At 40.9% G+C, this 72,089-nt stretch overlaps 3 protein-coding genes and 1 long non-coding RNA gene across 10 annotated transcripts in view; 3 read left to right on the forward strand and 1 right to left on the reverse strand.

Annotated features, from left to right (window-relative positions):
- Nucleotides 1–443: 443 nt before the first annotated feature.
- On the forward strand, nucleotides 444–26,283 carry LOC119735719 (fibroblast growth factor receptor 2-like). The gene is made up of 16 exons (XM_038209617.1): nucleotides 444–732; nucleotides 4,309–4,425; nucleotides 5,245–5,370; nucleotides 6,334–6,456; nucleotides 7,548–7,682; nucleotides 8,068–8,166; nucleotides 13,412–13,516; nucleotides 14,195–14,299; nucleotides 15,474–15,637; nucleotides 16,551–16,782; nucleotides 17,586–17,696; nucleotides 18,951–19,153; nucleotides 20,033–20,267; nucleotides 21,301–21,397; nucleotides 21,888–21,987; nucleotides 23,663–26,283. The coding sequence occupies exons 1-16, from the start codon at nucleotides 576–578 to the stop codon at nucleotides 23,753–23,755; spliced, it is 2,202 nt and encodes a 733-aa protein (XP_038065545.1). The 5' UTR covers nucleotides 444–575; the 3' UTR covers nucleotides 23,756–26,283.
- A 2,898-nt stretch (nucleotides 26,284–29,181) lies between these two features.
- LOC119735408 (alpha-N-acetylgalactosamine-specific lectin-like) lies at nucleotides 29,182–30,757 on the forward strand. The gene has a single exon (XM_038209107.1). It carries the CDS (start codon nucleotides 29,299–29,301, stop codon nucleotides 29,800–29,802), a length of 504 nt encoding a protein of 167 aa, XP_038065035.1. The 5' UTR covers nucleotides 29,182–29,298; the 3' UTR covers nucleotides 29,803–30,757.
- A 2,909-nt stretch (nucleotides 30,758–33,666) lies between these two features.
- LOC119735730 (serine/threonine-protein kinase Chk1-like) lies at nucleotides 33,667–49,159 on the forward strand. 7 transcript variants are annotated; one of them, XM_038209631.1, is made up of 13 exons: nucleotides 33,667–33,771; nucleotides 34,670–34,750; nucleotides 36,682–36,781; nucleotides 37,858–37,981; nucleotides 38,792–38,926; nucleotides 39,698–39,886; nucleotides 40,492–40,596; nucleotides 42,232–42,318; nucleotides 43,318–43,417; nucleotides 45,285–45,468; nucleotides 46,605–46,736; nucleotides 47,217–47,318; nucleotides 47,794–49,159. In XM_038209631.1, the coding sequence occupies exons 2-13, from the start codon at nucleotides 34,686–34,688 to the stop codon at nucleotides 47,887–47,889; spliced, it is 1,419 nt and encodes a 472-aa protein (XP_038065559.1). In that variant the 5' UTR covers nucleotides 33,667–33,771; nucleotides 34,670–34,685; the 3' UTR covers nucleotides 47,890–49,159. The 7 variants fall into 7 exon arrangements, with proteins under 7 accessions (XP_038065559.1, XP_038065560.1, XP_038065564.1 ...); XM_038209632.1 differs by having other exon boundaries at nucleotides 33,692–33,778; XM_038209636.1 differs by lacking the exon at nucleotides 34,670–34,750 and having other exon boundaries at nucleotides 33,695–33,771.
- Nucleotides 49,160–71,278: 22,119 nt separating this feature from the next.
- The window catches only part of LOC119736045, a 2,159-nt gene continuing 1,348 nt past the window's right edge, over nucleotides 71,279–72,089 (reverse strand). The window contains exon 3 of the long non-coding RNA XR_005272261.1: nucleotides 71,279–71,958. This is a non-coding gene — a long non-coding RNA (uncharacterized LOC119736045). The remainder of the gene's footprint in view (nucleotides 71,959–72,089) is intronic.

Below are 72,089 nucleotides of genomic sequence, written 5' to 3' on the forward strand. Positions count from 1 at the left end.
TGCGCGGACCAAATCACAATTTGTATGCCCTTTTCTTTTTGGCAATTTGGCATTGAACCTGAAGGTTTGTCAAAAAAAAAAATGGAAGCCGTGCACCGGACTGCGAGCTCGTATTTCTGTGAAATTCGGATAAAATCGGGTCCTACAATTGCTCTATTTTGCAATGGGACGCAGGCATAGTTTTTCGAAATGGCAAAGGGCCACAAAACTACTTTTCGAGGTGATCATCTTTGGAATTTGGATTACATGAGCCAAAAAAATTAACAGAAAATGAAACATGATGATCAGTCTTAATTTGATTAATGTCTATCACACCTTGAAGAGTTGGCAGTATTTTAATAATTAGTATCACTGAGGTCCGTGTGAGTCATTTCGATGTTTATAAATACCTCCCGTCTATAATGTCATTACTGGGACGGCCTACGTGCGTTGGGCATGATGAGTTTACGCGCAAAACACTGGGCTGCCGGATATATCAGTGTAAAATCGCAGTACCCAATGAGACACGAGAGGCAACGTCATTTGCACATATCTTCTTCTTCACAATCCATTATTCTTCTCGCATTTTACACCCGATGTTCGGATTTCAATTACCTGTTGAACTAGGGAACACGGTTGGGTACACCAGACTTTCAGGATCGGCTGTAAATGTTTCGTTCCAGGGTGATCGTTTTTGGAGAATGACCCATTCACTTTGTGGAATTGCGGTAGTGTTTTCATGCATCGGTTTAGGTAAGTGCACGGGGACTCTTCCAGTCCTCAGTCTGCAGCTTGTAATTACGATTTCCCAGGTAGCAAGCCCATAATGGGAAGCATGGGTCCGATATCAGCCCATCATTATGGGCGGACCCATGTGTGGCCTTAGGACTCTGCAGCCCAGATCCATAAGGGTCCCATATGGGCCCTTAGTCTGGGTATCACCCGTTATCCACAAAGCCAAGGGTCTCCTGTATACCGTCTGATATGTCTAGACATGCAGATATATATATGCAAGCCGCGTGCCAGCCAATCGGAGTCGACTTTACTATATCGTGACGGAATTTCATTCCAAAATCATCTAAATGGTTTGATTGGTCAATTTGAATGCGGTGTTTTGTAATACACCAATAGCAGCCGGGCGCATCATTGCGTAACTTGATACAGAGAGCCTGACACAGGTTTTTTTTTTATCAATTGTTGTCTTCGACACGCAACCGATGAATGACCGAAGACCCGATCAAGAAAGCGTCAGTTGATGGGTCGAAATCTAGAGGTCCAGAGGCGGTTGTCTTGCCTAATTAATCATTATCATAGATCACGGCATCCGCCGTGGTTTATTACATAGACTAATGGGCCATAAGAGTTTGCAAATATTGATCCCCTATGGAGGAACAAACCCAGTGGGCAAAATACTTTGTAGTACTGAAGCTTTTAAATCGGTTGTTATGGAAACAATAGATATCCCACGGACTCGAAATACTATTTATTTAATCAAGGAAACTTGCATATAATTATTTACGGAAATGTGTCATGTGTATATCTGTACAAGAGAAAAATGATTAATTCGATGTATGGTCAATAGGCTCTGAATTAAGGCTATCAGGAGAATTTCCCTTACCAGTGCTTCAATGAACTTTTGCAAGGTTGCACTCTCCACAGTACCGAGAAAAAATCCTCAAACTAAACATATCGAGAACTTTTTTAAATGTCGGCAAAGCTCAATCCTAATTATGTGTCTGCGAGAGCAAATCGAATAAAAATAACTGTACCGAGACCAAAACAATTCACGAAGGTGATGATACAGGGAGAGATAATATTGTATTGCCTTAGCTTGTCCTTCAACAATGGCGAACGGCATTTGAAATTGAATATATACGGGTACCAGTACTATCCGTTCATACATGTTTTGCCTCCAGTATCAATTTGTTTTTGGATGATTGCAAATCGCTTTTAAACTACAATTGACCTTCATTCATCCAAGCCAGGAGACTTATGGACGTTTAGATTTGGAAACCATTGCATGCATTTCTGTTCTAGTTATAGGGATAAAGAAAATGAATTTTTCGTGAGAATCAGTCAAGTAATTAACATAACTAGCATTTGCTTGAGGTATATTTCGATTCAGGAGAGGGCCTGTTTGCGTAGAGAAGTCCTAGCCATTAAAACATTTCAAATATCTTGGTTCCTTGTTGAATGGTTTCCACGTAATATGTTGAATTCTGAAGGATACTTTGTATGGTTATTTTCGATAATGAATTTATTATACACGACTTTTTTTAGCTTTACTTTTAACTTTATGGAACTTATCTTTATAAAATTTCGCTTGAGTAATCTTGACATTGGCATTTAACTGTGTTACTCGTAATTTTTGTAAAGTTTATTTTTGCGATTAATTGAATTTAAGACTCCATCGGTCATGCATATTTAGTTTGTGAGAGGCCTTGGTTTTCTTTAAGGGAAATAATATTTTCTTAAAATTCCAAGGGAAAATTATCAATAATAAGATTAGGTAATAGAGTTTTCCGTACAAGTAATATTATTCCAAATTGCGTTGTAAACGCAAATTTTAAACCTCTCCAATCTGTCCGCTGTAACTTGTCTATTTAAACGAAAAAACACGTTTGCATTACTTCACAATAATATTGCTTTATTTCGCGAATTTATTGTATTATTTTGCAAAATTACTCCTTATTTCGCCAGACTATTGCATTTTTCCTCAAAAATATTGAGTTATTTTTGTGTTCGCTTTTAAATCCAGGCACGAACCGGCTTTCGTATTTGTTAAAGGGAAATGTACAACATTTGATTTTGCTCCGATTTTCAGAAATAATTGGATTTGGAGGATTAGTATGTTATAGCAATATTGTTAAAACGACTTGTTTCACGTTTTGGGTTGATATACATGCTGGAAAATTCAAGAGAACCAATCATGGCCTTCATTTCGTTTTGTGATGTTTGCAAATGTTGTATCTTCCCTTTAAGTAATCAACATCGATAATTGAAAATATTGCCTTCGCTACCTTTAACCCTAAAGGGGCCGGGTTATTTTGACCATCTCTCAGCCGGGGGGGGGGGCGGATTCCGCCCCCTCCCTTAAGATCTCGACCATCGAGTGAACTCAGCACATGCAAGAGCAACTCTCTCAAACATACCCAAGAAATTTCATGACTATAGGTCAAAGGGTTTTGGAATTATGGCTAATTAATTATTCATATGTACGAACGGCAATTCTGCTCTGTGTACACGACGTATATGCGGAAATTCATTTTTCACGGCGCGTAGCGCCGGACAATTTTTAGCTACGCGGCAACCCGTGGTCCGATTTTTATGTTTTTGGTATCAAAAGATGCGCAAAGCTCGAGACTAAAAAGTCATAACAGCTCGGGTCGCAATTTCTTTTTTTTTAGAGGCTATTGTGGAAAATGTTGAAGGGGGGGGCGGATTCCGCCCCCGGAACCTTTAGGGTTAAAGAACTAGAAGTGCTTGACAAGAATGTTGCACTTTTTGCCGCTGACTGATATAACGGAGCGTGATTTTTGCGCGGGGCGGCCCGGGCTTGCATGCAAAATTTCCGGTCAATGTTACTTTTCGTTGCATGATAAAATCATTTGTAACGGCGTGGATGGTATCCAGAAGTAGATGGTTACTCTTGTACACGTGCGGAAAGGATCCCTGCTGATTTCCCTCGACCTCGTGCGCTAGGACATCGTTCGTTCAATGGGAGACCGTTCGCATGGACATCACAATCCTTCTTTTTGCTAATGCAATTTTTTTTTTTACGGAATTTATTTAAGGGGGGCCAGACAAAATTTTTGGGGGCTACAGCCCCCCCCCACCTAGCCCCCCCCCCCCCCCCCCCCGTAGAACCGCGCCTGACTGTAGATTGTTTATAATTTAATTTGAACAAATCTGCATGTGATTTTAAGTGTTTATAGTGTATATCAAGTCATTCTGGGGAATTTGGCAGATTTTTGATAAATCTAAACAGATTTTCGAAGTGCATTTAGCAGAATTTGGCCATGACCTTACGGTCACCCTTGGTTTGTGTCTGTTGAGCTACAAACAAAGAAAAGAATGTTTCAACCCGATGCAACTTTGTTTCATTAGCAGCACTGAATGAGAATGGGATTTTTTTTGTGCAAAAAATGTTCAAGATTATTTTTCCTTCCAGCCTCCCTTTGGTTACGTTAATTTGATTGGGTAAAGTCCAAATGGCCACAACATGATGATGGTCTATTGAATACCATCTCAAAATGGCTTCTAATTTTGTTGGCATGGATTTCTCTACATTTCCGGATGTGCATTGACACGTGTTTTCCCAACCAACAGTGAGTGCGCAAGGGACTTGCTCTCCTCGCTGGTGTTTGAATGGCGGGACATGTGACGGTGATCCTCCCGGCTGTTTGTGTCCGGAAGGGTTCGCTGGGTTCTACTGCGAAAGAACACGTGAGTATTAAATAACTCGCCAAAATACCGGTCATTTTGTGGGTGCTGTGCAGTGAAATGTTTGGGCAAACACACATTGTTATTATTTTAGGCCCCAAAGTTCCGTGTTAATTTTGATGTTCCACAATTTTTAATACAACATTATTTTGCCGAAATCATGCCATCACATTGCTAGCTGCAAACCGCTATTTCTGGTGCATTAATTAACTCTCTAGCGAGTGTGAAAAATCGCATATAATTCAGGACTGTTGGGCCAAAAAAAAAGTCTCCGGTTTCTGGTATGCGCAAGCGTCGCCGTAGCCATGCGCGTCGGCAAAATGAATTTTTTTTTTCAATGAAAGATGATGTCTCAAAACCGCCAAACTCACTGGTTTGACTGGAAACCTGCTGCCGCACAATTTTAACGTGTTTTGAGATTGGTTTAAGGTCGAGAATAAGCTTTATGTGGCCTCTCGTGACTCCCATTATTTGCAAGTTTAGTCAGGCACCATTTGCAGTCATCAGCCGACATTTGAAGCGAAAAAATCCCATGACATGCCAGTGATGACCTTATCGATTTATATTAATCATTAAAGCAATAAACAGAGCATGTAGTGAATGAATGGTAATGCATTAAATTGTATAAAAATATGGAATGTATTCTAAACAATGGCACTACTGCTTCTGTATTCGGGCTTCTGCTTGTAATATTTCAAAATATGATAAGGGAAATCTTAAAAAATAAATCATATCCTTATCCCATTCATTTGTCACATTTTTCAATTGACATGAAAGTTCACGAATCATTGTTCCAAAATTCTGATTTTCTCATTACCCCAGTAACTGGACTGGAGAGATGCGTGGAATCATTGTGTATGAATAATGGAGCATGCTCACCAGACATGCCACAAAAAGTAGCCTGTGATTGCGTTGATGGATTCACAGGAAATTTCTGCGAAACAAAAGGTTGGTGTACTTTTTTTCATAATCGCTTGGCATGTTGTATATGATTCGTCATCATGATGACACAAGTTTGATATGGACGTATGTATAAGGGTTGGTGTTCATACCAAGTTTGAAGTTTACGTGTTGATCCGTTTGAAAGAAAACCTTCTTTCTTGCTGCTTCACCTTCAATATGGTATTTTAGCATGGGGTATAACACCTACCCTATATCAATGCATTGTATATTGTGCCAAAACAACCACGTGTTTATGTATTACTGTATCAATTTGAAACAAATAGTCTACCCAAAGCAATACATTCGCTATTTAACAAAATCTCGGATATTCATTCTCATAATACGAGGTCAGCCTCAAACCTTCATCCCCATAAAGCTAGAACATCTCTTTATACTTATCGACTGGCAGAAATCAAGGACCTCTATTGTGGAACCAACTCAAACCAATGTCTGTAATGAGATCAATGGAACATTTAGACAACTACCTGAAATCGTTGTTGTTGTTGACAAATTATACTAATATTTAAGTATCCCAATCAATACTCAATTTCGTGTCATCTCACGGATTGTTGAAAACTATCATTATTTTATAATTCCTGCCCCACTTTTGCCTCTTTCCCTTTTCCTTTCTTTCCTGTATGATTGTAATTTATTTCCTTCCTCGTAAGCCATGGATACAAAAGAAGTATATATGTATACTTATTAATACGAATGTGAATATGTACTTGCTGTTAATTCAATTTCTTTTCAATTTAATCGAATATTCACTTGATATAATTCAGCTAAGTTTATGTATTTTTCTTTTCGCCTGCATCTCTCGTATCACCTCTGTTAGTGCCCCACATAACTCAGCCGAATATGTAGATTCTTGCTAATTCTGTTTTTGTGATATAATATGAACATAAAACATAAACCATAAACCATTAACAGCAGCAACAGATTACCTGTTTCCCTATTAAACCGTACTAGTGTGCGAGATAGATCCGGATTGTAACGGCGGAGAATGCATGAATGAATCATCGTCATCATCGAATCAGGAACCTAAGTGCGTCTCATGTCCGGTTGGATTCACCGGTCCATTATGCCAAACTCGTAAGTGAACAAGTACGGGAGACCGCCAATTAATAATGCGAATAAAGCCTGAAAATTGACCTCGAATAATCTAAAACAAGTTCTTTTTTTGTGCCATAAATTATAGTGTGCGAAGTAGACGCGGATTGTTATGGTGGAGATTGCATGCATTACTCATCATCATCGACTCGGGACGTGAATGCGTGTCATGCCCGGTTGAACATGCTGGTCCACTATGCCAAACTCGTAAATGAACAAGCACGTGATGCGAATAAAGCCTGAAAGTTTACCGGGGAAAGAAGCATTATCCTATGTTACTTTAAGTCTGAGTTTTTAAATAACCTTATTTAAACAGAATTCTCACGAAAAAAAGGCATTTGTACAAAGAAATATATGGTGCCAAAAATGACCTCTCTTTTCTGAAAATCTAAAATACATGTGGACTAACACTCGCTCAAAGATACCAATTTACGAAATAATTTTGTGACGGTCATTGGGTAAGAACTGAAACTTAAATAGGAGACTAAAATGTCTTTTTTGGACATACAATTGTTTTGGATAAACTTGAATGACTAATTCTCATTTATTAACAAGTTTATAATGACCGTTAATAAGAACTGTATTCAAGCAAGCCTACTATATCTAGAATCCATCGGATGTAGGTAGGTATATATCTTCGCGTCGTTATCATTTTTTTCATTCTCACGCAAGTGTATGTGAAAACAAACTTGATCAACTATGAGATCTAGTTACAAAAGTTCGGATGTGTAGCAGAAAGGTCGTCAGTAAAAATCGTTTTGACCTATCACTGATTGATTTTTCATTATTTTTCTTGGAACGGTAAGACAAAATGGCGTACTTTCAGGCTCTTTTCAAAATACATGTTAAATTAAATACTTCCTTGAGGGACAAAATACTCGCTAAAAATAGCGAGATATGTTGAATATATTCTTTATTTGAGAAACAAGAGTGTGCTGTTCAGTTTTGTGTTCAATACCAAAGCCACATGTTGGACCTTTGTGTTCGTCCAATCAAATCTCAATAAGATTGACTGTTTTTTTTTTGTGTAAATGAAATAATGTTCCCTGTACTCGAACCTCTTTACCCGTCAGCTTTTGGCGAATTCTGTGGGGAGTTGGAGGGGATGTGCCTCAACAATGGCTCGTGTATGCCTCCGAAGGGCAATACGAAGGGTAACAAGTGTACGTGTCCGGACAACTACAAAGGACCTCTCTGCCAACTCTACGGTAAAACTTGTATTAATTTTGTTCGCTAAATAGTTAACAGGGAGGGGAAGGGGAGGGGGGGGGGGCTCCCCGGCGTCCTAATTTGATGCGGGACCTGTAAGTTACGGATTCATAACCTTCTTGATTTGCTTTTGGCCATTTCTGCGCATCTCTAAAGCTCACCATCGCATTTCCCCCAAATCACTGATCATCGTTAGTGATGTGTTCCGAGCTATGTGATCGGTGCTCGGGCACGGACGCGTCCCAGCCTACAGAACCATCACTGTAACCCCAAAATCGGATTATATAACTTGTGAGATTATCGTACATCAATTTTAAACCAATCCATAAACATCCGATATCTGGCTAGGTCTGATTTGTCATTTGTTGCTGTTTGTCCCCTCAGGTGTATGCTCGGGGGTAAATCCTTGTCATAATAACGGTACTTGTGTGGAAGGAACCTGTATCTGTGTCAGCCCTTACAAAGGACTTTTGTGCGAGAGAGGTGAGTGGTTTTCACCCCCCCCCCCCAACATTCTTTTTACCCCTCCCCACAGTCCGAAACTTGGGTGTTGTTTTCGACAGTTCCATGACAATGAGCAAACACGTAGCAAACATATGCAAACCTATCAACTACCACAAACAGGAACGCGTATCCAAGATTCGTAAATACATAGACACAAACACATGCCACGCCGCTGTCCGAGCACTTGTACTATCCAGACTCGATTATTGCAACTCTCTTCTCAATGGTATTAATCAGTATGAGGTTGATCGACTCCAACGGCTTCAAAACAATGCCGCTCGTATCACATTATCTCAACCCAAATACACACATGCCTCTCCACTCCTTCAACAATTACATTGGTTACCAGTTAGACAACGCATCAACTTCAAAACAGCAGTTTTCATGCACAAAGCACTTCATAACACAATGCCGCAGTACATGGGTTCACTCAACCAATAATGCACCCAGCCGTAGTGGCCTCCGCACCAGTAACAACCTTAGAGTTTCACGCATATTCAAAAAGGCAGGGGACAGGGCCTTCTCTACGGTGGCCCACAACTGTCACGGCAAAAGCAAAAGCGCCACGGCAAGCGCAAAAGCGCCGCGGCAAGCGCAACAGCGCCGCGGCAAGCGCAACAGCGCCACGGCAAGCGCAAAAGCGCCACGGCAAAAGAAAAAGCGCCACGGCAAAAGAAAAAGCGCCGCGGCAAAAGAAAAAGCGCCACGGCAAAACAAAAAGCGCCACGGCAAAAGAAAAAGCGCCACGGCAAAACAAAAAGCGCCGCGGCAAGCGCAAAAGCGCCACGGCAAGCGCAAAAGCGCCACGGCAAGCGCAAAAGCGCCACGGCGAAAGTAAAAGCGCCACGGCGAAGGCAAAAGTGCCACGGGTTTATTGGGAAGGGGCGTAATCATACATGCCGCTACTACATCAAAAAATAAAATGGGAAGGAGAATGGCCGCCACCAGGAATTCTTATTAAGCACAGAATTTAATTCTTTGAGAAGTGATTTTATGGCTGAGAAAATAGCAAGGCCAAGGAAAACCGGTCAGGAAAAAAATCGTCGATATTAATTTGTTGTAGGATAATTATTATTCCAAGAGAGTTGCTGCCGTGAATCAGAGTTTATCAAGGAGTGGGACTCGCTATCAGCACCATCAGGGCCGTTCCTCATTTCTGCAAACAATTACGAGGACGGGAGGCTCTGTGAGCTGATGCATTTTTTGAAGAGTTTTTTCCCCTTCCGACTAGCATGCAGAGAAGAGTTCCGTTAATTTGAGACTTAGTTCACCCATGGGCGTCGCGAGGGGGGCAAGGGGGCGCTCCCCCCCCCCTGGAAAAGCACACAAAAAAGGAAGGGGAAAAAACTGAGAGAAAAATAAGAAAAGAAAAAGAGGCGCGAAGTCATAGTGGTGTAAATTGAACGAGTTGGGGGGGGGGGCAAAATGTCCCTGCCCCCGTCTAAAACTGAGAAATCGAGAATTTGTTCAGAAATACAAGAATTTTTTGGGAAAAATATGTTTTGCCCCCTTTAGAAAAAATTCTGGCGACGCCCATGAGTTCACCGGTGTGTACACACAGACTTGTTTCACATACCTAGTGTGGACTTTCCTTTCTTTTCGTGTAGTTAAGGAACACCAGTGGAAAAACTCATTTTTCTCAAACTGTGAAAACTCTTACAACCCAATTTTTTTTCAATGATTCCCTTTAGTGTTTCTCTTCATTCTGCTACAGATAAACCTAACCCAAAAATGCCTCTAAACCTGTTTTCCAGAAATGGGGAAACACTGTGTGGACGTGGGCAAGTCCACACTTCGTCGCTGCTACCTACATTATGTGGACGTCTTTTGTTCGGAAGTCCACACTGCGTATGTAAGACAAGCTCACCAGTGTAGGCACACAATTGAGCTGCCCAGAGTTTGGATATACAATAAGAAAGAAAGAAATTAACTCAGAACCTAGAACTCATTGGCCCACCCACCCCCGGCTCAAGAAACCAACAAGCCGAACAAGACCTCATGATGCTTAGCGATAGCGATGATGAGTTGCCATGTGGACAGTCTTCCACATCATCGTAGAATCAGCCTGCAGGGCAGAAAGAAGGCTTGTTTCCGGCATCAAATAGTTCCGTATTCACTCGAAACAAAGCAAACGGCTCTTTTCAGAGCCACCAAATTTTCATAGAAGAGCTTAGAACTGTGCATCTCAACGATAACACTTCTCCTTTGTTTAGTGTCTCTCCCTCCCCCCCCCCTTTTTAAAGTTAATTTCTTTCTTTCTTATTCTATATCCAAAGTCTTCGCCTGTGTTACGTTCCTTACATGAAATCCACGACCTAACCTCCTCTGTCGAAAGCGTTGCAACTGTCTAATAGAACGATCCATTTCTCGATTTGTGAGTTATCTTCAACTCAGTCGTGTTTATTGGGAAGGGGCGTAATCATACATGCCGCCACTACATCTAAAATTAAATGGAAAGGAGTATGGCCGCCACCATGAATTGAGAAGTGATTTTATGGCTGAGAAAATAGCAAGGAAAACCGGTCAGTGCAATCAACGTTCAGCGAAGAGTTTTGAAATTCCCGCTCTCTGGGAATTTCTAACCTAATGGGCCCGCGGGCGAGTTACGTGTTGACAAGCCTTACCCACCCACTGCCGCAGCCCTGCAGGAGAGCCTTAATCGACTTCCTATAGATGTGTATGATATACTGAAAAAGAAAAAAAAAATTAACTCATACACTCTGGGCAGCTCACTTTCGTGCCTACACTGGTATACACACCTGTGAAAAAAGGCTCAAATTAACGGAACTCTTCTCTGCATGCTAGTCGGAAGGGGAAAAAAATGTTTTAAAAAATGCATCAGCTCACAGAGCCTCCCGTCCTTGTAATTGTTTGCATCCCACGAAATGTAAAGAAATGAGGAACGGCCCTGATGGTGCCGATAGCGAGTCCCACTCCTTGATAAACTCTGATTCACGGCAGCAACTCTCTTGGAATAATAATTATCCTACAACAAATTAATATCGACGATTTATTTCCTGACCGGTTTTCCTTTGCTTTGCTATTTTCTCAGCCATAAAATCACTTCTCAAAGAATTAAATTCTGTGCTTAATAAGAATTCCTGGTGGCGGCCATTCTCCTTCCCATTTTATTTTTTGATGTAGTAGCGGCATGTATGATTACGCCCCTTCCCAATAAACCCGTGGCACTTTTGCCTTCGCCGTGGCGCTTTTGCTTTCGCCGTGGCGCTTTTGCGCTTGCCGTGGCGCTTTTGCGCTTGCCGTGGCGCTTTTGCGCTTGCCGCGGCGCTTTTTGTTTTGCCGTGGCGCTTTTTCTTTTGCCGTGGCGCTTTTTGTTTTGCCGTGGCGCTTTTTCTTTTGCCGCGGCGCTTTTTGTTTTGCCGCGGCGCTTTTTCTTTTGCCGTGGCGCTTTTGCGCTTGCCGCGGCGCTGTTGCGCTTGCCGCGGCGCTGTTGCGCTTGCCACGGCGCTTTTGCGCTTGCCGTGGCGCTTTTGCTTTTGCCGTGACAGTTGTGGGCCACCGTACTTCTCAGTGTCTGGTCCCCGATGCTGGAATTCCTTGTCACACAACATCCGCAACATCAGTTCTCTTGACAACTTTAAGGGCAGACTGAAAACTGATCTGTTTTCTCCACATAATCTGTAAATTGTCTTCTGGAGTTGTCCTTAGTCGCGCATTGTTACTTGAGAAAATGTGCGCTATAAATCGTGTTATTATTATTATTATTATAGACTTGACCCATTCCACCAAATAGTGTTGCTGGTCCCATAGGGCCAGCCTACCACTCTTTATACCTATCCCACTGACTCACTGACTGACAGTCACATGTGAATTAGACTTGCCTAATAAGTACCACCTTGACCCACAAATTTAACTCTCATTGCTACATTGATTCCTCAGACCCAATGGCTCTGGGACCAGCTTTTCTAGACTTGCCTAGTCTTTTTTTTTTCAGACGCTTCCTAAGCAATACCGTGCGGGCATAAAGGGGCGGATCTTGATTTTGTTTGCAGGGGGGTGTCAGGCCCGTCGGATTTTTGCTATGTCCGATTGTTGTGGACAAGCTGACATTCATAATGCAGCACATTGTCACTGATGCACGTTGTTGTTGTTTAGGTGTCATAAGTAGTGTGTATGTTAGTTTGTTTCTGCATTCGATAGGGGACGTTGAACAATAGAGGACAATAGGGTCCCGAATTCCCGAGGGGTCCCCAATTTGGAATCGTGTACAAAACATATCTAGGAGGTCTTTCTAACAAGTTGTAGTAATAATGAAAGAGGGACAACAGGGAGTCCCCAATTGCAGGCAAATGCATACTAGTCTGGGTGCGTGTACAAACACTGCCTTGTAGGGTACCGGAACAATGGGAGGTACCCCACAAGGAATGCCCACCGACTTGCGGGGTACCGTTTTGGTACCCCACAAGTTTTTCACGAAATAGATATATGGATTTTACTCAAAAACTAGGAATTACCAAGCCGGGTTGATCCGTCGCAAATGGAAGAGTTTTAGGAAAGGGATATTAAGTCCGAATTTCAGCCCAGGAAATTAACTATGGTTAAAATAAGAGAATTTTGACTTAAGTGTGCGACGTTGCAAATTTTTAGTAAACGAGAACAAAGGAAGTACCCCACTTCTATGCCTATGTAAGCGTGGGTGGGTGTGTGTATGTGGGGGGGGGGGGGGGTCGACCCCTCTGAATCCGCGCCCGGCATGGACACGATTATGTAGAGGATGGACATTCATTGCAGTTTTGTCGTTAGCCTGCCGAAAAATGCAGGTATGTAACTTGTTTGGAAACAACAACAGATGTCAACAACTCATTTCATGTCTTCCATGGCATTGCCTGCACGCGGTATTTTTTTCGTGTTCATTTATTTTAGTTTACTCTATGATGGATGCATTGAGACGGTGAATATCACCTAGTTTATAGACAACCTTTTGAAGAAACTTTACAGGGATTATTCATCATAGTAGATAAAGAGCTATATGTCAAAGCCTATGTCTCTTTATCTACAAAAATTAGCCAATTGACTGATCGTTGGCAATATCACCTACATTTCTTGATTTCTTCTTAAATGACAGCAAGCCAAACGGACTTTCACGGGGTGTTTAATACCAGTACGATCTTTGCTTTGTGATAATTATTCAGTAAGTTTCTTTTGGGATAAATGCAAGTGAACCTATATGCTTTTAATTCCGACATATTGCTTGGTTTATCAGACCCAGGTTGTACTGCTGACGCTCAGTGTAAGAACGGTGGAACTTGCCTGGACACTGGTGTGTGTTTCTGCCCAGACGGCTACACCGGGTCAAGATGTGGAAGGGGTAGGTAATGTTTGTATCGGCCCAACAAACGAAATCAGTGACAGCAAAAACAGGACAGTGACAACAAGTCAGCGATAACAGTATATACAAAGACGGCCGCGACAACCTGTGACAATGCGGTTATGACCACGACAAAAACTGTGACAATGCAACAACGCCCGGACCAGGACGATCAATTACATTACATTTTAAAGGCAAGGACAACACACCGACGGTGACATTAATGACAAAAATGACATTAGCGAAATGACGATTATGAAAGGGACAAGAAGACGATGACACATAATTGAGAATTTAATTGAGAGGAAGCAGTACTTTAATAGCATAAAATGAAATCCGAAACCAAATGTCCATGAGGAAGATAAACCACTCAAATAATTTTAAAAATATGTTGCATCCGATTTACCTTGAAATGCTGAATTCAATTTTGACTGTTTAATCATCCAAATTGATCGCATGTATTTTGTTGTTAGTTTTGTGCAGGGCTGAAACAAAATTACAAATAAAACAAAAACCAGAAACAAATCAAAATAAAAATTAACAGATTTGTGTTTGTGGACAAACACAGCTGTTTTGGCAACAGTTTTAGTAACACCTGTCATACGTAAGAGTTTAATTACGCATATTATTTTATGTGTCAGATCTGTTATTATTCTGGACAAATGTTTCTCTTTTCAGGGCTGGCCTGCACAGAAGACAATGATTGTTTGAACGGAGGCAGTTGTAATGCGAATCGAACTTGCAATTGCGTACCCTACCATCAAGGGATGAATTGCGAGATTGGTGAAGATGTATTTTTGTTGAGAGGCTTAAAAGGGGGTGCTTTCATGAAGCACAAACTCAAATGTAATGTTAGCGATTAGAACAACGCATATTGATTTGCAGATTGTAAACAACAACATTTATATCATGTTGGCAAAAGGTATGGATTTACAACAATAAATAATAACATTCTTAATGGTATGTATTAAATTACAATTATATACACAAGTGATTAATTAATGAATCGGTAATTACCAACATGTAGGAATAATAATGAAGCAAAAGCTTTCAGTACATTACCTACATTGAACAAATGTCAGACCCGAAAAGGTTACATTACAGAGAATGTGGAATGCTCGAAGACATTTCCGTGTCATGAAATGAATACAAAAGGTACTTTTGAGAGATGTTTTTCAGGTCCTGTTTCGACCGGAACGTGCAATTTGTGCAAAGTCGTTGGTGGGGGCAGCAAACAAAACATAGTTGTATAAACGAGTCACGATTTTTCTGATTTTACGAAGAACCCGACGACTAGCTGTTGATTTCATTTATGCGCTCGCCGACCAACAAATTACTCTATGAATTTCAGTTTTATAAATATATAAACGCACATTACAAAAGAATGGGAGTTCGTCATTATGATATATATGGGTCTACTCTACAATGAAATTGCAGTTCATTGGAATACTTTTGATTCACGCTGAAAAAAATAATAATACCTAACTAAAAACAATATACAAGATTTGATTTTGCTGTAATTCAGAAATGTATATTTTTTTAATACCAAATTATGTTACACTGATGACCTGTTCAAAGTTTTGGGTTTATATTTGCTTACTACGATTTTTTTTTTATTCTTTACATTACTTTACTTTACGTTACTTTACATTACTTCAGACGAAACAGGGCAATTTATAATCGTCGGGGAATTGTCAGGTCAGGGAACCAGACTAGCTGGCTTTCACCCGTTCACGGATACAGTGTAACTGATTGCAAAACAATGTCGACCAATAAAATTATTAATCCAGGTCACTTTCTTTTGGACTCACTCTGTGTAGTATAGTAATTCCTACGAATTTACCCAAATGTGAGCAAATTCATGTAACGTTATCGTGTGCAGCTACGTAATTAATAGGGCATGTACTAATGATAAAAGACGTCCCAATTACAATTTGTGAACCATTTCTTCTTGTAGGTCCTCCACCAGACGTGACTATAATAATCACCGTTGTTGCCGTCGTAGTAATCCTACTGGTCCTTATGGTCGTCGTTCTTTTGCTGGTAAGGAGGCGTCTCGCCACGAAGAGGCTCCGCAGAAACAGCGGGCACGAGGAACTGGCACTGGGCGACCGTAATGTGGTAAATCATTGTCAAGTCAGAGTGATTGAGGGCACCATTACTACTTAAGAAGTAGTTTTTGACCAGTTTGTTATTGTAGAAAGTCTTTAATCTCAAATACTCCAAACTATCATGGGATTAATTTCATGAAGTTGTGTGCCTGGCACAAGGACGTCCGCGCGTGTACGCTCTGGCCTCATGCGCGAACGTGTGATCACCAAAATGTTCCCAGCAAAAGGGCATATGCAGAAAACTGCATCTATTTTAATGAAACTGAAGAATCTGTCAGAAATTAACAGTAGTTGTTCCAAAAGTTATGATTCATACAAGGTTAACCGTGCGCCGTTTATAATATTTGCGGGCGGGAATTATATTCCTACTACGAGTGGGGGAATTGCGGCCTTCCCATGCAATTTTCTTGAAAGTATTTTTCGCGTCACAACGCTCATATTACGCCCTTTTGCCGGGCACCCGATTTACTTGGACCTATAAAGCCTTTTTCTTTCCGCCGTATCAGGGCTATAAGATAGATTTCCTTTAGGTAAAGTTAAAGGGTTAAACCTGTATTCACAGGAGTGGAGTGCCCATCTTTCTTTCGTTAGCGAATGGGCTAGACTCGTATGCTGCTGTGTGTGTGTGTGTGTGTGGGGGGGGGGGGGGGGGGGGATCGCCCAACTCCTCCACAGCGAGTCTGTTACCTTCCCAGTATTGAAAAATGCCGGTACCCATTTAACACCTGGGTTGAGAGGAGTAATTGAGGTAAAGTGCCTTTCTCAAGGGCACAACACGCATGGCCACGGTGGGGCTCGAACCCACAACCTCTCGATCACGAATCCTGTGCTCCACCGCTAAACCACACGTGCCCCAAACTTCCTTTAATTTCAACCAATTGATGTCGTTAATAACTCTCTCTACTATATCTTTGTATTTTTAGAAGCGGAGTAACGCCTACCTTGGTTTCAGTGACGAGGACAAACCCCCAGTGGCCAGACGACCCAACGAGCTGAATTACGAACCGGGAAGTAAGCCCAAAGAATTCCCGAGGGAGTGGCTCCACGTGATGGAACAGCTGGGAGCAGGCTCGTTCGCGACTGTCCACAGGGCCGAAGCCGATGGAATCATCAAGAAGGGAACCATGACAACAGTTGCCGTCAAGATGCTCAAAAGTACATCTTTTTCTTTTCTTCTCCTTTGTCACATCATGTCAGTGCCCCAATTGCAAACTGCAATGCAAACGGTTTTTTTCCCAGGACCAAATCAAAACAAATAGTTGGTAACAAGTAGCCCCAGCTGTTAAATTGGAGTATCAAAGAATACACACTTACCGAAAGGTTCATGGGCGTCGCCAGGATTTTATTTGGGGGGGGGGGGGGGACAAAGCACATTTTTGGCCCAAACTCCTTGTTCTTTCGCTTGCATATTCCCAATTTATCATTTTTTTTCGGGGTTGGGCGGGGGAACATTAATCCACGGAGCCAAGTCTCCTGTATAACGTCTGATAGGCCTTTGTCAAAACATGCAATTTCCCCGCAATTTTGCGCCTCTGCCGATCGGAGTCGACCTTACTAAACCGCGTTGTCTAATATTCCCAAATCAGGACTAAAACTCTGATTCGTCAATTCGAATCTAGTGTTTTGTAATGCAACAACACCGCTGGCGTACGTGTCGCGTGATATATGTCTTTGTTGCTGTGTCTACCGGTTTTTTATCCGTATCTAGACGCGACATAGGTGAATGACCGAAGACCCGACATAGGCGCCCTCTGATTTGTATAAATCTTAGGGCCAATGTGCGGTTGTCTTGACTAATTAATCAGCGTTTCTGTTCATATGAAATAGACCGCGGCATTCGCCACGGTCTATTACATAGACTAGCAAACCCACGCTTTCTCCCACAAAACAGTTCATTTGTTTTCATTTCAATGTGTGTCTGCATCCGTTTTGATTAAATGTGGCATATTTTTTGACAGCCACGGCGACGGAAGGAGACAAGAGTGACTTTGAGAAGGAGAGGAGTATGTACCTGACCTTGGGCAGTCATCCCAACGTGGTCACAATGCTGGGCTTTTGCACAGAGAAAGGTAAACAGTAAGAGAATGAACTTGTTGAAAAAAATATTTTACAAGTTCCTCATTCACACATAGCCTAGTGTGAGTGCCCCTTTAAGCAGCTTAGCTCTAACCTTCCGGGGTATTTTGGCTAGAAGCCCTGTTAAACGTAGCCTTTAGTGAAGTCCCACGCGTTTACCCGGACACGTGACGCACCCCGGATGCTGACACGTAAAACGACTAGGACGAGCGGCGTAGCCGCGAGGGCCTTTACCATCTCGTGGAGAACGCTTGTGTTTTTCTTTACATTTGTCTACCGATTTGGTAGACATGCATAATGCATTACCCGTTGTGAATTGACCAATGAAAAAGCAGCATTACTAAACGTAAATCATGCAGCCGTCGTCTGGCACCAGACAGCCATGGCGCGCGTGCTGTTGCTGGTAACCGCAAACCACCGTTAGATGATTGGTTTAAATTGCTTGATTTATATTACGTAAATAAATGAATAAGTGATTAGTTCCACGAGATAGTAAAGGCCCTCGCGGCTTTGCCGCTCGTGCTAGTCTTTTTACGTGCCAGCATCCAGGGTGCGTTACGTGTCCGGGTATGGTCCGGGTATAGGCGCGTGGGACTTGACTAAAGGCTATGTTAAACGCAACAACATGTGCGGCAAGACCAGTTGGTATAAGATTTGAGACTTTGCATGGTGGGGTATCGGTATTGTTTCGGTTTGCGGTAACACCATGTGGTAATAACTACTGCTTAGAAGATATTAGTTGGGCCAAAAGTGTCTGGGACAACTATTTGAATCTTGAGCCCAGGCCAAAACTACGTCAAAGTCTACATGCACAGTCACCGAATGGCAGCAGGATACAACTATGGCATTGTTCGATGGAATTTGCTCTCATTGTTTCAGAAGCGGCCCGTTGAGGTACTGGTGTTGGTAGCTGAATGCATCAAAGTGCACTGTTCCACCTAATGCAAAGTGTTGCGTCTGGCAGGGTTAGGGTTAAGCAAAAAAAGAAACCCTGAAAAATCCTAGTCAAGCCAATCCCCTCTTACAAAAACCATGTTGGTGTAATCCAATCCCTATAATAAGACTAGCTTGCAGGGCACGGATAACCAATCATCCTGTTAACAAGACTAGTCAGACCTTGTTGATCAGGTGACAGTCGTCTGACGACTACACAACCTAATTGGTACAGACAGAACACAGCTGCAGTGTATTTGGACAATATTCAAACTGTAATGTAAAGTATTTTTGCACGGGATGGGTCACTTTAGAACCGTTCTACCTGATCATGGAGTACCTACCAAACGGCAACCTGCAGACGTACCTTCGGCATTTGCGGACTGGGTCCAAGGGGCAGTACTCTGATGACTTGAAGGAGCTCCGGGAAGAGAAGAAAAATGTCCTCCTTCCCTGGGAGATATTGTCCTTCGCCATCCAAATCGCTGACGGGATGGAGTTTCTGGCTTCGAAATCGGTAAGAGTTTGGTTGTCGTGATTTTGTGTCTTGAAATTTTCATTTTCGGGAAAAAAAACCCACCAATCTGCTCCGGACATCAATGGCGTGTCTTACTTTGAAATGTTCTTGTTGCATCGTTGCTATATAAGTGGCAGCAGACACATTGAAATCTTTAATTCGCTGGATGAAGTAAGTTTGTATTTTTATTTACTTTGATAAGATGGTTTATAGACCATATCACATTTAGCTAGAAAGATTGTAAGCGATGGTCAAGTGATGCCGACCAATGTTCAAAGCTATCCATCTACCCAAATCTACCTATGTTCATCATTCGAATTAAGGAGGTTTTAAAGTTTTCACAGTACGCTGTGGAGAATGAGCTGGTTGTTTTTCCCACGTCCGGGCGTGCAACCGGTTGGAATGACGTCAGAGGTCACAATGTTCTTTAAATATTTACGGACATTTGCAAGATAGAACACAATGCCTCATTGACTTTTTACGTTTTAACTCCAGATTTGATAATCGCAGTTTATACTCGCATATGCAAAAAGTGTTTGCAGCCGACCTGAGTTTGTAAACGTAAACACCGGGGCAGTCGTGGACCTAGGACAAACGGGTTAGGGGACAAACAATACGTCCACGATTGAACGAACGTCACGGTTGAAATTGGTGTGCAAAACCAATAAGAGCTGTTGCTAAAAAGAGTACAAACAAAGGTATGATTTGAGGATTAGGGACAACAGGGGGCCGTATTTGCCGGCAATTACGAAAATGTTTTGTGTTTGTATGTGCTTGCCTTTGTTGAATTTCGTCCTACCGAACTATAAGCAGGCTATATATCTTGTGATAATATAATGATAATTAGTAAATTAATAATTGCACCTTTTTATTTCTCAGTGTATTCACCGTGACCTCGCCACGCGCAACATTCTCCTTGGTGATGACCTGGTTGCCAAGGTGTCTGATTTCGGACTCGCCCGGGACATTCAGGACTCGAGCCAGTATGAGATGAAGTCACATGGCCGGGTACCAGTCCGGTGGATGGCGCCAGAGTCGCTGCTGAACAACATCTATACCAGCAAGAGTGACGTCTGGGGGTTTGCTGTGTTGCTATGGGAAATGGTAACTCTGGGTAGGTATACTTCTATTTTAATTTAATGCCACGAGGCGCCAATTATATGGACCTGCCCCTCCAAAAAATGGTTACCATGGAAAAAGGTTTTACTCAGCAATATTGGGTTACCAACAAACATGTAGCGGGATTTGTACCACATGTGACTGGTTCACAGCTCTTAACTTAAGGTCGGCAGCAATGTTTTATAATTGTATGTACAGGTATGTTCAACCCCAAATCAAAAACTGTGTGTCACGTGCAAAATCATGCTTTGAACGAAAACTAATTGGTGCTTTTTTGTATGACATATTTTTTTCGATTGGTGATTGAATCTCAGAATAGGTGACCAGACATCGCAACTATAGGTATTATTGTCTAAGTTACTTTTACGCCAACACCCGTACATGGATAGGTTAGGCCCTGTATTTAAGTTTACAATACTCAGCTTAATAAATAAATACATACAGGGGGCTAATCGTCCTTATTCGCAGCAGATGCTTAACAGGGAAGGACGCGGCTACAACCTGGACGAGCCGAAGGCATGTAAAGGTGTCTCGAGGAGCCACCCTAGGACCCTTGTCTTATCACATCCACACTAACTGACCTATCGCAGGGCCCTTGTCTTATCACCGACCACGGCCAGAGCGAAAGTGTTTGGTTTTTGCGGAGAGAGGAAAACCGGAGGGCCCGGAGAAAAACCCTCGTGAAGAGAAAACCAACTCTACGCACATAATGACCCGAGCCAGGAATCCAACCCAGGCCACACTGTACTCGTGAGAGGCGAGCGCTTATTATTCATGCCGCTTAACCTGTTTTCCAGAGAGGGGGAAACCTTGTGTGGACGTGGGCAACTCCACACAACGTAGCTGCTACCTGGTTTATGTGGACCTCTTTTGTTCGGAAGTCCACACAGTTAATGTAATGCTTATACCAGTTTTATGCAAAAGTCATAAGTGTTACGAGACTTGCAAAGGAATGAAGGTTAAAATGAAAGGGACACAATTCCATCAGATTTCTTCTAAATTCCATAGTTGTATTGATTGTGTTGCAGGTTCCCATCCCTACCCCGGCATGTCATCGAAGCAGGTAATTGACGAAATCGGTGCCGGATACCGTCTGCCCAAACCAGAGAGCTGCAGCGAAGAAATGTAAGTTAAACGGATAAAATCATTCCATCTGCTGGCTTAGAAGAGGCATAATGCTGTCGAGCATCCACACTAATTGACCTCTCGCAGTAGAATCGCGTTAGAATCGCGTCGACGCAGCTTGTGAAATAGTGTCCAATTACATGATATACAAACGGACGCGGAACGCGCAAAATCTGAGCCAAACAAAGCTTAGTGTACAAAAACTCTATAGGGTTGTCTAAGGGGCGTGGCTAACTTGCAAACGGCAATTGGTCAATTGTTTCCTAGCATTGACGCCACCATTTTGTGCGCAGCGTTGGCCGTGCATATTCATGGCGTCCACACTTTGCTTTTCAGGTGCAGCTTTCAGCGACTGAAGACTTATCAAACATTGAATGTTATGTAGAGCATGTGACGTGTATAAATGCTTTCCAGTGAGAATATTAGCTATTTGTAAGCAAATTGAATGATTATTCAAATGTAGTCTTGTGTTTTTTATTTTATTTTATAGATATGACATGATGAAACGGTGCTGGAACAAAAATCCTGCGGACAGACCAACCTTCACTGAAATATGTAAATTACTAAACAACATGCTGGCAGACGCTAGTGTAAGTGGATCATAATGTGTTCACCTCTGTTTACACCAAATAACCGACCAATAGACATTGCTTTTCATTTAAAACAAACAAACAAACACCCCAACAAACGACAAAACACGCAGTGTATGCACAACAACCAGTTTAAAATTGGTTTCCACTGGGCACTGTATACAATACAAATGACTACACACATGTACAAATAAAACTCATTATCAAACACAAAATGCAAAACTAAAACAGAAAAAGACACTCTGCAAAGGCCTTATGAGGGCGTTAATTGTAAGTTAGTCTATCAGTTCCCAGATACATTGAACTTGCGTGTAACAGCTCGCTATTGTTTTGCTAGATAATTCAGAGAATCCGTCAGGGGGCAGTATCAACCTCGTCCCCAGGGTGTCGAGCAGTACGCACCCACCACTACCTGCTCTCTCACCCTGGTATTGGATCATTTGCATGTGCAAGATTTTTGAACACGTATGCAAATGAGGAACAGTCTGGTGCCTGGATATGCGTTACACTTTAGCGTTTGTTTTTGTATACGGTGTCTGGGGTAAAAACAGAGTCAATTCGTAGCAGCGCGAGCACGGCGTGATCGAGTTACGAAAACACGATTTTTGAAATCAAACTGCTACGATCTTATCGAGACAACATGCAGTATCATATTTCATATTAATATGAGCAAATTGGAAAGGAAATTAGTATTTTCGAGAAGGCGCGGACGAATGATCGCGAAAACACGTACTGCACGTTGTGAATAATAGCACCAAGTACACAGTAAAAATCCATTACTAGCCAATTTCGGTATCCAATCAGGATACAGGAAGAAAGTTTCCTATCCAGTGTTTACTATTCGAAACGCGGTTGGAAATAGAGTAAGCCCTGGTTCGAGGTTGGGGGCAGTATAGCTTTGCACAATAGTTTGTACAATACTTCCGCCATTGGAAGGGGCGCGTGTGTATAGAATGATCATGTGCCCGAGTGCGTCAATGCCAAGGTACATTGCGTGTATATTGAATAATTGTGAACAATTACCAACAATAAAATAAACTAAAACATTACTTTCATTCTCAAAATGTATGAGATCCCTTAAACACATGGTATATTATAAGTTCCCCGGCCAATTTCCTCAAGTTTTCATTCACTTCTGATAATAAGTCATTTATTTTCGTCTGAATTTGAGAATCGCTCTGAACACGCGTTTCATTTTCGCTACCAGAGCATTCGATTCTATTTCAGTTCCATCAATTTAAGTGATTGAGCAGCACCTTTCATTTATGTCCATTCAGATTCGTTCACAAGACTTTTTCTTTTTTGCTTTTAGAGGGCGATTTCAAACATTCAGCATTCTATTTCACTTTTACTTTGATGCCATCGACACCGGATACAATTAGGGGATTCTTTTTCATTAATCGTCAATCAAATTAGCTATACCTGAAATTTAGAAAAGGTATGCTTGCGTATAAACGAATGCACACGTAATGTAATTGGCCGTCTGTTTCTCTAAACCGAATGCGCGGACAATGACAACGATTGAACTTTCGTTGAATTGAAATAGGATTAAAGACGTGATTCAAATTCAGAAGAACAGGAACGACCGATTTTCAGAAGTGAATGAACACGTCAGGAAATTGGCTGGGAAAACCTATTTTTCTCTCTTCCAATCATTGTGTTTCTCTCATTTTAGGGCTACCTCGTCATGTCGGAACTAAACAGGGATGGCTACCTGTACCTTGAGCCTGGCCAGACCAAGAGTGTCAACACGGCTGGCGACTACTGAAAACATTAATGTACATGTATATATTTTGAATTTTCCAATAATAAAGAAAACATTTCGTATGCAAGGTAAATAGTTTAGGTGAATAGGTAGAATATCTTTGGTGCACAAAAGCATTTCTTGCATGCAGTGTGTAAACATGTTTAAATGTTTACTGTGTACTTTTTATTTTTAATTCAAACCTCTATTAGAGGATGTATGTAAAGACCTATTGTACAGTTAAGGGTTGGTTATTCCGGATGTTCCGGATATATTGAGGGCGCTATATCCTATTAGATCAATCAAGAAGTTGGTCCTTTCGGTTTTAAAATTGTGTTACGATTCTAAACGTGTACGTTTTAACAGAAATGTCAAGTATTGAGTAAGCTCGAGGAGCATCATTTTTTTACCCCGAGAAGAGAAGTGTTAAAGCGCCTTCAAGCGATTGAAAATGCTCTAATAATGTTCCTTTGATTCCCTGCAGTGCCAAAGTATTCGGATGGTGCTGATTTTTTTTAGAAAGCTATATCTTTTTATTTACCCATGTTAACAATTAGCATTATTCTGTGAGATGTACCCGATCAATCTGCAAGCGCATGTTGTCGTACTCGGAAAACTTGTTTTGATTATTAACAAGTTGCATGCATTACTTTCCAAGACTCAACACAGTTATGCGGTAATCTTGCATTTTTGCATTTTAAAAGGGTGCCAGTTGCCCTTAACCGAAGCATAAACACTGTATACTCACTGTCATGGCCAAATTCTGCTAAATGCACTTAACAAATCTGTCTGATTTATCAAAAATCTGCCAAATTCCCCAGAATTACTCGAAGTACGCTATGAACACCTAAAGTCACATGCGGGTTTCTTGTATTGCCTTAATTAAGACTCAAAATACATTAGGTAACATTAAGAAGTTATGAAATCGCGTCAATTTCAGGCAAACCGCGGTTGCATCACGACAAAGTCCTGGACGTTCCCAGTGAATCTCAGCACCTAGACCAGCCAACTCGGGCCTGTCCCATTATGCAAGGGTTTGTTTGAAAGGATTGAAGCTTTTATTTAACAAATGTTCCATTTTTTTTTCAAATTTGCAATTTTTTTTCTGTCAAATAACCAACCACTTGTGCAGAATTTTGCCAGAAATCAGCCAAACAAATCCATTCTGTCAAATTTTCTGTCAAACTGATTTTGTTTTAAATAAAACATCTGTCAAAGTTAGCCAAAATCGGCTAAAACTGTCACCCTGCTGTTGTTCCGATGGTTGGACTCGTACCCACGACCTTCTGCTTATTACAGAAGGAGTAGTTTGTGATTTGTTAATAAAAAAAAAAAATTACAATCATTTTGGACGATGAATGGCAAAAGCCACTATTGAACTTACATCAACGCGACACAAATTCCATCTAATGAATATTTTCTTTTTAATTAAGGGTGATGACGCGTCATCGTAATAATCTTTCTCCTACAAGAATCTGGTCACATGATTACTGCATTACAGGACATACAAAATATGGCCGCTACATTGCTGCAAGTAATCTTTTAGTAACAATATTGTTGTCACTGGTATTCCATAACCATTATTAACATAATGTATAACCCACCGAGCCGCGAAGCGGTGATGGCGGCTCATGCCTTTGTGCAGTAATTGGAGAAAATGGCGGCCAAACCCTTTGTGCCGCCGATCTCTTTGTGTCAACCCCTCCTGCCGCCCAGAGCTCAGACAGGTTGCAAACAATCCCTGACGATGCGAATGACCTATATTTTGTGCATGTACAGGCATGCGGGGGTTATTGACCTAGAAACACATGTGGTGATAAAATTCTCCACGTGGCCACTCCGTGTGATTTTTTTAATAAGCTGCTCCCAGGGATAAATATAATGTAGTTGTGTCAACTATATTATAACCATTGCAATTGCGCACCGCGCGGTAGCACCTTTACAGCTGCACGCAAGCATGCAAAAGCTTTTTTAATTACCGCCCCAAAAGAGACGCGCATGAAGATGACATCCAGTTTGAGTTGTTGGACAGTCTTGTTCCGTCTTACTTTTGCCAACTAAAGTTAGTGTGGTGTAGTCTGTACCCTGGCAAAAATAGGCCCATACTTGCCTCAAAACTCCTTTTTTTAGTTAGACTTTAATATTATTAAGCTTGTTAATCTTTGTTGTTTTACTTACTATATTTTCTCAATTTTTTTTTGCCTTTTTAACTAATTATGTATATAAATAAGTTTATAATTATGTTATTTTATTTTAAATAATTTCATTGACGTCGTTTTAGGGAAACATACGCGAACCTCTGAGACGGGTTGCTGCAAACATTTATTTTTTTATCCTCGGATGTTTGACAAGTGATATCCTGTAATTTAAGATTATAAAAGTTATCCTTGGCATGGTTTATGAATCTCTTGAATTATTAATTAAAATGCGTGTGTTTTGAAACTGTGTGTTTAAAACCATGCATAGTTGGGCTAACAGTCAACAGAGAATTGAAAAAGGATATCAAAATTATGGCGAGAATAAATAAATGCCTGTTATTGCATTCCCGTTTATTTTGGTATTGGTTATGAATTTTAAATTTGATTACATTTAGCTTTGTAAGTGACAAAGGAGCAATTTTTATTCAGGAGCGGGGGGGGGGGACCCCAGTAGCTGACAGCTATCGACCAATCAACAGCCGTCCACACTTTTAAATCTTAGGCTGCGTCACAATTTCTAAATGCAGCTCTAGTTTGCAAGTACAGGGTCGCGTGTAGTGCGCCAGGTATAAATGGAGCAACGGATTCAATTCGTCGTGGAGCTTGCGGCCCAGCTACGTTGAACGGATGACACTTAGCCTACCCCACGGGAGTTTAGGTCTAGCTTTGTTTAATAACTGCACACTGATCAAGGTGGAAGTCCTCCATAGTGACCTCACAAAATTGCAAGGTGGAAGGAGAGGAGGGAATATTCACTATGACGTACCTTGCCCTCAACGCCGGAGAGCAGTCAAACTCGATGGTACCACCGAGTGGTTGGGCTTGGGCAGCAGTGACAAGTGAGCCATAAGTCAGGTTTCCGATGTAGCATGGATTTAGGTTTTATGAAATACGGACTCATCGGTGGTATTGCGCATGCTCATGCATAGATAATTAGAAGAGGAACTGGTCACGTGAGAGGGTTTAACCAATAAAAGGGAAAAAGAGTCCGATTTTCATACAAGTCCGATTTTCATATGACACCGGCGACAGCGGTGCTATCACCAGCGCAAGATGTCCCGATCTTTTCATAACTACAACCTTCTTTTATTTGGCAACTGCCGCCATACTTACTGCAGCAGTCTCCACGTACGGTCAAGAATTCGGACGTTGCTGATGAAGTGGTGCTCTTCAAGGTCGGCTCTCCAAGGCCTATCGCCCTCCACCATGAATTTGCACCAAAAGCTAAGCAATAAATATAAGTAATACATATACACAGTAAGAATACCAAACGAGATTCCATGTAGATCTTATAAATCATCTCAAATCAGTTTGACAATTTAATTCAATCATATGACATGTTTCACGCATGCGCAATATGGTACGTGACTATACCTTTTGAAGAAGCAAAACGTGCGTCCGAGACAAAATAAATTGTTATCTTCCCTTTGCAAATGTGATTGCGTTAGAAATGTTTCGACCTCAGATATTGGTGTATTGGGAGTCTGCAGACTTCTTGTCTTCTTTTAATTCAATCAGAAAACGATCAGTCACGAATTCCAACTCTTCCTGATAATGCCTGGACAAGAAAACTCTTTCTTTTAATATAAAATACATTCTCTTCATATTTGTGAACTGATGTGTTGTTTGCTGAAAATGTGCGTGCATAAGGGAGCTCTGGTAACTTCCAGCCATCTGGAAGTATATTCGGTAACGGAATGTAGTCTAAACATTCCAGGGAAATTGATGCTACACAAAGTCTTACGCTTACGTTTAAGTATATTTCGTGTCCAAATGGACATATGGTTAATGTTGACTGGTACAACAATAGCCTTCTCGTATTCATATTCGGCAGGTTGTTAATTTATGATATTTATATTTTCTGTTATCTCACCAAGTTTGAACAATATTAAAAACAAAACCAATACCACTATGAAGGGATCAATTATAAGTTACAAAAGCCAATAAATAATAACTGTTGTTTATTTCTGTCATTACCAAGTGATGCAGCAACATCATCTTACCAATACAACTTTCATTATTGATAGCGTCTAGAATTTTGTTTTGCTTCCGTTTTCATTGACTGTGTTCATAAATAAAAGGCCTACTGAAATTACAACAAGCCAACTGCTGTCACCGGTAGGCCTACAGTGTCGCACATTAGAGTTTGCCTTTAATTGACATGCCAGCAAAATCAAGACTTATTAGACAAAAACCACTTTCAAAGTTGTCTAAAAATTAAAAAAAAAAAAAAAAATAATGTATTCCATAAATTAAGGTACCAGCTCGCGATATTTTGACCCCAAATGGAAAAAAAGATTGACAGGGCATTCAATAATAAAGTTTTTCAAAATAACTTGAAGATATGGATGTTCATTCCGCATTAATTGTGGCCGATATCAGACATTATTTACTCCAGAAATGCCAAATGTCATGTCAAAAACCATTCACGGTTTCACGTGTAAAGGGGAGACCAAACAAATTAGCCGCTATTTGGTGTAGTGTGTTTATTTCAAAATGCATTTTGTTATGTCTTACCCAGGATAACAATGTTTATTGTGAAAGCAACTTGCGTAGACTACAAATAACAATTTTGTGAATGATTGTGTAAGAAGACAACATTTGGTTTTGATTTGATTAGATTTGAAATGGTTTATTTTATTCAACCATGGCAGCAAAAAGCTGAATTGCGGTTAATCTACATCCAAAAAATAAGAGAGTTTCAGTAATACTCAATACCCTAAAAGGGCCAGGTTATTTTGACCATCTCTCAGCCGGGGGGGGGGGGGAGGCGGTTCCAAGCATGCCAACTTTTGAATGTTTGTTATAATTTCACACGTTATCAAGTGGGACATGTGATTAATGGCGATACATTTTGATATGCCTGAATAAAATTAAAATTGTGCAATAGAATTTGTTTGGCTTTCATAAAATCACAAAGCCATGCAGGCGCAGCCTGCACGTGAAGCCTTGTTTCCATTTGCCGACTGCCCCATATAGTGGCAAGACGTGCTTGAAAAGAGACAATATCTTAAGTCATTGCTCTAAAAACAATTAACAAAATGGCGTTGACATGTCTTTCTATATGAAATGGTGTATATAAATACCGTCCATGCTACTAAAAGAAGATGACGTGAGACTTTTTTTCAGGTGATGTAATTTTTTTACTTCAAGAAAAATTTGGCTGTGGCCACACCTCCAACCTTCATTGGCCAATTAAAACACTCCACACGACGCTTGACGCCACTGAAGCCTTCACGTCGGGAGTATATTTACCGAATTGGGACCAAACGAACGTTTATAGCGGTGACTCTCATCTCTTAGTCTCACCCTGCAACTGCAATTTGGTTTGTGACACTCAGCAGTGTAGGAAGACAACTTGTAAACAACATGGCTTTCATGCGAGCCTTGTGCTTCGTCCTGTTGGTGGGTTTTGCCGCGGCATGTAAACCAGACTGCTCGTTGAAGTGCCCACCAAAATGTCCACCGATGTGGACTTTCTACAACGGCAACTGCTACCATTACTTCGGCACCGCCAAGACCTTCGCTGAAGCTGAGAATCACTGCAAGGAGTTCACTCAGGTCGGCCAGGGTCACCTGGCGTCCGTAGTCAGCGCCGAGGAGAATGATCTGCTGCTCACGATGTGGAAGTCGGCCCGTGGGACTACAGCCGGCGGCATGTGGATCGGCTTTACTGACGAGGCAGATGAAGGGAACTTCATCTGGACAGATGGGTCAGCGGTCGGCTTTACCAGATGGAGAAGTGGCCAGCCCTGGAGCCCAGCTGGTGATGCGGACTGTACCGAAATGAAAGAAGGATGGGATGGCGAATGGAATGACACCCAATGCGGAGACACAAACGCCTACATGTGCAAGATGGCCACTACAAAGTAAATCGCCCCACGACGGACGACCACGGAGTTTTGTAAGAACTAATTTGTAACATCAAACCTGAAACAAAGCGATACCAAGTCGAGGTCATCGACCATAACCACCAAACTGTTCTACCAAACGGACACCCACAAGCAGTTTCACTTCAAAACTAAACGGTTAAATTTGGTGGTGCGGACTGCTGTCCGGCCGCACGGTAAGAATGAAATCGTTTGCATTTCACACCTTCATGGCTTACACGTTTAAGAACACACACATCCTTTCACATAATTTGGTTTTGACCAAGTTTCGATGTAAATAGAGAGACGTTCATTAAGATCACAACCATCGGTTAACTAACCTGCTGGTTTAGGCCCACGCTTAAGCCGCACAAGTATCTCCAAACACTAAGGAAACAAGGAACAAAAACGTTTTCAATTAGGATCCTCAGATGACAGGCTCCAACATTTTTTTGCTTCGTTTAACGGAGCACCTTGCTTTAATTTTATATTCATTTACTCTCGAAATCTCCTCCAATTTACTTTGCCGTTTAATGTTCGATTTATTTTTAATTTTCGGTAAATTCTGTTATTGTTTAGAATGTAAGTTTATTGACGTTTAAAGTTCAACTCTTGTTATTGTTTATGTATTAGTAGAGAACATTTGTTGGTCAGTTCCACTGTCTAGGTGCAAATCTATATGCTCTGATTTTTAAGGATGGACTAATTAAAGATATTACGTTAGCGAATGTAAAAAAAACACCTAAAGGCCATCAGCCTCGGTCAAAAAATTTGGCAACCGGTATCAAAATGAGAGCAATAATCGCCATAGCAATTTTTGGCAAGGTATACACCTCCAGAGTTGGAAAATATGTGATAGTATTGCAGCTGTTGCAGCTCTTTTGGGTGTTAGGCCAAAAAAAAAAAAATTCGGTCTCTGGTCAGACCAAAGTTCCGGAATTCACGCGGCCACGCGGCATTTTTTTTTCTTTTTTTTTTTTCTTCAAGCTTGGATTGTACAGACAATGTGGGTACTATTTTTGCTTTTTTGGTGTCCTCATGTACATTGGGGTCCTCCATAATTTGCCTTGGTGATTTCGATCATTTGCCTTGGTGCAATTTCCCATTCCTTGGTGCTCTTTGGTAAAAAAACAAATGAGGAGGTGCGGAAATAGAGGGCGCTGTTGGAGCTACCGCGGAACATTTTGGAAAAAAAAAGATGGACGCGCATGATTAAAATCGACGCGCGCGCTGACCAGAGACCGACTTATTTTTTTTTTTTTTGCTTTATCACCCTTTTTTCAAAAAGTCCATCAACATGCTTGTTATTACTCTAGGGTCGGTAAACCTTGCGCATGCGCACTATAACCATTTATGCCCTGATTTGATACTGACCAAACCCCCTGGCCCGGCTGATGGCCTACTGGATCAATTTTAATTCATGCCGAAGACACCAGATACATTCAGTCCATTCTTGGATAATTTGCAACGGAATATTAAGACTTGATACTAGTTGTCAATGCTTAACCTACCCGCCGACGAATTACCGCTGAGACAATGGGCATGTTTTTCTTTAAGATTTGAAATTCTAAACTTTACATTTTTGTGTCATCATTATCCATTGAAGGTCTCCAAATTGTTACAACGTGTTTTAACTAAAATTTGTTTCTTTGACATTTTTCTTATTCTTAAAGTCGATTTTTTTTATTGCCCACTTTGTTGTTGTTATTTGCATGATCAATCTTATTTTAAATCTACTCTATAAAATAATCGTAGATTAAAAATGTCGCATGAAACATTGTGATGTTTGGAGAGATTGTTTTTAAATTTTGAATCGAAAATGCCGTGCCACGAGTAGTAATGGACCTATCCAGTAAGCCCGCCCGCTGCGCACTGGGCAAATTAACACGTGCTCCTCTCCAATGCCGTTGTCACGGTCTCACTGGTCTCACTTCCTGCCGCGCGCAACCTAAGCGCGTGCATGTGCATGCATGTCGGACATAAATGACGGCTGTGATTGGTCAGAATACCATGGGGCGGTGCTTACTGGATCGGTCCATTATCAACAACAGACTGTCCCATGCAGTATTCAGGCAACTTTACAATTGACGTCTTTCTTGAATGAACGACTCGTTGAGCAAACACCTCGCCACTATCGATAGCCACAGCCAAACATCTAGTAATGTTTGTTGGACACATACGATAATTATTTTGACAAATTGTGCCTTTGATGATGCAGGCCTGGCATTTGACAAACCGTCATGAGCATGTCATGAGGAAGATGTTTGGTTATAGGGCCATAGAAGATTTCTCCATTGAAAATATAATACAGGTGGAGTAACAAGCATTTGCCCCCCCCCCAATCCATTAAATTAATAGCAATATATCTCCACGCCTCTCTTTTTTCTCTTTTTTATTTTTTTTTTGCTTTTCCAGATGGGGGCAAGTGGCACCCCTTGCCCCCCCCCCCCCCCCCAGCGACGCCCAAAGTTGTTCCCTTGTGTACCTGTCCTCGGGACAATGTAGAACAAGTACACAGAAAGCAATTGCACGTCGTACTTTTATGATACAGTTCCACAAATTAGTGTTTGAAAATGTTTTTATTTTTCACTACAAGAGAATCAAGCCAATTATGAAACCCGCCACCATCCTGGCGACCCCATTAATGGCTGGTTGGCGGTGAACGCGGTGTTCTTTCGAAAACACTCAACGATTTACTTTCTTGCCCGAAAAAAATACAATTCAATTCCAGTCAATGTCAGTACAAGTCACACCGAGTCAACCGAAATAAACCGGCACCCAAATTACAGCCATGAACTTCTAATGCGAGTTATCAACGGAACCCACATAGTGCTCCAAGTACCGTGCGAAACATATAGCAGGGTGGATGGCAAAACAACGAGACTCGAATGTTTGCCTTCTTGGTAAGTTTGTGGGGTGTTTTTTGCTCATGAAAATGTTCATATCTAGGAGCAAAAGTGTGATGTCATTCTGGGCAGATCGAAACCTCAATGTTTATGCTATTTCAGCACAAACAGTCGTCCGCATTTTGGGTTAATATGCTTTTGTAAGCTTTTCTTTGCTGTGGTGATTCGATTGTTGTGTTAGTGCATGGCAGTTATCCAGTTAGCAAATTTTCTCAAAAATGTTTCCATGAACAAATAGTTAGGTTCACAATTTGAACAGAAAACCCCAAAGCTTAGCGTTGTTTTCCAAAAATGACATCACAGTAACAGCACCATCAGTTGTCCGGGAAAGTATTTCTTAAGAAACGTTTGAAGAAGTGAACTTACCAATACATTTAGATAAGACAAGAAATGTACATTTTAGAGGAGTAGAAAGCTGCACATACATGCAATGCGGTCATAATACAAATTCATCTCATAGACCCTTTTAATGTAAATAATCTAACAAACAACCAGACTTTTATTTTTTCCCTTTTTTTAAATATTGTTATTGTTGATGCACACCTTAGTGCAGTGATACCGCGCTCATTCCTACGACTGTACTCTTAGTCTACTGATATTGTAAAGAGCGCCCTCTCAAATGGCAACAAACCTTACAATTAGACAGCAATAGATGGCGCCCTAAAAATACCCAAACGAACATGTCTTGTAACTGGACTCCGATTATTATAAATGTACAGAAGTTAGGTGCAGAGACCGTTAACACGACGACAGGTATTTGACTATAAAGGACTATTCTATTCTGTGACAGGAGGTTTACGCTATAATAAAAATGTCTCATTTTATACTTTAAAAGTGTATTGCTCTTTTGATAGAATGCGTAGGTCATTTTATATTGTGTTTTTTTGTTGTTGTTCATTTCATAGTAGTTACTGATATTTAAAAATAAAATGAATTCCTATAATTCCTTTTTTTCCCCCCAGTATGTAAAGTGTAGCGGTCTAACAACAACACGCATGCAGCACTTGCATGCTTTCCGCGGGATTTATGTATTTGGCCAGTCATGTCGACGATGAATGGATATTTTTGTAACTTGTAAGTAAAAACAAATCAAATTTCATACCTAGACATCACTTGACACCCTGTGCACAAACCCTATGAGACTGGTCTGAACGATTCCAATTGTTTAATTGAACTTTCAAGGCTCTGGCTCAGGACACGCTGGAGGATTGTTTTGCAAAAGGGAAAGTAACGTCTGAGATTTCGAATGTCAGACATGTCAGACAAGTCGACCGTTGAGACAACTCGACTCGGGACAACTCGACCGTTGAGACTGCTCGATTAATGGAAATGAATACACGTGGAGCAGAAAAAGTTGCACAAATCTGTGGCAAGACCGATCCCGGGTGCGGCGCGGGCATACTCGATGTACAGAGGGCGTCGATCGCGTCGGGCCGGTGCGCCCCGCCCGGCCGCCAGGACCGGGCCCGGCACGCGGGCATGTCGACCGGCGCGGCAAATGGGTGCACAGGCCCGGCACAAACGATGCCACCGTGCACGGTACGGCCACGTTGACCGGGGATGCGCGCACGTGGCCTTGAAAAAAACGAACGATGTGCACGGACAATCACGCTGCGTTATATCGGCTCTGTTATATGCAACCAAAAAAAACTCATGTGTCATCACTCCCAAACTGCGATCAGCCGCCATCAAAATCCCCAGGACTATCCCCGAAACTAGGCCCAAAAACATGCGAGGCGACTTGTCTCAACAGTCGACTTGTCTTTCCATTTATCGCACATACGGTCGAGTTGTCTCAACGGTCGAGTTGTCTCAACGGTCGACTTGTCCCGAGTCGAGTTGTCTCAACGGTCGACTTGTCTGACCCCCGAGATTTCCTATACAGGATTGACCTACCTATCCGCTATCGCGCAAGAGCATTTATGCCTATTTGATTATAGGCCCTACTATGTTTTTTTTCTGCAGACATAATTAGTCCAAGATGGTGACCCCATTTGTGGAAGGCTGGGACTTTGTGCAGACACTGGGGGAGGGGGCATATGGAGAGTAAGTCAGGAACTGTTTGCGTCTCATAATCTATTTTTTTTTCATTTGTATTTTGTATTTAAATCTTTCAAGAAAGGAAAGTTTTGTAGTGTCTCTGCATGGAAAGTATGTCTTTAATATCTCCCCATGTAGACCCGTGAACGTGGCTTTGTCACGCCCCAACTATCGCATCGGTCCCAACTATAGTTGGGCCTGTCCCAACTATAGTTGGGCCTGTCCCAACTGTAGTTCCATAGTTGGGCTGGCCCAACTATAGTTGGGCCTGTCCCAACTATAGTTGGAACGGTCCCAACTGTAAGTTCCATTGTTGGGCTGGCCCATCTATAGTTGGGCCACTCCGATCTTTTTATTTTGCGGTGTCCCAACTATAGTTTACATTGATGTACAACCATAAAACGTTCCCTACAGCTCTGATACACGTCTGACTTTACTGGGGACCACTGAAATTAGCTATTGATGGGGCGAATCTATAGTTGGGCCACCCCAATCTTTTTATTTTGCGGTCCCAACTATAGTGTACATTGTTGTACGATTATAAAACATTCCCTACAACTCTAATACACATCTGAATTTACTGGGGACCAATGAAATGATCTATGGGTGGGGACCATCTGTAGTTGGGCCACCGCAATATTTTTATTTGGCAGTCCCAACTATAGTTTACATTGATGTACGATTATAAAACATTCCCTACAGCTCTGCTTACATGTCCGACTTGGGACCTTTGACATTAGCTATGGGTGGGGCCCATCTATAGTTGGCCGGCCATGGTAATCTTTGAATTTTCGCCGCGGAACATTTAATCCAACAAGATCTATCAAGCATGAAGCATCCGGCGCAACTCCAGTCCTAACTATAGTTGGGCCGACCCAACTGCCGCACTATAGTTGGGACAGTCCCAACTATAGTTGGGACCGATGCGATAGTTGGGGCGTGACAGCTTTATTACATAGCCACGCTTCAGTCTATAGTAAAAAGACTCTATTGTGATCCGCGGTAAAGATGGAGTGACCGTTCTAGCCGAATTTCGGCAACATTTGACAGAATATTTGCATACAAAAATGAGTTGTACAGAAAATCAGCAGAATTTTGTTTTCGGCAGAATTATGAAGATGAAGGAAAAATGAAAAAGATTAGAGAAATATGGCACATGTGGTTTGAAAAGCCTTCATTTATTGAAAGATCCCTGAAACAAACCCTTGCACAATGGACCAGCAATTATACTGGGTGATTTGACAGACTTTCGAAGTGGATTTAGCAGAAATATATATGGTATTACGGTCAGCCTGCCATGTAAGACGGTTAGTCTGGTACCCACTCGTGATACTCCAACCGTTTTGCGCATGCGGAACTCGGGGTACCAGAGTGTCATGCCTGTCTTAGATTTCTGATCATTTTGAAACATTCGTTGTGACAAAGTTGTGCCGTATTTTACATCAAATTTCTTGGCAATGATAGATCCATCACTCGCGTATATTCACAGGAAGCCCAACAAGTAAGTGATTCACCCATGGGCAAAATTATACATGGTCATATGTAGGGGATCAAAAGATAGAACGCTTTCGCTTGTATTTACCCGAGGGAAGCGCGTGGCGTTGTATACAACGCCACGCTCACGGGTCTACTCCCCATGGTACTTTACATACCATGCCTGTATTTTGTGAAGGCATAAAGACATTTATTATCAAGTAAACTTGAATCCTTGATCCTGATTGGTCGATCCATGGCAACAAGCCGTGCTACATATAACCATGTTGACATATGACCAGATAGTGTACAAACGTGTTTACTGTTATTTCTTTTATTAATCCATATATTATTCCTCGCACCATGCTCGCACAGTCGCAGCAGATTCAGAGTACGAGGTAAAATTGAGCAAAATTGTATGTTTGCATTTAATGGATCATGCTTATTGTGTTGTGTCTCCCCAGGGTGAAGCTTGCGGTCAATCGTAGCACACAGGAGGCTGTAGCTGTCAAGATACTCAGTCTGGACAAAGCAAAAGGGGCCCTAGAGAATGTCCGCAAAGAGGTACATGTAAATCCCATAGCCAGTAGTCTTGTAGTTGATGAGTGCATCGCAAGTCCTTACCTAGTCTCCCAGGTCAATCACAAGTCATTCAGTCACAGCTAAATCACCGCGGTAAGCGCATTTGGTTGGAATTTATTCACTCGCGCTTGCATTCACTCACGGCTGCTTGTTGCTTGTACTGAATGCATTCTGAGGTGTTAGTGTGCTGGAGTAGGCCAATCAGGCTATAGAGAAGTCAGCATCATCAAGGCTCGCAACCAATAGAGGCCCTGTCACACTGTCTGCGATCTTATAGGCGCTCTCACTGGGGCGCAACAACAACTACTAGATCACAGCGACAACTACATAGGTCGCCAGATGGGTGCCAGAGGGTCTTAATGGTCCCCGATGAGCACCAAGGTCTTTGAACATGCTCAAAACAATCGCAACACCTCTGCGCTCTGGCCAGGGCGCCGTAATGACGCAACTCGGGCGCTGTGCGAGCGTGAATCGTGCGACATTGAAGTGGCATTGAGGCAGCCTATAAGCGCAAGGCAGTCGATGTAGTCTCCATGAGAAAGTAACTCGACTGCGATGATCTTGTAGAATAATTTTGAAACTGGACTGTGTATTGACCGTTTTGTCTTGGTATTTATACAGCGCAAGTGACGTCACATGAGCGTATTTTGGTCGAATAGAGAGCGCGACGCATGCTACTAGGACGTATCAACAGCGAGCTGAGCGTAGTGTGAGCACAGTGACAGCGCAGCACAGCGACTAGATCGAGTAATTGAGCTTGACAGGGGTGCATAGAGAGCGAGTTGAGTGCATCGTAAGCGCGGGAAGAGCACAGTATGAGCGTAGCTTCAGCTTCTTTGAGACAGAAAGTTGTCATTTTCTTGCGTCCTCGCTGCGATTGTTAAATTCATGAAATATTTTTGGTCGCCGTAATGTCTCCTATGAGAACGCAAATAATGTGACAGGCCCTTAATTAAGATTTCCAAAAAAAAAACTTCCAACATTCATGTTTTCGGCAAGTCCAGTCTCTGTCTGTTTTTGCTGGTGACCTTTTGATCTGTGCCCTCTGCCCTCTGCAGGTCTGTGTCCACAGGATGATGAACGACGATCACATTGTTCGCTTCTACGGCCAACGCAAAGAAGCCAACATTCAGTATCTCTTCCTGGAGTACATGAGCGGGGGAGAGCTCTTTGATAGAATTGGTGAGGTTTTCCTGGAGTGTTTCAGTGGGGGAGAGCTCTGTTTGATATAATTGGTGAGGTTTTCCTGGAGTACATGAGCGGGGGAGAGCTCTTTGATAGAATTGGTAAGGTTTTCCTGGAGTGTTTCAGTGGGGGAGAGCTCTGTTTGATATAATTGGTGGGGTTTTCCTGAAGTACATGAGCAGGGGGAGAGCTCTTTAGTAGAAGTAGTAGGGTTTTCCTGGAGTATTTCAGTGGGGGAGAGCTCTTTAATAGAATTAGTAGGGTTTTCCTGGAGTATATCAGTGGGGGAGAGCTCTTTGATAGAATTGGTAGGGTTTTCCTGGAGTACATGAGCAGGGAGAGAGCTCTTTAATAGAATAAGTAGGGCTTTCCTGAAGTATATCAGTGGGGGAGAGCTCTTTGATAGAATTGGTAGGGTTTTCTGGACATTTTCTGTACCTGTCAAATGTCATCCCCTCATGCCCCCAGCACCCCCTTTCCCCAGAATTTGATGGATTTTAATGTAACTTCGATGGAGTGATCCTTGAATGGGGCTTCATCACAACTCTTCCGATATTGGAGGTCAAAGGTCATGCAGGGGTCCGGTGAGGTTGCTGTGTATAAAATTCACAAAATGTGACTTTCTAAGAACGGTGTGTGGACCACTTGTTGATACACTAATTATGATTTTCAAGACCGTGAATATTTACCATAATTCACAAACAGCGTGTTGCCTTGGATGACCAGAAACTGCTGGTGTTATGCGTTTGGGTCCAAATTGTTGAGTAACTCACCCATAAAATTGAAATAATTTGTTTTCTCTTGCAGAGCCTGATATTGGTATGCCAGGCAAGCAGGCCCATCGGTACTTTGTTCAACTGATGGCCGGCGTTGAGTATTTACACAAGAAGGGTGTGACCCATCGAGATCTGAAGCCAGAAAACTTACTTCTGGATGATAACGGTAAGATGAACATCTTTGAGATTTTTACAATTTGTTGTACTTTGAAATGTTGTTATGAGCTTTTCCAAGTGTTAACACACACTATTACAGGCACTTGTTCACTGGGGCTAGCTCCCACTGTCTCAGAATTGATGGCCCAATGCGTGACATCATCACTCTGTGTGTTCTTCTCATATGTGATATGACAAAATGGCAATGGAACTACGTATGGAAGCCAATAAGCCAGTTCGGTTTCTCGATGAAGCAGTCAAAGGTCATTTGGGATAAAATCGTTGACGTGATGACACGCGATGTTACGCGGACGCCCATTCTGCTTGTAATAAACATGCGAGCGTCGTGCGCCCGTCGCTGTGCGCATTCATGCGCCTTTGATGAGTGTTTGATTATCCCAAATGACCCGTGTCCCATATCATTGTGCGCATGCCAAACTGGCTTTATATTGACATGGGATCTGTACCTATGAATTTACCGTGTTTTCAACCTCTCATTCTTAATTTTATAAATGTACCAAACATGTCTGATTGCAGTTGGAAGCTTTTAAGAGTGAAGTTTTCATGGCGTTTTTTCGCACATTTTTGTGACATAAATCATGACTCTGCTTCCTCTGCAGCTGTACGTACACGCATAAAATTGGCATAGTGCCAAACTTTTAATTTGAACACGACCTCGCGTATGCTTACATGGATCAGTCATCATCATACGGATACATGACACTTTCTTTCCCGGATGCCGATATTGTCTAATGTTCTCGTCTTTGTAACTTGTTTCCAGATAACCTGAAGATCTCAGATTTTGGTCTAGCCACGGTCTTCCGGCACCAGGGCAAAGAGCGTCTGATGGCCAAGTGTTGCGGGACGCCTCCCTACGTCGCTCCAGAGGTCATGAAGAAGGAGGAGTTTCCTGCCGAGCCGGCTGACGTCTGGTCCTGTGGGATCGTTCTTGTGGCCATGCTGGGCGGAGGTTTGTAGCTAAAATCACACGGTCCTTCTGCATCAAGAGCAAGTTAGATCAATGACAAAAGTCAACTAATAGTTGATTTGCAACGTAACTTAGCCCAAGGGCGGATCCAGGTTTGGATCAAGAGGGGAGTTTATCTCCCAGGAAGGGGGGGGGGGCGTTAGCAGGCATGCAAGTTTTTCTCGGATCCCCTGATTTCCTTGTTTTTTACTTCTCATGAATGCCATTACAAATTGGAAAACACTGTACAAAGTCTTGTGTGGTTTGTAATTCCCTTGGTTTTTTCCCTCTAAATTCCCAGTTGCATGCCTGAGTTAGAAGACATATTGGCATGTTTTCAACATAATTGTCCTTTTTTGCGGGTTTCTCAGTAAGGGGAGCAGAGATTAGACCCTCCAAATTCAGCTGATTTTAGGGTTTTTTTTTTTTTCAATTGTAACTACATATTTTTTTAAAAATTTAAAATATATGTACACGTGTACAATTTGTACCTCAAATTTCAGGAAAAATTATCAAGTGTCCACTAATATCCTTGTGTATAGTATAGCATTGAAGAGACACACGTGTTGCTGCCCATGTGAATTGTTCGTGTTCTATTTTGGTAACAGAACTGCCGTGGGATGAACCGACGTACGAATGTAAGGAGTTCCGTGATTGGTTGGATAAGAAGATGCACCTGTCGCCGTGGAAGAAGATCGATCCCTTGCCATTAGGTGGGTTTGGGGGCTGTTTTCCAAGGCCCATCTTTGTCTCAAACTCAAGCTTCATCTTTGGAAAAATGTTCATAATGTTTCTCTTGTTATACAAAAGGAAACAGATCAAAACTTTGGCCTTTGCAGAAAGTCGAACAACATTGAGGTGGAGATTGAGCTGAAAAAAAAATACCTCCATTAGGCCAAAAAAAAAGTCTCCGGTTTCTGGTATGCGCGCGCGTCGCCGTGGCCATGCGCGTCGGCAAAATGAAAAAGGTTTCTTTTTCAATACAAGATGATGTCTCAAAACCGCCAAACTCACTGGTTTGACTGGAATCCTGCTGCTGCACAATTTTAACATGTTTTTAGATGGGGTTATGATCGAGAATAAGCTTTATGTGGCCTCTCTGGACTCCCATATATTTGCACTGAGTTTAGTCGGGCACCATTTGCAGTCATCAGCCGACATTTGAAGCCAAAAAAAAAAAAAACCAGGTAAAAAAAAAAAAAAGCCGCGTCGCCACACCACTTTTGGGGCAAGCTCCATACCAGAAACTGGAGACTTTTTTTTTGGAGATTGAGTTTAAAAAAAAAAAACCAACAACATCTATTACTGTTGTTACTGTATGGGCTCCATGGACTAACTGTCGAAGGTTGCATGCCTCAACAAGACGAAAAAGGCTGGATTTTGGTCCTTCTGTTAAAATTAAAAATTGAAGAAACCAGTCTGGAAATCAGAATGTTGCTTAGCTAGCTTCAGGCATGCAATTTTCCCTTGGATTAACTGATTTTCTCTCTTTCTGATTCCCTTGTAAAAAGACTGCAAAGAGACTTGTAATGCTTGATATTTCCTCTTTTTGTGTGACTTTCGTGTTGCATGCTATGTAGTTTATAGGCATGTAGCTTTTCATCAGATCAGGTGATTTTCTTGTTTGTCACTTGTGCCGTTAAAAATTGAGAAACACGGTATAAACTCTTGTAAAGCTGAGAATTTCCTCTTTTGTTGTTACTTCCTGGTGCACAAAATTGTTGTGTATCTTTGTATAGTGTGGAAATGTGCTTTGAAAAGCTCTTTCAGATAGTTGTTACGATGGAAAGTGTTATACAGGGTGAAAACAAAACAAATGTCGGCACTATTGTTTTAGTGAAGTTCTGCATGTAGCACTTTCAAAATCTAAGATATAAAAGCCCAATTCCTAAGCTTTGTTTTAGTCCAAGAATCATTCAAATCGCTCGTGTAATATTTAAGTTAAGGAATTTTAAGCACAACCACCATTTTAAAGTTCTGTCCACGGATCACCAAAAGGTGCAGCAAAACGAAAACAAATCACATAGGGATGTGCTTGAATTGTTTTCGTTTTGCTGAAAGAACGCACAGTGGTTGTGTTCAAAATTCCGTAACTTGAAAAGTACATGAGTTATTTGAGTGATTCTTGTTCTAAAAGAAAGCTTATGGACTTTCATATCCCAGATTTTGAAAGTGCTACATGCAGAACTTCACTAAAACAATAGTCCCGACATTTGGGTTTCGTGTTTTTTTTACTCGCCCTGTATGTGCATTACAAATGTATTATTTATTTCAGTGCCCTGTACTGACAGTGATTTCCTAGTATTTTAAGCACATCTCGTTCATCAATTGTTAGTCTTTTTTTTCAGCATTACTTCGGAAAATCTTGACGGAGTCTCCTACCAAGCGCTGCACAATAGCCACACTGAGGAAAGACAGATGGTACAATGGCAAAAGTGAGTACCAATTTGTTTTTAAGATCAATGAACAAATTACTAAAACAGATGATAGATTGTGTCATTCAAAGCCAACAATTATCATTATGGAGGGAGGGGTTGGTTGTTAAATTTTGTTCTGGTTGTTGCGGCGCAGTCCTTGAAAATGTTTTTTTTTTTACAAAGAGAAAAGCTGCCTTAGCAGGCTGATTGCCATACAAAAATTGTTATAAGCAATCTAACATCTTCGTCTGGGTTAAATCATTGATGTAAAACCAGTCACTAACAAAGATATGGATGTCAATATTCTAGAGTTGTTAAGTTATTTCAAGTCAAATCACAAGTCAAATCACAAAGTCCTCCAGTCCCTAGTCGGCTCACAAGCTATTTGAATTAACTGCAACAAAGGCATTCTTTTGTTGCTGTTTATTTCCGGTTGCTAGAGATCTTGCTAGTGACTTGACTTGTAATTGACATGTAGTATGACTTGCGACGGACTTGTGATTGGATTCGTGGCCTGACTCGTAAATAGCTAATTGGTAGACTTGTAACACGGCTGTTAACCCTAACTCCCTAGCGTCTTTTACTAGGAACTGAACCAAGTCCATCAAAATTCATCAATCACTGTGCTTCACGTATAAAACTGTACATGACATAATGGAATCCACCACTGACGCAATATGGACTTGCTAAACATGGCTTTTATCACAATAGTAGTACAGGAAGCTAGCCAAAATCAATCAGATACCCCTAGCACTGCTTCAGGCCATTAGGCCAAAGTCCATCATACTCCATCAATATTTAGTCACGCCAGGCCTTCTGGACCAAGCCCCCAAAAATCCACCAAAATGGGGGATGGATTTTAATGGAGTTGGGGTGGTAAGGGTTAAGGATTGTCTTGGTTTCGTGGTGTGATTTGTGACTGGCTTGTATTAATAATCACATGTAATGGACTTCACGACAATTCTGCAATATTCTGGTTTACTACTTTATTTAAAAACATTGGTGGTTTCTTCCTAGCTTGGCCTCACAGACCCCCATCAAGTTCACCAACAAGTTCCGGTTCATTCAAGCGTGTCTGCTCAGGCAATGACCTTTCACCTACGTCATCTATCAGAAGGTAAGAGTGCAGAGTATTGTTAGTTGTTTGCCTTTTGCCGTCAAAATGTCACAAGCACTGCAACCTTGGAAAACATGTGGCTATAACTTGTTTCTATGTGCAGCTTGATCTTGTTAAGCACAAACTAGTGAAACAAAACAAAACAAAACAAAAAATATTGTAGAGAAATGAAAATGTGATTTCAAGAAAACGTTTTTCAGGAATAAAGATAATGCTTTTTAACTCATGATCGTGCTGGTAAACACAGCAGCCCAATTTGATTCTTCATCTTAAGCATTTTGGACAAAAGTTTGATACAGAACTGTAATTCAGTTCTTGTAAAGGCTGTTTCATAAATCTCGTGAATGCGAATGCGAAGCGAATTTGACGTCCCCAAACATTCACTGCGAAATTTGCTGGAGTTGAAATCTGTTGAGTATTTGCAAATTCACAGCACGGAAATATGCCTTGATGTCACAAATTTGCATTCACGTTCACGCTCACGCTGGGCACTTTCAATCACAAGTCTTCCAAATCTCTAGGCGATAACCTATTCATTTGAAATGCTCTTGGTCCTCATTCATCCCTTGTTAATTGTTACTTCATCTTTCTGGTAAAAAAGCAACTCAGAATTATTCCGCTTGCAGTTTTGAATAGAAAACCTGTGACCATAATCATGTTGCAGCAGAGTTGCTGACTCGAGTCATGTGACTTGGACTTGAGTCGGACTCGAGTCGCTATTTTTGTGACTTGTGACTTGACTTGTAAATACCAGCTTTGACTTGTGACTTGACTTGGACTTGCAAACAATGACTTGTGACTTGACTTGGGATTGCAAAAAGTGACTTGTTACCAACCCAAGTCAGATGCTACTCGAGCGACCCAATACACTTTAATTAAGCTACATGTATTATACTTTTAATTAGCTTTTTCATTCCAGAAAATAGACCTCAGTGACTGAATCCAGTAAAATGAATAGTTCCCACTAGTTTCAAAAGTTTTCAATAAGACTGTCACAACAAACTACAGTTTTCAATGACCAATTGTCTCTTGCTTAATGTATTGGTTGAACAAACTTTGAAAGGAACCTTTCATGAAAAGAAAGCAGGCCTTTGTCAATTGCATGTAAAATACCGGATAGCCTAACCCGTTGGTAGGCGTATAGTATACATGAAAATTGAACAATTAAGTGTTAATATACTACATGTAATGAAGTGAGGAAGTCTTTTTTTCACGGTCATCTCAACATTTATTTCTACATTGTAAAGTAAATTTATTAAAGAATACAAAGGGCTAATATCCGACAGATATGTGATAAACTACAAGAATAGTAATTGCAACACATTGAAAAAGGGGAATTAAGGAGGCATGTTCAAAATAACTTGTAAGTTGACGCCAGGTTAATTCTTTTAGCTTATTACAGCTGGACAAAATAATGTGCAACTTGACGTGTTCTTGGACAAATATACTTGTGACTTGACTTGTGTTTAGACCAAATGACTTGTGACTTGACTTGTGACTGGACCTAATGACTTGTGACTTGACTTGTGACTGGACCTAATGACTTGTGACTTCACTTGGACTTGCAAACAATGACTTGTGACTTGACTTGGGCTTGCAAAAAATGACTTGCTGCCACCTCTGTGTTGCATTCATTTGGATTTTTCCAATTCAAGTCAACGTAACCGAAGCGAAGCTGGGAGGAAAAATAGTCTGGTACCTTTGTGCACCAAAACATTATTTTTTATCATTCAGTACGTTAATTATTGGATACAGGGAACATGACTGAAAATGGTGGCAGCATGATAAAGGTCTATAGTCATAACTGTTTTCCATTTTACAATCCTCCCCCTTTTTCACATCTTCCCCGTTTGTGAAATCAATACAGAGAGAACTCAGCCACGTTCTCCAGCTCCCAGCCCATACCGCACGCCGTCCATGACATGCCCACACCAGAAACCACCAAAGAATCCGTGGAGAAGTTAATCCTCGGCGTCAGCTTCTCACAGCCGGTCCACATTGACTCCTTGCTGCTGAGTAGTCAGATACAGTCAACGCCCGGTAGCTCACAGGTGAGTCAACAACTTTGCTGGATATCCCTCAAGAACGGACAGTCCAGGTTCAGGTGGATTTTTAACCCTCTCCTTTCTAGGACATCTTTTGTCGATGAGAAACCACCCCCCTGCTGCTAGCCATAGGTGACTTAAGTTGATCCATCCCAATGGATATCCCCCAGGAACGAACAGTCCAGGTTCAGGTGGATTTTTAGCCCTCTCCTTTCTAGGACATCTTTTGTCGACAAGAAACCACCCCCATATAGGTGACTTAAGTCGATCCATCCCAATGGATATCCCCCAGGAACGAACAGTCCAGGTTTAGGTGGATTTTTAACCCTCTCCTTTCTAGGACATCTTTTGTCGATTAGAAACCACCCCCCTGATGCTAGCCGTAAGGGACTTAAGTCGGTCCATCCCAATGGATATCCCCCAGGAACGAACAGTCCAGGTTTAGGTGGATTTTTAACCCTCTCCTTACTATGGACGACTTTTGTCGACAAGAAACCACCCCCTGCTGCTATCCATAGGTGACTTAAGTCGACCAGGAAACCACACGCCAAACACCCTCAACACAGATGTAATTCACTGCTTTTCAACAAGCTAGCATGTTTTTGTGTTTTGCTGACCATACATCAACCTTACATAGGCTGCAAGAGTGTTTTCAGATTGTTCTATTATGTAGTTTCTTCAAGGTAATGTTGCAAAAACTTGAGACAAATGCTTCAGAAGTATCCATGCACGATTTCAGGTATGGAGTGCCATTTTGTCTTGTGTTGAAATGGCTTTCAGTTTGATAAACGAGAACAGAGCAAAAAATAGACATAAAGAGTAAAGTTCAAGACCAAATTTTAATCACAACCTTTTGCATTCAAATAGTACCACTTTATTCAGGCTGACCATATCCAACTTATAGTCGCTAGGGATAAAGTTAAGATTCCAAGCTTTAAAATGGTGTAACAATAATGGTGGTGCATGTACATGTTTCTGTCCCAATGCTAGAGCCTCTCAAAAAAAAAATGCCGGATTTTGGGACGCGCTCTATTTTGGTTTCCTCACAATAGTAAAATGGTTAAAGACCAACACAAGCAGCAATATTTATTTTTTAGTTTCCATCATTACTTTGTTTTTGTTCTTTCCCATTGTCCCGACAGACACCTATGCAGAGACTAGTTAAGCGCATGACCAGGGTTTTCACCAAACTTAGCCCCGACGAAACCATCAAGAAACTCACTGCCGTACTAGAGAAGATGGGCTACAGCTGGAAAACGACAACGGCAAGACAGGTCAGATATGTTAGCCTGTATAACTAAAAGAATACTTATTGGACAATGCCTGCTGAGTGGGGAGTGCGGCCTAGTTGTTAGGGTTCGTGACTCGTGATCAGATGGCGAGGGGTTCGAATCCAGCTGTTGGCAATATGTTGTGTCCTTGGGCAAGCCACCCCACATGCCTCTCTCCACCCAGGAGTATAAATGGGTACTGGCATTAGCCAGGGAGCAACCTGCGATGGACTAGCATCCCATCCAGGGGGAGTGGAAATATTCTCAGTCGTTGCATGCTACTGAAACCGGAGATAAATGCCGGCTTGATGGGCCACATTGGCTCGTGGCAGACTTTAAGTCTTTTTTTTTCACTGCTTAAAGACAGATTCTGATTTCAAATTTGGAATCGATTCTATTCTATTCGGCTCTAACCTCGAATCGCCCAGATTGACTTGTTGATTTTGTGTGACTGAGTACTTTTTGTGTTTTTGTTTGACACAGGTCACAATCACATCTCTGGATCGACGGAAGAACCCGCTGATCTTCAAAGCACACCTGCACGAGATGGACGACAAAGTACTTGTAGACTTCAGACTATCAAAGGTAATACATACACGGTTCCGGTCTTTAATATGTCACTGGAGTGCCTCTATTTCAACTTGGGCGCCGATTTTGTATTTTAAGTAGCCTATACAGGGTGAGACCCCTCCCCCCTTCCCCCCCCCCTTCCAAAGCGGAATATGAAACCAAGAACTCTCGATTCAGGACAGTAGTTGTTGATGCAGAGCTTTTTTTGTGAACCACATATAAATGCCCATAATTTAGCACCCGGGAAACCTTTGGTTACGCATATTTGCGGGATTTAGAATTGCGCGTTTATTAACAAATGTTTTTTGCAACACAACTTGGAGAATTGTGTGGTATGGTTCATGTGCTGAACGTTGCTTTAATGTTTACTTTTAATTAAAAGGGAACCTAGTCAGTTTCCCATCATGGTTGTTTTTGTTGGACATTTTCCCAAAGTCCAATTCGAAACACTGAATCGTCTTTATTTCCAAAACCTTCTTCCACTTTTTAGGGTGATGGTATCGAGTTCAAGCGACACTTCCTCAAGATAAAAGGAAAGCTGGTGCACATCACCACCAAAGTACCCCTGCTCTCCCCTTTTGTCTGAATGGCCTGACCCAGCTGGGTCAGAGGTCACAACACTCAGCATTTCCCGATTGAGGGTAGCAGTATTAATACCAACTCTTCCATTAATTATGAAGGTAGTTTTGTATCACTATTTTTGTCAGGGTTTTATGCGATCACGAGTTCCTACGATCAGCTTGTTCCACAATCCACAGTGCCTGAAAAAAATCTCGCAATCTTTGGAACTTCAGGAATTGTGGCCTTTTACTCATGATCAGGTGGTGATTCGTTGTGAACGACGTCAACTTGTCATCAAATTTGGCAGGCTTGTTGTTTGAGAAACTTGAGTTATTTCAATTCAAACTTGGCCCAGTTACACTGCATCTGAATCGCATGGGTGCCACTGCCAATTGACACATGTGTCCAGGGATAGCTGACTGTCAATTTGTGTGTTTGCTGAGTTTGGCATGATGATAAATCTCCAGATACCTTTAAATCTGCAATTTTTTTTCTCATCGTTTTCCTGATTCAAGATGGATAAACCAACCATTTTATAAAATTGCATTGTCCATGATAGTCAACACACAAGCTTTGACAAGTTAGGAGGAGAGAATTGACCAGAAAATGTTGATCAACTTACTTCCTTTTCAATAAATGAATCAAAAGCAACATTTATAATTATCATCCTGTATTTTAAGGTTTACACTTTACACAAAAGAGTGTTTTCCCCCATATTTTATCAAGGTATAATGTATTATATAAACTGATGCATTGAATGCACTGCATACCTTACAAAAGCGTCATAGAAAACAGCAGTTACAAGTGTTGAGCCGGATATATACTATTATTGAAGGCAAGTTGTCAAAAGCCCATCACAAGCCAATCAATGTCAATGTTGCCTATTTTTTTTTTAAACATGAAATGTACGTTTTTGAGGTTTTGGTTCCACTTCTTTTGACTCACTCTGTAGATCTGACTTGCGAGGACTTGCTGATGTCAACTCTACTGCTATTTCATGTTCCTTCGGTTGTGTAGCCTGTTCTCTAAATATCTAGAAGCCAAATAATGAGTTCCTTGCTAATTTTCAGCTTATCTGGAACCGGAAACCGTTAATTATATTCTCGTCGTCTTCACTGTGCCAAACAAAAATGATTGGATTTTCATGTGTACAATTTCTTTAATCTTTTGTTCCGATCATCACGTTTGCTAACGTTTTGCATTTCAAGATAATATTTTTGTAATCTTAAAAGAAGCTTTTTGGAAAAAAAAACACATTGTTACAAAGTAAATTAAAGATCCACTGGAAAAAAATATTTCTTGGCTTCTTTGAAAAAAAAAGAAGTCTTTGTCGGCAATTCCGAATGAGTGAATTTCTCAGCTTAAAATGTAGGTCCTGTGAATATTACACAAATATTGACTGCTTCGAGTGGTGTAGTAAAACTAGCCTCCCGAGGTGATCCATGAAGCATTCTATAGAATGCTCCATGGATGACCGAGGGAGGCTAGTTTTACTACTTGGATAAAGCAGTCAGTATGTGTTGACATCTCTCCCACAGATTCTGCTTGATTTTAAGCGGTAACTGATTAACTTAATCTGAATACAATTAAAATGTATTTCCATTTGAATACGAAATTAGTTACAAATTTAACTGCACTTTTCCAAACTACCCCTTCACGAAATGTTTGAACCCAGCTCTGTAGCGCTAGCGCTTGGGATCAATACGCGCAACGCGCAAAGCACACACCTGTATGCATAATGCATTTGCACCATAAACATCTAATAATTAGATGTACATGTATATGATACAGTACTTTGGTTGCTACGCTACGGGTATAGTACTTTTGGCCGCGCACAGCAAGACAGCAAAAACAGAGAATGCCATGGGACGCGCTCTGTGTTGTTTTGTCACTTGTGCTTTGTAGTTAAATTTGGTGCTTATGTAACTCAGAAAAGGGACACAGTAGGAACTCGCAACATTAAATAAATCTGAACTAAAATTCAATCTTAACCAAAAAAGGGTGAGGAGAAAACGCAGGATAATTGAAAAAAAAAACATAGACAGGGAAAACAAATTATATTTCTGAGAAACGAGCCAAAGAACACTATTTATTCCAAGTTAACCAAACAAAAGAAAACGATTTTAAGTAAGAGCTAATACTAAAATTAATCAAGATTTCTGGCAAACAAATCAACTTTACAGAATCCTGAATTTAAGACCAGAGCTGAGTTTAAAACAAGTTTTGAAATTCAAGAGAAAGGATGAATAAATCGTCAACAACCAAGCACTTATGACCACCAATGAGGATGAACAAAGGACCTTCCGGCATGCAACTTTTCCCGGATAAGCCCATTTCCTCGTTGTTCACTTTATACTTATGCCATTCAAAATTGAAAATCACTGTACAAGGTCTTTTTACGATTGTAGTTTCCTGTTTTGTTTCCTTCTCAGTTGCATGCCTGGACCTTAAACCAGAAACGTCAATTCTTTAACCTAGAAACAGAGACTGAAAATATACCGAACATAATTGGAACAATTAAACGGAGTTACAAGTTAAAGCCAATGCAGTTTGCAAGAAACAATTACAAAATACCACAATGGGGCATTAACAATCGGGCATTAACAACCTATAAAAAGAACCAAAAAAGTAACAAAGGTTTAAGATCAATGTATATACATGGAGTAAATTTCTTAACACTAAACTATGTCTTTAACACTATCGTTAAGTTATCTATAATCGTCTAAACATTATCTTAAGAAGTGTAAACAAAAACAGGGGGAAAAAGAAACTCCTACAAAATAAAAGGCAAATCCATTGCTGAAATTGAACTCAATCAAAATATTTACGTAATGTACAACACCTTGACCTTTCCTGTTTATTATCTTTCTTAGACAAGTCAATTTAAATTGATAAGAATGCTACATACACCAGTTCACTTAGGATGCTGTACATCTGGAAATTAAAGTGTTCTCAGAATTGACGTATCGTGTCTTGTACCGTGCCACCTGCTTCATAAAATGTTCTGACCATAAATGCCAATTGGACAGCAATAAACTGTGGCCTTGCCATGGCGACTTTGAAATGCTGTGTCTAGCAGTGTGCTTGACCTTAATAACTATCCCTTAAAAATAGCAGGAATATCAACATTGTGTTTGTTGTGTTTTTTTGGGGGTAGTTACAAATAATTGTCTGGATCACTTTTTAATGCATTATTCAATATAAGTAAAACTTGTACTGACTGTGGTCAAAACCCAGACTGAATGATGGTTGAATGCGGGGGAAAAAACCTGGTAATCTTTCCAGTTTTTTGTGGGAAACAAGGACTTATCACAATCGACATTTATTTTTAGTGGTCGGATTACGTATCTAATCACTGGGCTATTCGTGATTACATACATTTCCATCAAAATTTCTAACATGTTTCAAGCGTTATGTATGGTCACGGTCTATTTGAATATACAAGGGTTGTAATATCGACTTTAATATATCAAAATATACAACAAAATATCCAATGTCTTTGTTATCTCCCAAGTATTCGTCTATACTGAGTTATTTTATAACAATTTGACTTAATACATTTTCGGATTTTATTTTTTGAAATTAAAACCCTCTATGACATAACTAGACTACAACTTGTGTGTGCATATTCTATCTGTAGTAAGCATAATTCACTTTCCCTTTACGGTCATCATAGTGACGGACAAGCCGCAATAAATTACCATTCACCGGGTAATATGTTCCTTTCGTGACATGAGCATCACATTCAGACCGCATGAATGAGGGTGGGTGTGATTTAGGGGAGGTGCGATTAAGAATTCATACATGTGGAACTTCAAGTAACCGCTCACGACGACGATGTTTTGAAACTTTTGATTGTGTGTTGGGAATATCTAATGAATTTGCAATGAGAGACGTGAAGAATCGTCAACTGAGGTAGTGCGCATTATTAAACCGCTAATTAGCACCTGCACCTTCCGAGTTATTTCAAAAAAAAAATTAAGGCGGCCTGACGTATCGATGAAGAAGATCTTGTTAAGATCAATACGTTAGGCCGCCTTAAATTTTTACATTTGTATATTTCAGGTCAATCCAGTCAGAAAACATTTGCATTTTATTTTACTATTATTATTATTATTATTATTATTTTATTTATATTTAAGTGTTATCCCTAGGCCGCCTCAAGTTCATATCGTGATTTTAAACCGAGCACAAACGCGGGTACGGGAAGGCGTTTTTTTATGCTGGATGACATCATTGGTATTACATCTTGTGATACATTTTTACTGAGTGCCAGTCAGCCACTGCCAGCTGCTGCCCGTCCGCAGTGATTTTGATTCCATGGGGGTCGTACAAACCCTGGGCCACGCAGCTGACAAACTGACCGGCATAGTTATAGTGGTGTATGTGACCGGTGTTGACGGACCCTGTTATCGCTGTAAGGTAGATACCCGAGCTGTTGCTGCATACACCCCTGCAGTATTTCACCGGTTTATCGTCGATGGTTGGCTGGATTCTGGTAACAGTCACGGCGTTGCCATTAGAAACCTCCACTATCTCCACTAGTCCCTGCTCCACGTCACTGATCACAATCCAACCATTGCTCAGTACAGCCAAGAAGCGAGGTGTTACCTTCACTGGCATGGTGTGTAGGATCTCACCATTCCTAGGATTGTGCTCAGTCAATACCTTTCTCTTCTCATCGCCCGCTATGATGTTACCGTTGGGCATGACAGCCACGCTCACGAGCTTCACGACTGTCTTGCCAACCTCATCCTCGGGCACAGTGCGGAAATCAAACTTGAGCGTGGTGTCCCTATGGTAAACCATCATCTTGCCGGGATGAGCACACACCCACTGATTCGATACAGCAACGACGTCATCTGGACAACAACATTTATTTCGAATAAGATCATTCAGATAACCGAAAGTGTTTCGAGTAAATACTGCTGTCTAGTAAAAAAAAAAAATGATTAAAATAATTAATATACATATATCTGATTATTTGAGTATCAAGTGATCCTGATCCACTACAGACCTTGACATGTTCAATTAACTAGGAGCACTGTTGTTTAAAACTCATTATGGAAAAATAAAAGAATGAGGATAAAAGTGAACGAACGAGGATATGTATTTGTACAATGATAATTGTTGTTCAAAAAGCTAATGATCATCATAAAGTGTGCATGTCACATGGGGTTATGACCACAGACATATGAACGCATAGACGGCCAGTCGAGCGCGTAAAACCGCGATTTGAAAAAGTATGGGCAAAACGCTTGTTGACAGCGTGCGTAATCGCGCGACACGCGTTCAATGCAGATACGCTCTCAGTACAGTACACACATTTACATACAGAACATACATTTTTGAATTAAAAAAGGCTGTTTTACTCACAATCCGATTGAAAAAAGTTGTGCACGTTATTGTTTTTTAATCTACCTAATTCATATTAAGTACACAAGGGACTTTTTTCACAATCAAAAAATAACTTCATGGAATTGTTTTAATGGAACAGTTTGGGTTTGTGTAAAATCCTTATACCGAAGGGTTTATTTGCCCATAGTTTGGATTTTAGTCGGGCGCCGCAAAATCACGATGCGCGTGTAGTTTCGAATAGGACCTGCACCCGATTTCATCAAACTCTTCGTAACTTACGATGCGTTGCAGCTGCGACATATCGCATCTCTACGATGCGTCGCCGCAGCTGCGACGCGTCCTCCGATCCATTTCACAAAAAACGTCGTAAGTGCGACACGTCGTAGGTGTATTTTTAGCAAAACTCTGTGACTGTTTTATGTATTTAGTCAGCGTACATTAAATAATCGTCTAATATTCAACAAAGAGTCGTCTGATCTCAGCTCGAAATTTGTTAAAACGTAAAACAACATGGCGGTCGTGCGATGCAATTTTGAAGGAAAACAAGCTCTCATTGGACTGTATAGCTACTTTGAAATTTCAACTCTAATATTCCGGGCTAATTCATAATTATTCAATGAATTTTCTATTTACAACTTTACACACATTGCCTTATTATAATCTCGTTTATGTAATTTTTATGGCATAAAACTGGCTTAGAAAATGACTCTTCTTATTTTGCGATGACCACTAGACACGTCGTAACTTGCGACGTGTTTTAAGCCGTTGTCAAGGAACTTACGACGCGTTCAACACATCGCAACTTTCGTGACATGGATGATACGACGCGTCGCGAAATGCGACGCGTCCTCGCAGCGCTCGTGAGATCGGGTGCTGTTGATCGCCTGTTTTACAGTCTATGTGTTTCTGTGGTTATAACTCGCGATGTTGAAGTATTCGAACACTATTTCGCTGTTTCCAATTTCAATTGAGAACAGCTTTTCTTTCTTTTGGTTTATTAGATTCTTCTCTTTCCAAATCCGAAAACGTAAAAGTCAAATTGTTATAAAATAACTCATTGACTGTCCTGTGAAACCTTAGCGCCTATTAAAGTCTTATGCATTGATCTCCATATAATACAGACGGGATATGACAGTGCGTCCGAACGCCGTCCACGCGCGTGTTTTTTGAAAAGGGTAAAGAACAACATTTCGCATTCGTGTTGTGTACACTTTTATGGATGACCAAAAGTGGACAACCCATTTTCTAAAAAATCTGCTAGAACAAAAACAGAATATGGAGGACCAAAAGTGGACAACCCATTTTTTTTCTTCAAAAATCTGCTAGAACAAAAACAGAATTATGGTTGAAATGGAGGCCTCTTTCTGAATTTCCATTTTTCTATTATCAAAAATTTGGATTTTTTATTTTCTTGTACACAGGAGGTCCAAAAGTGGACAAACCAAATTTCCGAATTTCAACGCGCAAAAAATCAGAAAAAGCGTTTACGACCAAACTAAACCTCCGAATTTCTACTAGCAGAAAATCGGGAATTGCGTTTACGACCAAACCAAATTTCCGAATTTCTATTAGCAGAAAATCGGACATTGTGTTTATGGCCAAACCAAATCTCCGAATTTCCACTAGCAGAAAAATGAACCAAATTTCATTTGTTTGTACTAGTAGAAAATCAAGGTGAAGATTTTGTTGGGCTTCTTTTTTTAATCATAATCATAAAGAAAATTAATATTCAGAAACGATAGGGGAGGAACTTGACTATTTTATAAACCTTGAGCAAACTAGGGGGTTGTTTTCAATCTCCTTAAAAAAAGTCCAGTGCGAACGCGGCTTAAGTTTGGTTAAATTTTAATAAAAGAACAAGTCGGCGTCAGCCAAGGGCGGATCCAAGGGGGGGGGGGGGGGGGCAACGGGGGTCATCCCCCCCCCCCACACACACCAAAAAAAAAAACACCCCAATTTTAATTTTGTTTTAAGTGACGTGGCAGTATGACAGTCATTGCGCACACCACCATCTTTTCCTCAAAAGGATTTGGCTAAAGTGGTCAGATCGCACCACAGATCATCTGGAATCCAACATATTTTCGGGGCCGAACCCCAAGCCCTTTTTAATTTTTATTTGGACCCTTTTTTTGGGGGGTCCAATATTTTTCTTTGCTCCCCCCAATTTTTTTTAAAAAACGTGTTCTGGATCCGCCCTCAGATGAGGGTTTCTTACCCCAAACGACTTATGGAGTAGCCCAAATAAATGTCCACCGTGATTTTCTACTAGTACAAGCAAATGAAATTGGGTTAAACGTTCAATTTTCTGCTAGTAGAAATTTGGAAATTTGCTTTGATCGTAAACGAAATTTGCTTTGGTCGTAAACGCAATTTCTGCTAGCAGAAATTCGGAAATTTGGTTTGGACGTAAACGCAATTTCCGATTTTCTGCTAGCAGAAATTCGGAAATTTGGTTTGGACGTAAACGCAATTTCTGATTTTCTGCTAGTAGAAATTCAGAAATTTAGTTTGGTCGTAAACGCTTTTTCAGATTTTCTGCGCGTTGAAATTCGAAAATTTGGTTTGTCCACTTTTGGACCGCCTGTGTACAAGAAAATAAAATATCCAAAATAGAAAAATGAAAATTCAGGAAGAGGACTCCATTTCAACCATAATTCTGTTTTCGTTTCAGCAGATTTCTGAGAAAATGGGTTGTCCACTTTTGGTCCTTCATAATGGAGTCCTCTTTCTGAATTTTCAAAAATGTAGATTTTTTTATTTTCATGTACATAGGGGGTCAAAAAATGGACAAACCAAATTTGTGAATTTCTACTGGAAAAAAAATCGGTAAGAGCGTTTACGAATAAACCAAATTGCCGAATTTCTACTAGCAGAAAATCGAAAATTGCTATTACGTCCAAACCAAATTTCCAAATTTCTGCTAGCAAAAAATCGGAAAATGCTTTTACGACCAAACCAATTTCTGAATTTCCACTAGAAGCAGAAAAGTGAACCAAATTTCAATTGTGTGTACTATAGTAAAAAATCAAGGTGGAGATTTTTTTGGGCTACTCCATATGTCGTTTGGGGTAAGAAACCCTCATCAGCAGAATTTTAATCAGAGGCCTTAAAGAAAATTAATATTTAAAAACGATGGGGGAGGAACTTGACTAATGATTTTTTATCTTAGTAAACCTGGAGCAAACTAGGGGGTTGTTTCAGTCTCCTTAAAAAAAGTCCAGAGCGAACGCGGCTAAAGTTTGGTAAGTCGCCAAATATAGGCTACTGATAAAAGAAAAAGTTGGCGTCTGCCAAGCGCGGATGCAGGGGGGCCAAAGGGGGCCATGACCCCCTCCCCGCACCAAAAAACGAACCTAATGTTAATTTTGTTTTAAATGAAGTGGCGCTACAGGCCGTCATTGCTCACACCATCACTTTTCTTCAAAACGATTTTGTTAAAGTAATCAGATCGCACCACAGAGCATCTAGAATCCAAAAAATCGTTTCGGGGCCGTTAAGCGGGCCCCAAACCCCAAGCCCTTATCAATTGTTTTAATTGGGACCCACTTTTTGGGGTCCACATATTTTTCTTTGCCCCCCCCCCAAAAAAAAAAAGGTGTTCTGGATCCGCCCTTAAAGAAGAATAGCTTTGATGTCATTCCGACTTTTGTTGGCTAGATCATCAAACACAATTACGATCTGGTACACACACAATTACAATCAATCGACCTGCTCGACTCAGATGAGGGTTTCTCACCCTAAACGACCTATGGAGTAGCCCAAAAACATCTCCACCTTGATTTTCTACTTGTAGAAACAAATGAAATTTGGTTCATGGTATCAAACGTTCATTTTTCTGTTAATAGAAATTCGGAAATTTGCTTTGGTCATCAACGCAATTTCCGATTTTCTGCTAGTGGAAATTCGGAATTTGCTTTGGTCATAACGCAATTTACGATTTTCTGCTAGTCGAAATTTGGTCGTAAAAGCAAAATCCGATATTCTGCTAGTAGAAATTCGGAAATTTTGTTTGTCCACTTTTGGACCACCTGTGTACAAGAAAATAAAAAATCCAAATTTTTGACAGTAGAAAAATTAGAATTCAGAAAGAGCCTCAGAGGATTTCATTTCATCCATAATTCTGTTTTTGTTCTAGCAGATTTTTGAGAAAGTGGGTTGTCCACTTTTGGTCCTCCATAACACTTTGGAACGGAGGATTAAAAAAAGCTATTGGATTTTCTTCGATCTCTTTGTTATTTTTGAAAGAATAAAAGGAACAGTGATCTAAATTGATCAAAATCGATGAGGATTATTGTCAAGGTGTGCGCAGTATTAGATTGCTGGAGTCGGGAAGTAAGGAGTGTTTCTTTATTTTCCGCTCCATTATTTTGTAGGAATGGAGTGATAGAGGCATTATTACCTTCCAAAAGAATGGAGAGGTATCGCCTCCAACGCTCCATTCGTGCAAAATAATGGAGCGCTAGGACAATAGGGTGACGTCACGGGTGGAGTTTAATCGCAAGTAAGTATTTTCTTTAATCGAATCGGTAAACGTATACCGCCTTTGTTTACGATAGGTCTACAATATGAGTTTACTGCTGGGAATGACAAAGCAAATTATAATATCGTTAATTTGGTCGTTCTAAAGGGACGGAGGCCTACTGTGTGGTAGCGAGATATTCTGTTCAAGTTCCATGCGATCTAGGCCTGTCATGCTGGTCGACATATTTTAAAGACGTACGTGACCGACTAAGCTGGCAATGGCAATGAAAAGAAATTGAGGTGAGACTTTTTCAAATAGTGTATTCGAATAACTTTCATATGCAAATTTTGAATTATGTCTGCCTTCGGCTTAATTAATGCTTATCGAAATGTGCCCATTCGTTTGCTTTATAAAGATAAACCGAGGAGATGGTTTAGGCGTAATTGCACAACTTCCGATTGACCTTCAAACAAAACAAAGCCACAAGGACGAACCACCAGCTGCAGGACGGTATCCGAGACAGACGAAAATGGAGAACTTTACGGAGGGATGGAATCGACTGTATCATTCACTGAACTGAACAGGCGATGTAATATGCATCACACTCACAGTGTTTGAATTTAACTGGATCTATTTTTTCTTCTATTTAATGACTGCGATGTGGAACTGTTAACATTGATTGTATGATTTTTATTTTTGGAAAGAAGCTGTGGATTTCAACGCAAATGCACTCCCAAGATGACTGTCACATCAGATTTGACATCAGTTTCTGTTGTGAATAAAGCAATACCTTAAGAATACTTTTAAGGTTTAAAATTACAATAAATATATTCCATTATATAAAATTTCTAGTTTTAGCTATTAATACACAGCTATTTGCTCACAAAAACGATTCCCATTACACTTACACATCATTCCTTTGTTTTTCTTCAGAAGTACAGCTAAACATAATGATTATAAAGAAGTCCGTAGCTTGAATTATTCTTTGACAAAATTAGTCAAGCACTATTTTGGTTTGTGATTCGTCTCCTTTCACACAATATCACAGTAGGTGAACGATGTCATTCCCTGATCAATCTGTCAGATTGTACCTGGGGACGGGAAGAAGACTTGTTTATTACTGATTACTTTGTAAAATTAAGGGTTTTTTCTTTACCTTTTTGATTCTAATTGATTTATGTTCGAGTTTTTTAATAAATGCATCAAGTATTTGAATGAATCTCGATAAAAATGTTCGTGTGAGTGTTGAGTTTAACAAATATAATGTCATTTCAGCATATTTATTAATACAATATTCATTTCATTGATGGAGTAATTCAATGTGCTCTAATGACCAATGTGGCAAAAATTAAATGGCAATTTTCCTACAATCATTTTTTGGAGGAGGGATTTATATAAAAAAAATGGTGGAGAAGCTGTTTTAAAGGATTGAGGTAACTCTTCATGTCGTTCATTTAATGCTTTTTTAATGATTTGTTTTGGGGGAGCGCTTCAACTCCCTCCAGTAAGAAAACAGCTCACTCGATAATCTATTTTCGATAACCAAAGTAAACAAAGTGAATGCAGATTGAGCGTTTACCCGTCTGACAGTAAACGCGCCGCAATTGTTCGGCCGCGCATTCGTGTACAAACACGGCACGATGTCCTATCCAGTCTGTATAATATATCATCATCTAGGCGCTTGCGTCAAGTTGATCTGACATCGCGCACTCTGTAAGTGTTCTCCACTGTTCTTTACTATACCTCATACATATTCATGATCAAGAGCCGAACTCTCACTGGTTAATTCACCATCACGTGACAGATGTTATTTTTGCTGTTTACCAAGCGCGCGCGCGAGGAATCACGCACAGGGTAAATACGCACGCGTAGTAGACTGTCGCACGGGTTACCCGTGCGACAGTCTACTACGCATGCGCTTTACAAAGCAATCGTGGAACTGTCGCACGGGTGTAGTACGTACGCGCGAACATCGCCCAAACGAGCTACACACGTACGAAAAGATGGTTGCACGGCGCGTTATTTTCCCGAGCTCAATGATGCCGAACTAGAGCATATTTATGGTCAAAGAGATGCATCCTGTACAAAAGAATGTTGTAAACAATTATTTACAGCTGCACTGTATTGTAAACCAACTGAACTAGTGAATTTGAGCAATACGATTCTAGTGGTGAACTAGACACGTTTTTCAAAAAAAACCGAAAATCTCGTTAGAATCGCGTCAACGCAGCTTTTGATATATTGTCCAATTGATGTTGCGCCAGAAGTTGCACTCATTTTTGCTCCACATTGCTTATCATTTTCTATCATTCGTTTGGCTGCCACTGCTCCAGAAAGTTTGCATAGGTCTGCTCTACTGACACAGACTCTACTAGACCAGCCTGGAGGATTTTGATCAAGAATTCTGGTGACATTTTACACTTTGTTTTGGTGGATTTTCAAACCCCATTGGACCATCAGCAGCCATATTCCCCATTGGGGCCTGCACACACTCACGTCCATTGTCTTTTTACGGATGGCCGGTTCCAGAGTGTGCACCTTAATGGTGCTACTGCTCTTCACATTGTCAACACTGATGACTCCACTGATTTACAATAGCCATGAACTCAAGACCATTCGCAACCATAAAGCTAGGATACCATCAGGTGTCTACCATAAACTGAAAGAACTGGGTATCTGTGCTGTAAAACCCACACGACGGGGCCGCAGATCATCGGCCAAGCAACAGAAAAGACAAATCCCTGTCTTAGTATCGTCATGTACTAAACAAGAGAGTAAACAGCCCTCGGGACAATATGGTTCCAATCCTACCAACCTTGTGCATATTTCATCTAACACCACGCTCTCATCTGGCTGTAATTTTGCTCTTTGGAATGCCCGGTCAGTAAAACGTAAGGCGAGCCCTCAAATTAGAATCCCTCCCCAGACCGTTCGGGGTTGAGCCCGCCCAGTATGTTGAAGGGATTGGGACCTTGCATGGAACCGATCGGCCTGGATTAACTCCACCAGGCTTCTGCACCATGGCTCTGGCTCATCACAAAGGAACCAATTTGTGACGCGCTAATCCTCCAGTAGGCAACAATGACTGTGATGAGCTTAAAAGAAGTTACCGCTGGTAATCCCAGCTGGCCGAATAATCCTCCAACAATGGCTAGACTTGCCTATTGTGAAACACTGAATCACCAGTTTGGACCGATTGGGGCGTCACGCTTCAGTGACCGGGTGGCTTCTGGCTTCATACCGATTGGGGTGAAAGAAATTAGCATACCGGACCCGGTACCCGAACGGTCTGTTATCTGATGGCTCGCCTAAGACTGCTATGATTTATGATATGATAGCACACAGCAGCATTGATATCTGTGCTATTACAGAAACCTGGTTGAGTAGTGATCATCGTGATCACCATACTCTGGCCGATCTCAAGAACACCCTACCTGACTTTCAGTTTTACCACATCCCTCGCACGAATAGGGCTGGAGGAGGGGTTCTTGTTTGCCTAAAAAAGGGGTTCCATGTTCGTCGGCATGAAGTAACAACATAAGATGATGCCTTTGAACACATCGACTTGTCCATTAATTCACCTTCCAATGAACCTCTCCGGCTCATAGTTGTATATAGACCTCAGAGATTGCTCAACAAAAAGCCCACAGCTACACTCTTTATGCAAGAATTTTCTTCATTGCTGGAACATATCGTTTATGATGCCAAACATATAATGATAGCAGGAGATTTCAACTTTCATATTGACAATCAATCTGATAGAGAGGCGTCTACATTTTGTGACCTCCTTGAATCTACAGGTCTGAAACAGCACGTGTCTGGCCCAACACATCGTGCCGGCCATACATTGGATCTTCTTTTAACGAGGTCTTCGAACACTTTTATCTCCCAACTGACCACAAGTGATTATATGCCATCTGATCACGCTTGTGTCATCTGTAAGTTAGCCATTGGTCGCCCCGCTGCAGCTAATGTGGATGTCCAGACGCGCAAACTCCGTGACATTGATTTAGATGTATTCCGTCAGGACATCTTGAATTCTCCAATATGCACATCCCCTTCCACGGATCTTGACACATTGGTTACTCAGTACGGGGAGACCCTTAGAGATTTGCTTGATCAACACGCACCCCTACAAAAACGTCACATTAGAGCCCGTCCTCACGCGCCCTGGTTTAACAACGACATCCATTCGGCCAAGCGTGAGCTGCGTCGTCATGAGCGACGTTGGAAATCTTCGAAGTTGGAGGTTCACAGGCAGCTTTTCAAAGAGCAGAGTCGTCGCTACAACCAACTGATATCTGCTACAAAATCTAACTATCATAAGAGCCAACTGGAAACTGCGACTCCAAACGCCTGTTTCACATCATCAATACAATGAGTACACCAACATCATCATCGCAAATTCTCCCCTCTGACTCAACGTCTGAACTGTTAGCTGGTAACTTTGCAAACTTTTTCTCAGACAAAATCGAAGTTCTGAGAAATGAACTTGACAACGCAGATGCAGATTGTGCTCCTGTCCATGATCCTGTCCCCAGTGCATCATTTTGCCATTTCAGGGCATTGTCTGAGAATGCAGTACGACAACTCATCATGAGCTCAAAATCCAAATCATGCAGTCTCGATCCTGTACCTACCTGGTTGTTGAAGCATTGTTTGGATGAGCTCACTCCAACTATAACTAACATTATCAATTTGAGTTTCCAAAATGGCCGCTTTCCCAACGCATTAAAGTTTGCCAACATCACACCGCTTATCAAGAAATAGAATCTTGATCCTGACAATCTGAGGAACTACCGACCAATTGCAAACCTGTCTTTCCTCGGGAAAACCATAGAGCGTGCAGCAGTTTCACAAATACAGTGTCATCTAGCTACTCACGATCTAGCAGGTAAAATGCAGTCAGCCTACCGTAAATACCGTAGTGTGGAAACGGCTCTTCTACGTGTTTACAATGATCTGCTGCTCGCTGCTGATAAGGGTCGAGAGGCCGTTCTTGTGCTTCTTGATTATTCGGCAGCTTTTGACACGATTGATCACCATATCATGCTACAACGCTTACATCATCGTTTTGGCATCAACGACTCCGCCTTGGAATGGTTCACCTCATATTTCGCAAATCGTCAACAATCTGTACTTATTAATAAGATGTCATCTCCCTCCCATAATGTCAATACTGGAGTGCCGCAGGGGTCTGTCCTAGGTCCACTATGCTTCACATTGTACACATCTCCACTAGAAGATCTCATTGCATCGTATGGCGTCAGCTGCATAATCTACGCTGATGATATTCAACTTTACGTCACCATGACAGAACAGCAGCGTCCTCACGTCATTCAGCGACTGGAGTCATGTCTCACACACATACAGTCTTGGTCCACGGCCAATAAGCTCAAACTGAATGGCGACAAAACTGAAGTCATCCACATCGCCTCTCAGTTTAAGCAACATACTCCAATTGAAAGTATCTGCATCTCCGACTCCTGCACCAGACCTGTCACTAGCGCCCGTGACCTTGGAACTATTATCACGTCAAACCTTAGAATGCAAAACCAGGTCAACAACATATGCCGCTCTTCTTACCTAGCTCTCCGCAAGATAGGACACATTCGAAATTTCCTCGACCAACAAACGACGGAAAAGCTTGTCCATGCTTTTAACTCTTGCTGTCTCGATTTCTGCAATAGTCTCCTATACTGTATTCCTGATTCTTCTACCTCGAAACTTCAGCGCATCCAGAATTCCGCCGCCAGACTTGTTACACGTACATCACCAGGCAACATATAACCCCTATTCTTCGCACCCTTCACTGGCTACCTGTCAATGAGCGAATCGCCTTCAAGATTCTACTCCTAACTCACAAATGCATCCACGGCTCAGCACCAGCATACCTCCGTGAACTTATTCAAGTATACCAGCCACAACGCACCCTCCGTTCTAGCTCAACATTGCTGCTCAGTACACCGGTCACTCGCACTAAGACTTATGGACATCGTTCCTTCATGCATGCATCACCATCGCTTTGGAACTCTCTCCCACACCATATTAGAACTGTCAATGCCGAAAATGAATTTAAAACACTCCTTAAAACTTAACTGTTCCATTAATTGCTTTTAATTGTTGTTTCATGTGAAGCGTATCGAGACCTCGGTGTGATGCGCTATATAAAAACTGTGTTATTATTATTATTATTATTACATAATAAACAAATGGACGCAGAACGCGCAACATCGGAGACGAACACAACTTAGCGTACACAAATTCCATAGGGTTGTCTACGGGGCGTGGCTAACTCGCAAACGGCGATAGGTCAATTCGTCACCGTTTTCACAAAGAGACACATCCACATACGTCAAAAATTACAATTTTTCACGATTTTTCACTATTTTGCTTTAAAACATTGTACTTCACCATTTTGACATGTTTATTTAAGAGAAACATCATTAATGTCCACATTTATACATTAATGATGCAAGGGGCAGACATTTCGATGATTGCATTTTGCGTTTTCACGAAGAGACACATACATTTCGGACCCTTGAACGTGTACAAAACCTATTGCACGGAAAGGCGTAAAAGTAGCTCAGAATTTCGTTTTGACGAAGAGCGTATCTTTGTTACATTCTCAGATGCACGCGTGTACACGTGCGCCCCTTCCATTATAGAACAACACATTTAACAGAAAGGGCCTAAATGTAGGAAACTTAAATTTCTGTTTTCACGAAGAGACACCATATCTTGACTAATTAATTTTCGTTCATTCACTACTGTGTTAATTCTAATTACTGGGTTCACGTAAAAATTGACCTCTCATAGAATCATGTGAAGGATTCCTTATTGCGCAAAGTTGTTGCAAATTAGTATTTTTTTGTAGTTTTGAAATAGGAGAAACTTCTTTTGAGATTATCTTGAAAACGCTTTTTGTTCAAAATCAACATAAGGTGGCTGTTCGTGAAAACTGTGACAATTTTCCAGCGACTGACTCAACTTTGCTGTGGTTAGGCGTATTATTTTGCAAGTTTATCTCTCCTGGAGGGTAACGACTGCGATGTAATTGGATGGCTGGGCAGTTGCATTATAGTTTGCAGTGAACCACAAATTCCATTTATAAAATGCTTTTCACGATTTTCTTAGAGCTTGCAACATCATTCCATGGCCGTCTCCAAAAGTTCGACTTGAAATTATACCATACGGACATAATTGTCTACCGAAGTATCAAGTGGTGGTGGGAGGGTTAACAAATAGGCAGTCATGAAAGAGCAACTAATTCCTCCTACGAAATAACTGTGATTTTACGCAGGACGGAAACGGCACGAACATAAAACTGATTTGTATAATAAATATGATCAATTGAAGGCATTGAGGATGAGGCTGATTGAAAGGACCAGTACTGTTTCTGTTCCAGAGGGTCTCTTATTCAAAATTTCATAGCAAGTCATTTAAAAAAAATAAAGAGAGTAGGTAACACGGATTTTTGTTTTAATCCTTGTCCTATGATGGAATGTGAACAAATAATATAAGAGTTATTATGCCTGTGTATCTTTTCATCGGAGGTTAAAACGGGATAATACACTCATTCAAAAAAGAAAGTCCCCGCTTAATACTAAAAAAATACTGGGCACTTGTTGCTCAAATTACGATTGATCAGTACAGAAATTTCTTAGCAATCCAGCCATACTCTTTGTTTGGCCCAAAATAGTAATAATGTGTACACAATTATGCAATTGTTGACAAATAGTACCGAAAAAAATTGCACTTTTATATACGTGCAAGGTGAGTGTGAACCACAACTTCCATGTTTACAAAAGTGCAACTGTTTTTGGTACCGTTTGTCATAAATTTAATAAATTCGTACTTTCTGTACTGATTAGTCGTTATTGGAGCGAGTTGGACAAAACACATTGGAGGGTGGGACTTTCGTTTTTGTTTGCGTATAATTATATTTTGAAGATATGTACACAAATAACTTACTTGCAACTATCGGAATCGTGCTCTTGGTTTGTCCCTGGTTGTTGCAGATTACCACTCGACCATTCTTCCAGTCAGTCACTGCAAACTCGTCAGGGTCAGCAGCAGCAGCAATGCCCCAGGCTGATTCAAACTCCCCTTCACCACTCCCCTGCGCGCCAAATGAATGGCACCTCTCCCATGTGTCTTCCACCATCACCTTGCCCAGATCGATAAGCTTCTGACTCTTAACGAACACGGGATGCGACTTCAAGCCCGCAGCCTTGGGAGTTGGTTGAACTCTGAGCTTCTCCATGCCTCTGCTGATGGCGGAATATTGGGAAAGTGAATGCAGCTTGGTACCCAGTGTCTTCTCGTGCTCATCCAGCCGCTTATTTTGCTCCCGTTCCTGGCTTGTGATCTCATCAAGGAGTCGTTTCTCTTCAGCGTTGACCGTTGCATTGGAATTTGCTCTGGCCTCAGCAGCTCTGTCCTTCACCCTCTGTTGAGCCTTTGCTGTGTTGTCGATTAAAGCCTTCTTAGTTGCAGCCACATCTTGTAGAGATACCTCAAGACCTTGTCAATACAAGAAATAGACCTTTATCATGCTGCCATCATTTCAGTTATGTTATCCTTATCCAAAAACAGTTCTGAATGATAACGTGATTTTTGTGAGCAAAAAGGACGTTCAGCATCGCTTTGGTTACATTGATTTGAATGGGGAAAATAACGATGGCCGCAACATGATAATGATTCATTGTAACAACTTGGCAAACAAAAATCTTCCAATGCCACCGAGGGGCCAACAAGATGGTACGTTGTTGAGTATTTAATGTTTTGATATAAAGTACTGCAAGACTCTGTAAGCAAACACAATGCAGCGGGACAAGCGATACTCTGTTCGATTTCTGCGGGTAAATATCTGAAGATGCATGGCGGCCATCTTGAAAATATCCGCTAAGTCTGCGTCAAGTGCAATCAGATAGAGACGGAGTTATATCCACAAGTACTTTGTTTTTCTTTGTTATGTAGAACACGTGTTGAATGTTAGTCCCCTCCATCCTTAAAATTCCGCAGACGTTGCGAATACGAAAATTAGGGAAGGGGTGCACCACTAACACTAGGTTGCCATGTTTATAATACCGCTGAGAGCTGCATATAGGTATATACGGGTGATCCAGCCACTTTATTTTAACTTTAAAATACAACTTCGGTCCAATATTTACTACTTCAAATTTTTAATTTCAATTTTTACTTGCTGCAAGGATTATTTTGTGTTCATTGCGGGTGATGCCCCACGATAGGGACAGTGAATATTCTGAGGTAAGATGTTATTTCCTTTTTAAACTTTATTATCCCATTATATGATTTTCCTTTGAATACAGAGAACTGCACTCTTTCAATTGAAATTGTGGGATGAGCTTTGAACAGATTCTTCTAGTCATCGCTCACAACCATCATATTTTCGAGGATGCTACGTGTACGGGGTGAAAATTACGATCATCTTTACCTGACAATATATCAGCCAGATCCTTCCTGTCGGCCAGTTTCAGTTTCTCACACAAAAGTCCCACCTGATTAGGGCTTGCACCTTGTTGTTGTTTCCACTTGACGAGCATCCGGAAGATTTGATTCTCCTGTCCATGGTAGTCGATCTTAAAGCTGTCAATCTGTACCGTGGTAAAGCCCAGATATGTGGCCAGCTTCTCCCATTCTGGACCGAGTTGACCGGCAAGATTACGCAGACCTACCTCATTCAAAGCTGTAAATTGAAAATTGAAAACAATGGCCTCAATAAAAAGAACGCTTTAAACAGACATTGTTATTTATTACCCACGTGAATACCTGCAGACCATATAATTGTCTAACCGTGTCCATGTACAGTACTTTTAGACTAATATACAAATTATATAGATGTCGACTCTCAAGGAATTACGTTAAAGGGAATATACATCTTTTGCCTTTGCTGTAGTTTCAGAAATGAATGGATTCGGGGGGCATTTTATGGTAAAAATTGTTACACTGACTTGTTTGAAATTTTGTGTTCGTACATGCTGAAAAACTAAGAAAACCCAATCGTTTTCGTGTAGTATTGTTCCCTGACCCCACTTCAGATGAAACGGATCAATTTATAAACTTCGGGGGGAATTGTAAGGTTAGGGAAACAGTCTACCTGGCTTGTACCTATTCATATAGGTGTGTAATCGATTGCAAACAAAATGTGAACTAACTAAATATGGTAAATATGGGGCAGCATTTGTTCAAACGCTGGTTGGCCGACCAGCGTTGGAAATTCATACAAAAATACAACATTTCAGCACACCAGGTGCCTGATTTTACAGGATACTTTAGACTGTCCTTCACTAAAAGTCAAGTAAGGTATTTCATAATAATTTGGTAGTTTTGTTCTTTGATGCTTGCAAATGTCGTATATTTCCTTTAAATGACTATAATTATCTGACTTTAAAACTGAGAATCATAGCTTATTACACCGGTCAATTCAAGGGTAATTATAACGTTGTACCACTTAGTGACTCAGTGCAGTATGCCTCTATCACTTCGTCACCGTTTTCACGAAGAGCCACATCAAAAATTACCATTTTTTCGATTTTGATTTTTTTTCAATATTTTGCTTTAAAACAATGTGCTTAACCATTTTGACATGTTTTGTAAGCAAAACATCATTAATTACATTAATGTTGCAAGGGGCCAAAATCTCGATAAGTGAATTTTGCGTTTTCACGAAGAGCCACATACATTTTGACCCTTTGAACGCGTACAAAACCCATTACACGGAAATACGTAAAAGTAGGTCAAATAAGATTTGCGTTTTCACGAAGAACCACATATCTTTGTTACATTTTCAGCTGCGTGCGCGTACTCACGCGCGCCTATGGAAATACACATTGAACAGAAAGGGCCAATATGTCGGTCACCTGAATTTGCGTTTTCACGAAGAGCCACATATCTTTACTAATTAATTTTCACTAATTAACTGCTGAATTAAGTCTTATTATTGGGTTCATGTAAAATTTCAGCTCACACAGAATAGTGTGATGGTTTCCTTGCTTCACAATGCGATTATCTCGAAAAAACTTTTTCATCAAAATCGACATTATGTGGCTCTTCGTGAAAACGGTGACGACTTGTGTACTGCAGCGTTATTATGCAAACGTAAATCTGGTTTTGTATTTTTACCTGCCATATTAATAATCGTCGTATTATCTTCTTTCCTCTCTGCTTCTGACAAGTTCTTGGCGATATACTTTAATCTCTTGATTTAGCTAAAAAAAAAATATTTTTCCAGAAATATTATTTTTTTAAGCAGTCCGTAAGTTGAGGGGTGAAATTGTTAATAAATTGTTTTCTTAAATTGTTGTTCACAAATTGAATTGATGTTCATGGTGTAAATAGATCTAAACATTCAAAGAACCATATAAACAACCCAACAAACAACCCAGCAAAATTATCTACGAAGCTAAAACAACCTTTTTTTGGTTTCCTACGAGCGCAATAACAGAATGAATAATACAATATGGACAACTATTTCGTTCTGTCGAAGTTATCGCAAGTTATTGATTTTTCTTTTTGGAAAATGTATGAAGAAATATTTCTTTCTTCAACTAAGTTTACATCTGATTTTGCCGTACATCTTGCGAATGGCGTGTTCGCTTAACAGTTAAAACAGCATAAATGGAGCTGCAACACCAAACAAAAACCCAACACAACAAACAAAAACCCGACGCCCGACGCTCGGCGCCCGACGCCCGACACCTGACGTTCGGCGCCCAACGCCCGACGCTCGGCGCCCGAAGCCCGACGCTCGGCGCCCGACGCCCGACGCTCGGCACCCGACGCTTGAAACGGGCATAGGCAAGGGCAAGGGTAAAGGCAGACAAAACAATGGGGAAATCTTAAACAAAAGCAAGGGCGAAACAAAAGTAAAGGTAATAAGACAATCGGACACATGCGTTAAACTTTCTGTAAAGAACAGTGCCCTCGATTGTCAAATGATATCCAGCCAATTGAAACCGAGCCAATCCCAATCCCTCCCCTTCTTTTTTTTTCGGATGAACAATCTGGGACTGTTTCCTTCTTCTTTGAACAACTGGTATGTGTACTCATAGTATAGAGGTTGGTATTTCACCTTCTAATGAAATGAAAACTCTTATAATAAATTTCGCTCCACTTGATTTTAGTTAGGTATAAGACCGTTTCATTTGTTTTGTCACAGTGTCATCAACTTGCTGTTAATCTAGCACCTCAGTTTAATACCAGAAATATTACCAGCTTTAAACAAAAAAAGAGTGATGGTTTATCTTTTACCACAAACCTTGTGTTGGTTCAATTTCAGTTTTGCATGCTTTCTCAGAGGTTTGCACAGTAATTAAAGAGGTTGTGGAATGCTCGAAGACATTTCCGTCATTTTTCGGGTATATGTAGCCTAAGATGTGATGAAATAAAAACGACTATTGTGTCCGTCATGACATGAGTACAAAGGTACTCTTGAGAGCTGTTTTTTAGGTCCTGTTTCGACCCTAACGTGCAATTTGTGTAAAAGTCATCGTTGGGGGCAGCAAACAAAACATAGTAAATGGTGACGTAATAAACAGGACTCTCGATGCAGCGTATAGGCCATCAGCTGAAACTCAAAAACCGGCTGTAAAATGAGTTTCGTTCCAGCAACACTGGGTCTACTTTTTTAATGCACATATGTGGGGTTCAGTACATCACAAACACTATGTCAAAAGTTCTCCAGCAAATATGCTGCAGGTTTTTCTTTACACTTCATCAAAGTTTGCCAATGTTATGTACATGTATGTATGCTAAAAACCCACATTTTCCGGTTTGAGGCCTTGCGTTGGCACTTCCAATTTCAAAACTACACACGTACAGCACTATAGCTTGTCACATCCTAATGATCCTACACTCTAGAAACTCCTGGGTCAGACTCAGTCTGCTCAGTCTTTTTTCGGGTCAGAAATTGACCCCTTTTGGAGTCATAAATGACCCCTTTGGAGTAAAAAAAAAAGACATGTTTCTCGGTCATTTTGACTGAAATGTGTATTTTTTTTTACCCAGAAAAGGACTGGGCAAATTTGGATTCAGATTCTGGGTCAATCTGACCCAGGAGATTTTAGAGTTAAAAAATATCTTTTATGTACATTGGCAATTGGGTCACAGAACATGACCTTTTGTTTTCTCATCTGGTAGACATCACCACAGTCCCTCTTCCAAAAAATACTTCACTGTAATCTAATTTATTTGGCAGCATACAACAATGCAATTATTTTGAAGGTTTATAATGCAGTGGTGGAACCAGCTCATCATTAATGAAAGTGAGGGGGTGCCCAAAATGGAGGTGTCTTTAGAGTAAATAAATACCTGTACATGTAACCAGCAGAAGAAACAGGAAAGCAGACAAGACATGTCCCTTTAAACAAAGCAAACTAACGCATATAAAAAAACACAAAAAAAACAAATGGGTGCTATGCCCCCCAAACCCTCTGGATCTGCTGTGGTGAACCAGGTACGTCACTTAAAGAACCTTCTACTTGTAAGAAAGACCACCTTTTTTTTGGAATGAACAGGCTTTAAATACAATTATAAATCAAAGGACCATCAGATAGCAGTCAGAGTCTGGTTTAATAATTTCAAAAATCAACCATTGTACATTTATTTGCTATCTAATCAAAACAGCCATCTTGGTTTGGAGAAAAGCCTTAAGATCAGTCTTCTGTCAAAGAAAATTTCAGCTTTTTATTTATTGATACATTGATTAGCACTGAAAAATGTTTGCATGTATATCAATAAAAAGAAAACAAAAACATAACTCATGCTATGTTGTATGCTTACACATTAAAGAGAGTGATTTGGCTTGTCATATGTGGCTAGTCTCACTGTTAAAACTCACAGAATTTGCCTTTCTACTGGAACTAATTTTTAATAATTAAAAAGAATTAAAATGAATAAAACCAACACTAATGAACAGAAGGATACAATTATGTAGTTTTGAAATCTAGAGTTACTCATTATTTTCATTATAATGTCAAATGCTAACTAGTCGTGCTGATACAACTTCAAGTAAATGTTATCACTACATCAAAGTTCTCATCAAATCTTGTGCAGTAACGGCATAACAACAGGATGGAGCGTATGTCTTGCTTTCTAAGCCAAAGTTTCAGTTTTGAATCCTCCTCTGAAGTCCCCAGAGATTCAACCACACATCCAGCAGATAAAGTAGAGGTGTAGGTGATGTCGCATATATCAAGGAAAGAGACCTGTGGACATTCTCTTCTAAGCCGATATGTCAACTTATTAGTTCTGTAAAAAAAAAAATAGTAAAATATAGACAGGTTTAGTATCTGATGATCAAAAACAATGATTACTGTGGATGTGCTTTAGAAGAAAGAAAACAACTTGTTCAATCTAGAGTTAAATTACTAGAAAGATCA

Source organism: Patiria miniata, unplaced genomic scaffold (assembly GCF_015706575.1).
Source record: "Patiria miniata isolate m_02_andy unplaced genomic scaffold, ASM1570657v1 HiC_scaffold_29, whole genome shotgun sequence".
Taxonomy (NCBI): domain Eukaryota; kingdom Metazoa; phylum Echinodermata; class Asteroidea; order Valvatida; family Asterinidae; genus Patiria; species Patiria miniata.

Excerpts from the sequence above, each read along its gene's own strand:
- LOC119735730 (XM_038209631.1), top strand. The coding sequence starts at position 34,686 with ATGGTGACCCCATTTGTGGAAGGCTGGGACTTTGTGCAGACACTGGGG. Across the intron at positions 38,927-39,697 it reads CTTACTTCTGGATGATAACG|ATAACCTGAAGATCTCAGAT; the intron begins GTAAGATGAACA and ends ACTTGTTTCCAG. Across the intron at positions 46,737-47,216 it reads AAACGACAACGGCAAGACAG|GTCACAATCACATCTCTGGA; the intron begins GTCAGATATGTT and ends TGTTTGACACAG.
- LOC119735408 (XM_038209107.1), top strand. The coding sequence starts at position 29,299 with ATGGCTTTCATGCGAGCCTTGTGCTTCGTCCTGTTGGTGGGTTTTGCC.
- LOC119735719 (XM_038209617.1), top strand. The coding sequence starts at position 576 with ATGTTCGGATTTCAATTACCTGTTGAACTAGGGAACACGGTTGGGTAC. Across the intron at positions 733-4,308 it reads GTTTTCATGCATCGGTTTAG|TGAGTGCGCAAGGGACTTGC; the intron begins GTAAGTGCACGG and ends CCCAACCAACAG. Across the intron at positions 15,638-16,550 it reads CACTGGGCGACCGTAATGTG|AAGCGGAGTAACGCCTACCT; the intron begins GTAAATCATTGT and ends TTGTATTTTTAG.